General features: G+C 47.4%; 1 protein-coding gene across 1 annotated transcript; it reads left to right on the plus strand.

Annotated features, from left to right (window-relative positions):
- Nucleotides 1-29,593: 29,593 nt before the first annotated feature.
- LOC123138516 (subtilisin-like protease SBT1.4) lies at nt 29,594-32,352 on the plus strand. Its single transcript, XM_044558492.1, has one exon. The coding sequence runs from the start codon at nt 29,883-29,885 to the stop codon at nt 32,223-32,225; it is 2,343 nt and encodes a 780-aa protein (XP_044414427.1). The 5' UTR covers nt 29,594-29,882; the 3' UTR covers nt 32,226-32,352.
- Nucleotides 32,353-72,089: the final 39,737 nt, after the last annotated feature.

The following is a 72,089-nucleotide window of genomic DNA, read 5'->3' on the forward strand; positions in this document are numbered from 1 at the left end:
CACACGTTACAGGGAACTCGTCTCATCTTCCATGGCGGCCACTAGTCAAAGTATTAGGGGAGCTACCCTAGATCCCAAAATTTACCCGGGGCGGCCGCCCCTACACGACCTCACGCTGGCGCCGCCCCTGCAGGTGTGCACGCAGGTCTAGTGTGTGTTGTGCCGCCGGCCTTTGCTCCACGTGCCGCTCAACGTGTCCACAGCGTGTGCATCGCCAAGTTTCGCCAGTACAGATCGATCAAGGCTCGCGGCGGTGTGTAACAAGTTGCTATGTACGTGAGGTCGTGAGTTAGATGCTGAAAAATCCATCCACCTGCTTGCCAACTTCTATGTGAAAGTACGCTGCCTAACCCACCGCATTGTTTGAGTCAGCTAGCATCATAGCTAGTGTCCGCCGGAGAGTACTCGGCGACGATTCGGCATCTTGTTGTTGTGCGTGTTCACCCACGGTGTCATGCGCCAGCATGGTCACCGTCTCGGACGGCGGAACCAGCTCCGAGCATCTGTTGCTCACAATCAACGCGCGGTTTGATCACGCGCCTGTACCTCGCCGCACCACATAGTTGCGGACGATGTGATAGACTGATAGCCGAGGGACTGGAGCACAAAGCCGAGCAGGCCAGCGTAACCGTACAGCGCAGCGTCGCGCACCTCCTGCTGGCCATCGCCATGACGGAAGTCGCCGGCACGCGGGTCCGCCTCGTCGGCCCAGCGGCTCGCGCCGCCCCGCTCTCCCTCATCCCCGACGTGCAGACATTTTCCCACCGCGTCGGCGCGCACCGGCCACGTCATCCGCGCCATCGTAGGCCGCCCCCTCGCAGGTCCGGTTCTTCCTCTCACGTGTCACGTCTCGCCACAAGAGCTGCCGCCGGCCACGTCGTGCTCTGCATGGAGCGAACCTCCATCGATGCCCCCGCGCGAGCCATGAAGATTAAGAAAAACGCAGAACCTACATGCGGACCTCCATAGATTCCAGCGGTACAACCGCAGGCTCTTTCAGGAGAGAGAGGGGGAAGGGGATTGGGATAGAAGATGGATATGACATGTGGGGAAGGGATGTCAGTGAAAGTAGGCTGTGATCCTGGGCGGGATGGATTTTTTCCAGGTGCACCAAACTGGTCCAGGATTGATATTGACCGGGAATATAAAGGTCCGGGTATAAATTTTAGGGATTTGGACGTTAGGGTTCGATTTCGACGAGCTCTACGAATTTGAGGTTTAAAACAGACTTTACTCGCGAGCGTGACATGTTTTCTTTTCTTGTCCGAGCTCGACGCTGGCCGGCGTCTCGTCCAAGCCACGCCTGACTATCAATGGCACTATTGTATATGCATGGCAACGACAGCGATTGGGTTGCTTAGAGCATCTGTACAACCTACTTGCCTAATTCAGACGCCTACGGACGCGGCCACGATCAGTGGCCCGGCACATTCTTTTTGTCTCTTGCCGCAACCACGACCCCATATCTCCACACCCGAATCCATAGAAATGTATTTACGTTTATTCTCCAAAAAAAGTATTTACGTTTATTCTCCAAAAAAAGTATTTACGTTACCTAGATGATCCAAGAAACTTATAAAACACTACGATCGGAAATAGATAGGGCAATCTAACATACAAAAATTCATCCAAAAGGATCGTCGGAGTTCAAACTTAACTAAGATACAAGATTAAAAAGTATAATAAACAAAGGGAGGCGGCCCGAGTTCACCACTTCCCCTGCTAGCCGCTTCCTCGTGGGGTCTTCGGAGCGACGGTTGTACTCGACGTAGCCGTTGGTGGCAGGCGGAGCGTCGTCGTCCATCCTGTCGCTGTCTGAGAAGAAGGAGTTGATGATGATCCGTGTCATGCACCGGGCCGTGCGGTTCTGCTCCGTCGCAACTCGTGTGGTTCTCTCCGCCGCAACTACCCACTGCCACGGCTTGACTATCAATGGCAGGCGACAGTGATCATTTGCTTAGCAGCCCAGCACTACGTATATGTATGGCAACGACAGCGATCATGTTGCTTAGAGCATCTACTATCTAGTTGCCTAATTTGAAACCTGGTTGCCTAAATTTGGGGCTCTATACGCCGGCAGACGTGGTCGGACGCGTTCACCGTCAGTGAACGGGCACATCCTTTTTATCCGTGTCCAGCCTCATATGTCCACACACAAATTCATACAAATGTATCCATGCTACGTCGATGATCCATACAACTTATAAAACACTGCAATCAAACGCAGATAGGGCTATATGACATAGATAAGTTCATTCAAAAGGGATGCCTGAGTTCAAATTTAACTAAAATGCAAGATTAAAAAGTAATTAAACATAGGGAGGCGGCCGGAGGTCACCACTTCCTCGCCGGCCGCTTCTCCTTGGGGTCTCCGAGTGGCGGTTGTACTCGACATAGGTGTATGCGTGCGGCAGGGGGGCGTTGCTGTTTGAGAAGGAGGAGTTGATGATGATCCGTGTCATGTGTCGGGTTGTGCGGTTCTGCCCCACCGCGAGTCGTGTGGATCTCTCCGCCACAACCATCCTCTGTTACACCAACATCTCGGACTCCTCAAGCCCGATGCGGAGCGCCGCCACATTTTTGCAACGCCCACGGCGGGCGGGCATCTCTCCGCCACAACCACCCTCTGTCACGCCAACATCTCGGACTCCTCAAGCCCGATGTGGAGCGCCGCTGCATTTTTGCGACGCCCACGGCGGGCGTGTGTCTCTCCGCCACAACCACTTTCTGCCACGCCAACATCTCGGACTCCTCGAGTCCGATGCGGAGCGCCGCCGCATTTTTGCGACGCCCATGGTGGGCGTCCATCTCCGCCAGGGTGAATGAGTGGTGGATCGGGTCGTGGAGCCCCTTCGTTGTCACCGGAGGCGGGTATCTGCAGGACCCACAGCGGGAGCGGCTCGACGCACCCCACGCCTCCCTTTTCATTGCGCACCGATATGCGTGCCCTCGGTCTACGGCTGGCGCCACAGGCTCGACGATGCGGGCACTAGTACCCAGTGACGTCCGGGAGCAGGTGCTGGCAGTGTCGGGCGCCACTAGTGCGGCCGCTGGGAGCTGCTGTTGCCCACCCTGGCCGCCAGGAATGCTGTGGACGAGGAGCTCCCATCCCAGTCCATTCGCAAGAGACGTAGGACAATGCAAAGCACTAGCTCCTCCTCGTCCTATGCAGACAAGCTTGGCCGACTCAATCTCCTCAGAGGCACTGTCGGATCTGCTTCCGATCATGGTGGAAGGGAGGGAAGGGGACGTGGAGAGGAAGGGGAGAGAACGGGAGTGGTGCAGAGTGGTTGAGAGAGTGCGGATGACTAAGGTTCGATCTTTCGACTGGGGTTTATGGGGACACAGGTGGGAACAACGTGGGCCTAGTCGGATGTGGCAGGGGTGTCCAGACGCGTCCAGGCCTCCCATATCAGCCCCCCCTATCAGCTGAGTATGGGAATTGCGGGTCAGCCCGAATGTTTCGGTTGAAGAGACTTGAGTGGCACTTTTCCGTTTGACCAGTGACCGGCTGGCCGCCGGCCGTTTAAGGTGAATATGGATCGCCCGGTCATAGATGCTCTTAGCACCATTAGTACCAAAATGGATCGTCTGATAATAATCGTAATTGGATGTCTGAGATTTAACCAAGTCTCAGTCAAGTGACATAATATGCAAAAAAAGCTGAAAAATATTCTTTGCACGGACTTCAATGTAAAATTCTTTCCGTTCTTGCTTAGCCAATCGGGAAAATGGCGTCCTGGCCACTTGATTAGACGTACGTCCGAGCGGTACATATGGGCGTGTTTGGTTGCCGTTTGCTACAGTGCCTGCATCACATACACTTCCCCATCCAACCTGGCTATGCAAATGCAGCCTCAAATGCACCATATGCATGTTGTTTGGTTGCCTGCATGCCCTCTTACCTGCATGGGCTGAACCACACTGTCTGGTGTTTGGTTGCCTGCATGTTAGTCCATAAACCCATGGCATGGTGTTTGGTTGTATGCAAGGCTTGATGTGTGGTAACCTCTTAGGCTAGTTGGTGAGGTTACCACCACACTTCGGCAGCACACATCATAAGCACAACAGAGTACAAATAGAGCATCAACTAGATAATTTAGATATAAGTAGTACGACAGTTCATAACAGTTCTACGCATAAACCATAGCAGACTCGATAGTACTTAGGGAGGCCCCGGCCCTACTCCTTGGCGGCGAAGGCTTCGTCGTGCTTCCCGCACTTGTTGACGACCTCAATGCCATCGTCGTCGAAGATGATGACCTTGAGGGTGTCGGGAGTGAGGAGCTTGAACGTCACCATGTAGCTGATCTTGATCTGATGAACGGCTGCGTAGGTGGCCCAACCCTGATCCAGGGTCACCCTGCCGTTCATCAGCTTGACCGTCACCTTCCAGGAGCAGCCGATGTTGTTCCTGAGCTTGAACTTTGTCGGCACCACGACGAAGTGCTTGGTGAAGTCCAAGGGCATGGGGATGCACTCAAGCTTCGGTGCAAGGATGACCTTGCAGAAGTGAGTTGGGCCATCCTCCTGATGGTGGTGGCCGTAGTTGCCGCGCTTGTTGCTGGGGGGGCTCCTTCATGCCCTCGTCGTCGCCACCCTCAGGCGTCTTCGGGTCTTCCTCGGTGGTGGGCGGCAGCTCAACCTCGTCAGGCATTGGGTGAAGGGGCTACTTGCCCTTGCTGTCAACGGCCGGGAGCACCTCCGTGCCCATCGCATTGCTATCCTCGATCTGCACACAAGTCATGGAGTCAGGCATTGCACAGAGTTCATGGCTAATTCAAGAGCTTGCAGTTAAAACGGCATGACTGTCACTCTTCTCCTCCTCTCCACCCCCCTATATTTACTCACCCTGCCCACCACTATTTACCCACCCCCTCTCTTCTCTCACTGTCAACCTTCCTCCTCCCCATCGCCATGAGCTCTATTTCCAGCTCCAACGGCAACCCCTTCCCTTGGGGTATTGGTTGGAGGGCCTTCTTCCTCGGGTGGACGGCTAGTGACCGGACCAAGTTCGAGAACACCATGGAGGTGTGCTCGAACTTTGGCTCCATGCCGGCAATGCAGAAGGAATCCAATGCCGTGCTCACGAAGGCCACTCAAGATGAGTTGAGACGCTGATTCCTGACCCAGCGAAGGGCGCGATGGCAGTTGACATCCTTCGCTGGGCCATGAATCAGGCCGTCTCCGACGACCCTAAACCGAGGAAGAAGTGGCGCAAGTACAAGACCTACTTTGCTCCTAATGACCGTCGTGCCGCAGTATACTGGGAGACGGGTATCGCGCCGCCGCTGGTCATCGGCGGGGAGCCTAAGGAGGAGGAAGAAGAGGCGGTGCACATGCCAGGTAGGGCGCCGGAGCCAGTCCGTCCTACCTGGCAGATCGACCTCGACTCCACCGAGGACGACGAGGACGATCCGCCGGCCCGCACGGCGATGAAGAAGAAGAAGAAGGCCAGCGGCTCGACCAGCCACTCCGCACGCCGGTGACAACCGCCGCGGTCAGTCGGTGTCCGTTCTGTACCCCCTTTTCCCTATTCCCCTATCCCCCAATCCCTAAATCTACCGATCTTGCATGTATGAACTACTATGTATGAACTGCTATGATCTAGTATGATTTACCCCTATGCTTAGCTACCTCTATTCCCCATTCCCGTCCGCCGTGGATCGAATCTATCGCCGTGGATCGAATCTAGCGTTCATGTGGAAGAGATAGAAGTGCTTACCGCCATTGGGGAGTCCGGTGGTCTTCTTCCTCTGCTCCGATCCGCCGCCGCCGGTGATGGAGTCCGGTGGTCTTCTTCCTCTGCTCCGATCCGCCGCAGCCGATGAGAGTTGGGAGAGTGGGGAAGAGTGGGGAGAGAGAGCGGTGAGGGGCAGTGAGGCTAATAACTGTTGGTGCTTCAGGAAGCAACGCGGCTTCTCGAGCATGGCCGCACGCGTGCAGCCGCGCTCGCCCACGTGCACCGCTCGGGCCTGCCCTGGAGAAACTGTCGATTCGTGTGTTCCCAATGAGCCAGGCCCTGAGGTGCTTTAAGAAGCGTGCGATGCAGGCCCAATAATGTATGCGGGCTACCAAACAGGCCGAATCCTTCCCGCGCGGGTCTGATTGGACCTCACACAGGCAACCAAACACGCCCTATGTGGCTCGCACTCGCATGGCCTGCCTGACTAGAATCGGAGTCGGTGGCGTGCCCGCAACCCTCCCAGGCGTTCCCATTCTGCAGCGGCCGCTTGACTACGACTGTGATGAGCTCCTCGTCCCTTGGCCGATCGAGGCGTTTCGTCCAAGCCACGCCCGCCTTGACTATCTATCCATGGCGTCCGGACGAGACCATAGTGATCAACTGCTTAGCATATACGGTAACCAGTAGCAGCTATAGTACTAGAGGCTTGTTCCGGTGCTCCCCCTAACCTAATTTCGGAGGGGTATTTTTGTCCCCGCGAGTTTGTTTTTTCCTGGCCCGCCGTAGCCCAGATCCAAGCCCTGTCTAGCCCTGCCAAGCCCTGTATAGCCCAGACCGTATACGTACAGTACCTGGTCTGGAAAAAACATCACACGACCCCACGAATACGTAGGACCTGCCGGATCCAATCATTCACGCAGCTCCATCAATCTCGCGAGCATTCACACAGCTCCATAATTCACGCGGTAGATCTCCAGTGTCGCGCGGCTATCTCGTCGCCGGCGATCTTGTCAGACAGCGGGCGCGGCAACATCGTGAATCTCCAGCGCTCACAGGTACCGCATCCTGCATCCCCCCGCACCCCTCTAGTCTCACTCGCGGCAACATCGAACGAACTGCCGCCGTCAGATATAGTGGTTAGCCTAGCGGGGAGGGTAACCTACCTACCCGGCGGCGCATGCAATCGTGGATCTTGTTCCGGTAGTGCTGCTCCTCGTGATCTGGGTTTCTTCAGTGTAGGATTCACATAGCATCGGTTGCCGTCGGCTATGTCCACCAGGACTATCATTATTTGATGTGGCGGCTAACCTAGGTATCCGGCGGCAGAGGTAATCACAGATCTAGCTAGGTTTTGTAGTGCTGCTCCTCGCGATTGAAAGTGATCACGACGGGTGCCGTGGCCATCTTCCTGGCTTGGTTTGGCAGATCTGAATGGCCTCAGTTGGGGTTGTTTACAGAACATCCGTGATCGTTAGCTATGTGTTGATATTTCATCATTGATAATGTTTTCATCATTTGTTGTAGGAAATGGCGGACGAGGAGTTAACTGATATGATGGTAGACATGGAGTTTGGAGAACTGATGAAAGACTGGATAGAAGATTGGTCAGATGATGACAATTCAGATCTTGGAAATCAGATAGAGAATGGGAACGAACGGGAAGATTTTAATGTGAGTGGCATTACCATGTTGTAATTTTTTGGTGCCATCGTACAACATTATATTTTTGTGTTGAAAATTTGTAGATGGATGAGCATGATGATGGTCAGGAAAACAATTCGGAGCTCTCAAATGAAGATTACATTAGTCAGGTACGTAAGTGAAAACATTTATTGGCATGCAAATTGAATTCATTCTGGAATATTATATGATAAGTAATTATGTATTTGTGTTGTATTTTTCAGTTCATTTCCGAATGTCATAATGCATACGACTATTACAGTGAATCCGACGCGGAGACATGCCTTAACGACGAATCATCAGATGCACCTGATTCTGGGGATTCGCAGTCGTTGGTCACCATGAGTGAGGTATTTGTGTAATCAATGTTCTATGAAAGTAATGTTAAACCATACAAAACAGTTTTCATGGCTATGTTTTGATTGTGTAGGTGACAGATGATGGTGGGGTAATGAATGTCGAAGATACTGCCAGTGCAGATGATAAGAGGGATATGTTCATGCAGATAATGGACATGACTTTTATGACTCAGGATGCTGCGTATGATTTCTACAACAGCTATGCTAAAGCTAATGGTTTCAACATTAGGAAGAATAAGGTCAGGTATACCAAAACCGAGGCACATCTTATGCGTTATAGGAGGTTTGTTTGTTCCAGACAAGGGAAACATGACAGCAAGTTGCTAACCGGGGAAGGGCACAGCCGTCGGCTTAGAGCCGAGACACACTGCTTTTGCGAAGCACACCTGGCTGTCAAGCTTGACCAAAAGCGTGGGGTTTGGTATGTTGCAAGTTTTGAGGACAAGCATAGCCATATGTTGGCAGGACCGGACGAGGTACCTTTTCTTTGGTCCCACAGAAAAATCAAAGAGTTTCAGAAGCATGAGATAATGTCCATGGGAGCTGCAGGGATTAGAATTCACGACATGATGGATTCCCTCATCAGCAAACATGTATGGTATGGCGGTGTTGGTTTTACCAGGCGTGAAATATACAACCTTTGTGCCAGGAAGAAGAGGAAGCTGCTTTCAAAAGGTGATGCTGCCACAGCCATAGGCATCATGGCCAGTAGGAAACAAAGGGATCCTAGCTTCTTTTTCGAGTACATGCTAGATAAGGAAGGACACTTGAATAGGATGTTCTGGTGTGACTCCCAGTCTCGTCATGACTATGAGGACTTTGGCGACGTGCTTGTATTTGACAGCACGTACAAGATGAACCGCTATGGTATGCCATTCATACCTTTTGTTGGTCTTAACAATCACCGGAAGACCACTGTTTTTGGTTGTGCCATAGTTTCGGACGAGACCGAACAGACATACGTGTGGCTGCTGCAGACTTTTTTGAGGTCCATGTGTCAAAAGATGCCGAAGAGTGTAATCACAGACGCCGACACTGCGATGATCAAGGCAATTCGCGAAGTCTTGCCAGACGTGTGGCACCGTATATGTATGTGGCATATAGAAAAAAAATATGAAGATTCACCTCAGTCCCAAGTCCGTGAAGGAGTTCCGAACTCTTCTGTACTACAGCACGTCCACGGCCACGTTTGAGGAGAGATGGCACGCGTTTACCAAAAGATGGCAGTCGGAAAAAACAGTAACATGGTTGAGACGGATGTATAAGAAGAGGACACTGTGGGCCGGGGCTTATCTGACAGAGGGGTTTTGGCTTGGCATGAAAAGCAACCAGCAGAGTGAAAGCCTAAACTCATGCCTTCACCTCCACCTAGACGGTGAAATGACCCTGGTGGATATGATTTTGCATTATGAGAACACCGTTGTACGTACCCATGAAAACGAGGCGCGAGATGACTGCACGGCCTCACAGAGTTTACCGGTGCCAGTTACTACATCGAGGGAACTTGAGATAGCTGCTTCTCATGTCTTCACTCCAGCAAACTTCTATATGTTGCAAGAAGATCTTAGAAAAATTGATGGCATGGAGATTGTAGAAATTAAGCTGGGAGATGGATCACAGCAGTACATCGTGGCCTGGAAGAATAACCGGAATAGTCATTTTTGGGTGGAGTATACAGCAGTAAATTCCGCAGAACCTATACGGTGCAGCTGCAGAGGAATGATTCAAAAGGGTCTACCTTGCAAACACATATTCCACGTACTGAAGTACTTGAACATATCTGAAATACCAAAGTGTTTAGTTCTTCTTCGATTCACGAAACAAGCAAGGTTGGGACTGCCCGCGAGGCGCACAAGCGATCTGTTGGGATATGGTTGGACTGGGGCAGAGGAAAGAATGAAATATAGCCAGGTCAGTGTGTTAGCGTCAGAAGCTATGCATGCGACATGCAAACACCCAGCTTTGTGGGATCAGTTACAGGATAGTTTGAAGGCTGTGATAGCTAAGAGTCATGAGTATGATCTGCTACAGGGAAATTTGAGCAAGAATATAAATGATTTTAGTAAGTGTGCAGTTGAATATGTAGACGATGGTGAAGGAAACATGGTCGCAGTTAAAGATCCTATGAAAGTGTCGAGCAAAGGTGCAACGAAGGTAGATGAGAACCGCCCTGTCTCGAAAAATGGTAGACCACTCTCTTTTGATGAGTTGAAAACCCGGTGCGGCGCTTGCAAATTTCTAGGACACACTAAACGTAGCAAGAAATGCAAACTAAATCAGAAGTAAGTGTTTGTATGCATTCTGGATTATTGAAAAAATTATCGTTCATAAACTTATATTGTCTTCTATGATGTGCAGAACAGTGGAGAAGGAAGAAGTGTAGAACACTTGCTTCAATTTTTTACTGATGGATCGAGTGAACAGGGCAGTATATCCTTTTCACATTATGTCATCAATTTTAGTTCGACGTTTAACATCGTGTTTGGATCCTATATATATCTTCTATACCTAAATACCTAGCCCCCAGTACTAGATTTATGTACACATGTGTGCTTCCGATCAAAATTGTGTGGCATCAAGTAATCACCTAACTTACCACTCCCCATCACACATTCACCCACCTAAATAAACAACAAAATCAGACCTAAATAAATTAGTTATAAATTAGAAAGAATATTGTACATTTCCCCTCCCCACCTCCTAACTGCCATTAAATCACCTAACTTACCACTCCCCATCACACATTCACCCACCTACCTCGCACGCCGGTTCGAACTCCCCTTATCCCCACCTACCTACAGTAGATCGAGAAAACCACCGCCGGCGACCGCTGTAGCCGCCTCCATGGAGAAAAGCCTCGGCTGGCAGAGAGCGATGATGAAGCTCGCCGGCGATGACGAGGGGTGGCGCGTCCAGTTGGCGGAGGTGTGCGGCTGGTTCCCCAGCACGGAAATGTTGGTCAACCACGCGCGTGGCCTCGTCAAAGACCTCACCGACGCCGAGAAGAAGCGCGCCTTCCCCTACGGCTGCGGCGTCCCGCCAGCTCTCCTCCTCGTCTGGGCAATGCAAGAGGCCACGCTGAGCGACTCCCCTGTTCAGCGCGTAAGGTGGTGGATGTACCGCTCCACCATCATGACGCTGCAGCCAGATCCAGCACGCGTCGCGTCGAGGGCGGAGCACGTCAACGTTGAGCTCGCTCTCCCTGCGCCCGTCAGCCCGGACTACCAGGTCCGCCACGTGCCGAAGCCAGTCCTGCCGTTGGGCTCTGACGTCGTGGAGGACGACGTGGACGAGGTACTGCTCATCCCTGATGACCCTGAGGAGGGCGAGGAGGATGTCGTGCAGATGGTAGCGCCGGTCGCCGTCGAGGGTGGCAAAACAATGCCCATCAACGTCGAGCTCCTTCCCCTGCACCCTGACATAGTGAAGGTGGAAGAAGAGGAGGTGGCTTAGGATCAGGTGGCTCAGGATCTGGTGGCGCAGCTGTCGAACAGGACGGCGGTCAAGAAGAAGGCTTCTCCGTGTGTGGTGCGCCGCTCACGCCGCCTCAAATTTCTGAAGAAGTGAAGATGGGCACAGTTGCTGAAGGAGGATGAAGCTGCTGGTTATCTTAGGTATGCTGTTATATGTTTCAGCATATAAGTTTGCTGTTCACCTAGTTGCTACTGGGCTCCTTCAGCTCCATGCTTGCTTTTGATGTAATAATGATCGATGTAGGGTGGATTGTGTCGTAGCTTGTGAACTTGTTTGGGTCATTGTGCGGTTTGGCTAGCCTGTGTTGGCCTTCTCTTTTTAGACTGAACGTCGTTCTGAACTTTCGTGGTTTTCAGTAATGAAAATCGGAAGGGGCAAGCCCTTCTTTGATTAAAAATTTGGGCTTGATGTTGGTTAGGTGTGCTTTTCTCCAGGTAATTATATAAGTTATGGAATCGGTACGGTTTGGTCGGGTTCTTTGTGGCTAAAGAACTGAATATCTATTGTCTAGCCTAAGTGTGAAGTTCAGTTAAATTTTTGGAATATTGAATATGTATTATTGTTTTGCTTCAGTGTTGATTCAAAGGTGTAGGTGCTGCTAGATGTTGCTCCTATGTTGCAACAAGACAATGAAGTGGGTTGCTGCACAAATCAGTAGTGTTGCTATGTGATGTGCCCATGTGCATCACTTACCAAATATAGAACATGACAAATGTGCAGTGTCTGCCAAATGTAGAACATGCCAAAAGTGCATTGTCTACCAATCATGATGGCACCATGTTATTTCTGCTGCAATGTCTATTACACTTTGCCCATAAACTGAATAGCAAATAATTCATCAGGATTTCATCATGTCAACTACAATGATGTCAATAACTTTATGAACAATCTACTTGGTAACTATGACAACAATTATAGTGGCAAGCAGGCCAAGATACAGAAGACCTCCAAATCCTAAAATCCTATCCCTATAGAGCAATATTTCCTTGTGCATATTAACCATTGCCCTCTTTTCTTTCTCATTCCTTTTAATTTCAGCTTCACATTCTGTAATCTTAGTCTCCAGTTTCTTGTTCTTCATGGCTAGATACTTAATGACTGAATTTGCTTTGCTATCCCACTCCCCATCAACCCATTCAACATACTCAGAAGTCACATCATCCTAAATAAATCATGAGCAATTCAAGTCAATTAATAATTGAACTTGTCACTGAAAGCGTTAAACACTGAACTTTTTTGCAGCTTGACCGCAGTAGCAGTACTAGTTTGAAGATCATGCTCAGTACACTAACCTCAAACACACAACCCACTAATGCGCTCTCAAAATTGTGTGCATTTATGCACACACGGCCACCCGGAGTTTCCTGATGACCAAATAGATGGAGCTTGTAAGGGCCACATGTCATGATTTGTGGGCGACAATGCTGGGATGTAAAGAACAACGGTGAAGAACTTACCTTTTTGCCACCAAAGTGTAGCACTGAAGAAACCCTAGCCGTCGGTTCTCCCGGCCCTCCGCCGCCCACGAAACCCCCCTCCCCTGTTCCACTCGATCCGCCTCCCATGCCTCCTGTTCCACTGAATCCGCCCCACCTGCTTCCAGGAACCAGGGTTCGACCTAACTTGCGGTCGCCACCGCTCCTCTCGCCGCAGCCGCCGCCGCCGCCCGATGCCCAGCTCACTGTCATGCTTTCGCCGTGGAGATTTGGAGGCGCAAATGGAGAGAGAGGGCAAGGGATTTGGAAGTGAAACGAGATAAGGGGAACCACTCGTTGCCCAAATCAACCACAGTCGTTGTTTCCATGTATTCAAATGATGGCCCCACTAGTCCTTTGATAATGCAACTAACCCAGCCATGCATGCACGTGTAATTTACAACCGCACCTGAAATTCCGGCTGGGCTCACTCATCGTTCCATCCCTCAATTAATCACGTCCCAAAAGTTAATTATACGTACAATAAAAAAACGACGGGCTTGTGAAAATAGAAAAACATGATGCCGGATAACACGCGATAGAGCGAACGAGCGGACATGACTAATTTTCATCTGTGTAATACGTTCTGCCTCGATATATTTACATAGCTAACATGATTACTTTTCATAATCATGTGATGAGGGGGAATTACCAGGAGATTATTGACATGCAGATAGCTAAGGCAGAAGGCAAAAGTTTGATAGAGTTTTTAAAAAAGTAAAGAATGTGAAAATTTTAATATGAAACTTCGGAGAGCAGTTGAAGAGAAAAATAGAATGCGAATACTATGAATGTGATAAATACAATTATAAAAAATTGAAGAACGAGAACAATATTAAGCAAGAACAATTGATAGTTGAAGCCAAAACTTTATTGGTACGACGAAATTGTCTTCTCCGAGCGAATTGTATGACCGAATTGTCTGGTACGAGCCTATTGTTTAACGGACACATACACATGTATGTGTCACAATATTTGAGATGCCCTGATTATTACATAAAAATGATAGAAACAGTAAGATAATCATGCCGTCGAAACCATCGACCGGACTAAATCCAAAGCACTAAAACTTGACCCTTGCATGCCGCAAGAATTCTTCATGTGCGCCTTTTCCTTGTGATTTCGCGAATTTTGTTCTTCACACACTCCATTGTGTTCAAAGGTGACATAATCAACTCGGCGACGAAACGTCTTCTCCTTGCGTCAACGCTGGCCTGCAAAAAATGACATACAAGTTACATGAACCGAATTTTGTACATGACCATAGTAGCTACTCTATAAATGTAAATAACAGCATACCTGTGAAAAAACACGGGTCATTCGGTCCCCGTCCCAATGCTGTAGACATTCTATGCAAAAAAGGCCACAAGAGTTCCTGGTATATATGCAAACATTAGCGGCGGGCAATACGAACATGTGTATTGTTGTTTGAATGTGCATGATGTCGTACTAACTCACCCATCCTCTTGGTGCGGCATGTCATACTCGTTGATAGGCCATTTACTTACGTCCGGATATTTCCCTGGTGTAATAAGATTTGCTTGGCGCATATCGTTTGCTATAGCCATTCGCTATAAATAGGATAGTGTTAAAGAAGAATCATAAACAACATGGAAGACCAATGGTACAAATGTTGGTTATATTACCAGTGCTTTGATAGTCTTTTCTGTCAGCTCCAGAGGATAGAGTGAATCGAGAACTTGGAATTCTTTCTTGATCATGTGCATGACCACGGTCATCCAGTGGGCATTTTCGATATTCAACGCGATATACGTCTACAGTGCAAAAAACCATTATGGATCAAATGAAATACTAGATGAAATGTCCTGAAGTGAAGAATTACAAACATAATGTACCTTATCACGCACAGTATACTCTTGCGTGACTCTATTAACTGCTCCAGCTTTGGACAGAGCACTGTCCATATTGCAGCTCGATGGCAACGAATCGTCTCGCGCGATAGCACGATCTACAAGGAATTTGGACCTCCACGCTGGACAGAGGTAACGATCATGACCAACGCTCAGCTCCAAATGTCCCATATAAGCATCAATAATCTTCATAGAATATCAGGGCATTACATGTTGAAATTTGAGACATAGATTATTGACAATTTAAATAACAGAACATGCAAGTAGTACTTACATCGTCCGACAGCCATCTATGACTTAGTGCCGGTCGAATCCTTTCGTATGTCAGAGATATGCCACGAGCTTCACTGTAGTAAATTTTCTTCCCCTTATTCTTGTCGGTGCTAGAAGCTAACTCAACAAATGAAACAGCTGCATCAATTATTTCCGGCGCCAACTCATCTGCCACACCCTCCGGCTCATCAATCTCAGAAAAAAGAGCTGCATGAAATAATATGAACGTCAACAATGGTGATATGCATTCATAGTATACAACAAACCGAGAAAGTTAGTTACGATACCCCTACTAGCAGAACGGGTACCGGTGGGTTTCTGACCACGGTTGGTACGCCTGCTGGGCTTTTCAAGTGCGTAGGGGGATTCAAATTTCTTGGGAACGGTCCGCTTCCGCTTACCGGACATAACTTCCTCATCCTTATCAACTGTTGCACCCTTTTTTCCGTTCGCCTTAGCCATTAACTTGCTGACAGAAGATGGACAAATGTCTATGTCCGATGAAGGTGCTTGTGTAGAATTACCAACGACCCAAGGGTTTTCGGGTGTAGCGCCACATTCATCATTATGCTTAATAGGTGCAGCTTCCTTGTGTCCATTCATCTTTGCTGGGGTTTTCTGTTTGGCAAACAATATGGTGTGAACATTTCAGCCCGTAAAAAAATGGAAGGAGAAAATTATAGACAGAAATATATATACATAGTACCTCAGGTATGGATTTATGGTTGGGAACCACTTCATCAGGCTGCGTCATGTCAATGATAGGCTCTCCGTGTGAGTCTATGTCATCCTTGTAAACGAATTCCTTCTTTTCATATGGACCGTTCTCGAACGAATCCACTTCTTGATCCACATCATTGTCCACGGATGGCACGGCAACAGCCGGCTTGTACATGACACCTGATTTGTTCATCTTCTCCAACAACCTCTGCAATAGATATATAAAGTTAAGAATGCTTGCATGGTTTAAAACAGGGAACAAACTGTAAACTATTATGTTATGGTGTGACACCTCAGCAACTTGATCAGGGATTTGCCTCATCTGGGTGTGTATGAAGTCCATGCACCGCTTCATTAGAAGCTCCATCAAATCTTCCGACATTGGGGCTGTCATCGACTTCTTTGCGTTTCCATTTGCAGGTTTGGTTTTTGGATTCATGGTAGGCACATTATATGGTATTTTGGGCTCCTGCGCCCTATACTCTTGGGTGATATTATTTTCGATCTGCATGCGATATAGAAGTACATGTGATGAATTAAAAATAAATATTATTTAGTTACAAAACATTTAAGAAAGACAGAACAAAATGACTTACCTTGACGTTACCACGGCCGCGCCCATTGTCATAGTCGGACCGATCTCTCCTAGTGGATGCACCTTCGGTCCAGTTCCTCATAAGAGGTTGTATGGACAAGTTGGGATTATAGGCGCAATCGCCTTCGACAGGTTGCACCTTCTCCCAGTACAAGTACTATAAAAAAATATAAGGGTTTAGAGTTAGTTCAATACGGCACATAAAATTGCAATGATATTATAATTGACATTATTCAGCAGGCCTCATTTGTGTACCTGCAACAGAGCCAAATTGCCTTTTGGCCATTGGCGTAGGTGTTTGTCTTTCTTCACTATGCGAAGGCAATCGAGTAGAACACGCAGGGTGAAGGCATTCCAGTTAATCTTTGAAATACGTTTTACATCATGGACCAAAGCGTAGTACTGCTTTGGCACAATCTTGCTCGACATGGGAGCAATAATTGTTCCTAATAGGACAAGGACTAATTTCCGAAGAAAATCCTCGTCGGTGGCTTTACTTTTAATTATGTCCTCAATGAGATTATCTATCACTGTGTTTTCTGATGTCTTACAGAGTCACCTCCCCAACCTGCTCTTGTATAATGAATCTGGACTTGCTGGCATCAAAATTCTCATTCATATACCTAATCAGAAGGGTACGCATCTTAATAGATGGTATCTGGAGCATGCTGCGCAATATTGTATCAGCCACTCTAGCGTGTTGACCGCTCGATAGAGTGGCAACAAGCTTGCACCATTTTTCAACGACGCACACTATTTCTCCATTCAGCTCGTCCATCCTATAGAAAGAAAATATAAAACTTCGTTACATTTGCCAACACAAATGCAAAAATAACAATAGACATGTAAAAATATAAAACTTTCTGGCAGCAGCAAACAAAAATGCAAAAATAACACTAATGCAAACATAAAACTAGCACCATGTATACAGCAACATGCACCCAAGTGTGTGCTGATATGAGGCAATAAAAAATAACATTCTGTTTGCGTAATTGTTTTTTTCGACAAGATCTTTAAAACAAGACTAATATTGAATATATTTTTGAAAGTTAGTTTTTAGACAACTAAATAACCATGCTTCAATCTTGTTTTGTATAATTGTTTTAGTTCCATGCAATTTTTTTAATAATGTTGCATTCTATTTCGTAAAGAAAAAAAATCTAACTAACACTATGGCTCGCCGTGTTACATTGTGTATCATAATGTTACATTGGCTGCCGATTCTTCTTAATTTTACAGTGTTTCATCATGATTCAGAACATGAATCTTCAAACTTGTTAAAATATATTCATAAGTGGTCTTGTATTAAAGTTCTCGTTGTCATAAACACATATATGCATCGGATCTTCAAGAAAAATCAACGGCTCTTCCTCCCGAGCATGGGAGATTTGCTTTTCTCTATTCTACCCTGATATGAAAGATTTATTTCATGTACGCCTTCTGGTCAGAATGCATCTAGTTGAGTTGATACTAGCTACTTGAAACTATGTGGTAAACCTAAGTCCATGAGAGCAACAAGACGATAGAACTAGCTTGCTATGAAGGTGCAAGGTAAGGAGGATAACTTACTTGATCGGTCGACGAAGATGAAAGAAGTCGGCGATGCGTTGTCGACGTAGTTCGTCGACGGCGGCCAACACGTGGGGACGACCTTGATCTTCTCAGGGTTTTTGTGGCGTGTGGGATGCGGCGGACGGAGCTGTCGAGGACTCGCCGGCAGGAGGCGATCTAGACGACGACATGTGCGAGGTGGTTGAGAGATTATACGAGGTCGTCTCCTAGGTCGTCGTAACTTCCCTGTGGCCAATCTCGCGATCTATATTTTCCTCCGTTGAATCGAGGCTGAACATGCTCCTCAATCGTAGGGATTAGGAACATAAGGATTAGCATGATCCCGAAATTGTGTAACCGAACGGCAACTACTCCCGTGATCGACGTGCATGTGATCGACGTGCATGGAAAGCGCAGCGTGGTGGGCCCCCACAATATGGATCGGACAGTTATTTGCGGTCTGGGCCGGCCCACCTACCTCTACATTGTTTTTTCCTCAAAATTAATATCATTGTTTCTTCCCTCAATAAAAAATATTTGTGACACCTATTAGTTATTGTATACTTGTATATGTTCAACAATATTTATAGTATCTCTATCAGTTCTGCGATATTATATATTCAAATGTACTGTTCATCTTTCCCTTTTAATTAGGTTTTCCTATTATTTTATGTTTTCTCCTTCTTATTCCTAATTGTTTTTCCATGTTTCATAATTCCATATCACTTCTTCTCATATTTTCAAATTCATATCAAATATGTATGATTAAATATTGTCCTATTTATGACCTGTTAATTGGTGGGACCGGGAAGGTAAATCACTTTCAGACCTGCCCTCCGGCAGACCCGAATGGTCCTGCTTGTACATGGTGCATGTGGAGGCATGCATGAGATGACCCCAACTATTGGTACCATGTGGGCATGGCCAATGTGGTCTCCTCGGCAAGGTGTGCACAAATTCGGACACGAAACGCACGTTGCGTCACGTGGGGGCAGTGTTGTAGGGTTTTGTCGCCGGATAAACCCTAGAAAATGGTTCGAGTGTCAGAAATTAACGATACTTGTCATACATGCATGCCATGATCATCCTTGGGTATGCATAAAGTTTGGGATCATTCGGTGGGACCAGGAAGGTAAACCACTTTCAGACCTGCCCTCCGGCAGACCCGAATGGTCCTGCTTGTATATGGTGCATGTGGAGGCATGCATAAGATGACCCCAACTATTGGGACCATGTGGGCATGGCCAATGTGGTCCCCCCGGCAAGGTGTGCACAAATTCGGAAACAAAACGCACGTTGCGTCACGTGGGGGCAGTGTTGTAGGGTTTTGTCGCCTGATAAACCCTAGAAAATGGTTCGAGTATCGGAAATGAACGATACTTGTCATGCATGCATGCCATGATCATCCTTGGGTATGCATAAAGTTTGGGATCATTCGGTGGGACCGGGAAGGTAAACCACTTTCAGACCTGCCCTCCGGCAGACCCGAATGGTCCTGCTTGTACATGGTGCATGTGGAGGCATGCATGAGATGACCCCAACTATTGGGACCATGTGGGCATGGCCAATGTGGTCCCCCCGGCAAGGTGTGCACAAATTCGGACACAAAACGCACGTTGCGTCACGTGGGGGCAGTGTTGTAGGGTTTTGTCGCCTGATAAACCCTAGAAAATGGTTCGAGTGTCGGAAATGAACGATACTTGTCATGCATGCATGTCATGATCATCCTTGGGTATGCATAAAGTTTGGGATCATTCGGTGGGACCGGGAAGGTAAACCACTTTCAGACCTGCCCTCCGGCAGACCCGAATGGTCATGCTTGTACATGGTGCATGTGGAGGCATGCATGAGATGACCCCAACTATTGGGACCATGTGGGCATGGCCAATGTGGTCCCCCCGGCAAGGTGTGCACAAATTCGGACACAACGCACGTTGCGTCACGCGGGGGCAGTGTTGTAGGGTTTTGTCACCGGATAAACCCTAGAAAATGGTTCGAGTGTCGGAAATGAACGATACTTGTCATGCATACATGCCATGATCATCCTTGGGTATGCATAAAGTTTGGGATCATTCGGTGGGACCGGAAAGGTAAACCTGCTTCTAGTACATGGTGCATGTGGAGGCATGCATGCAATTGTCCCAACTACATTTAATTTAATAATATTTCAAGTATGAAACAGAAAAGAAAAATTATAATTGAAAAAGACAACCATGAATAGTGAAATAAAAGACAACATTATATCATACATTATTTAAATTAATAACCGTCACAACAAAGAAAAGAGGAGAATATAAAAAACAGAAGAAAAATTTAAATGAATAAGTGCGATAAAAGCCAACATATTATCTTACATTTAAAAAATATTTCAAATATAAAAAAGATAAGATCTATTAGAATGTAGAAGTGAAATAAAAGACAATATATTATCTTACATTTAAAAAATAGTTCAAATAAAAAGAAAAAAAAAATTAGAATGAAGAAGTGAAATAAAACAGAACATGTTATCTTACAAACTAAAAATATTTTAAATTTAATAAAGATAAGAAATATTAGAATTGGGCCCAAGGCTGCCCTGGGCCAGATCAGTGCGCCGCGAGTAAGGCTGCCCTGGGCCAGCCCGCCCGAATTGGGCCCAAGGCAAAGCCGCATAGGGCGCAGCGCAGCGCACAGCCGTGTGGTGGTGGGAGTTTAGTCCCACCTCGCCAAGCGAGAGAGCGCCGCACCGGTTTATATACAGGCTGCGACTCCCTTCCAAGCTCTATATATGCAGGCAGTACATTGCCTAACTCTCGTCACGTCTGCCCCGTGGGGCCTACTAGCAGCAGATTTATTCGGCACCACGGGCCTGCATCCTGGCCCATGAACCGTTGGGTTCCTAGTCGTATGCAGGCCGTGGTGTATGAATTAATGATCCTGCTCTGGTAGGTGGGCACTTTTTTCGCATATAGCCAGGTTTTTTATCTTCAAATTCGCAAAGTAAATTTACACATGCTCACTTGCATTGAATACACAAACTAAAATCACAAACTAAATTAATGTTTGCACCTTCAAATCACATAAAAATTTTACACATGCACACTTACATGTAATACGAATGGCTATTATGAGATTTCAACAAAATGAGGCCGTCGTGTATGATTTCTCCTCCCAGATGCATGCCATGATCATGGTAGGTGGGCACTTTTTTCGCATATTGCCAGGTGTTTTTATCTTCAAATCACAAAGTAAATTATACACATGCTCACTTGCATTGAATACACAAACTAAATCACAAACTAAATTAATGTTTTCACCTTCAAATCACATAATAAATTTTACACATGCACACTTACATGTAATACGAATGGCTATTAATGAGATTTCAACAAAATGAGGCCGTCGTGTATGATTTCTCCTCCCAGATGCATGCCATGGTCATGGTAGGGTGTGCATATAGTTTGTGAACATTTGGTGGGACCGGCAAGGAAAACCTCTTTCAAAGTTGCCCTCCGGCAAATCCGAATGGTCCGGCATGCATGAGATGACCTCAACCTTTTGGGAGCATGTGGGCATGGCCAATGTGGTTTTATCGATGCAAAACACCTACAAAATACATCGAGTGTCCGAAATGAACGATAGATGCCATGCATGCTTGCTATGCTCATGGTAGAGTGTGCATAAAGTTTGGTATTCGTTGGTGAGACCGAGAAGAAATACCTGCTTCTAGTATATGCTGCAAGTGGAGGCACACATGCGATTGTCCCAACTAGATTTGATTTAATAATATTTCAAGTATAAAACAGAAAAGAAAATTTATAACTAGGAAAGACAACCATGAAAAGTGAAGTAATGGACAACATTATATCACACATTATTTAAATGAATAAGTGCAATAAAAGACAACATATTATCTTAAAATGAAGAAGTGAAATAAAACAGAACATTTTATCTTATAAACTACAAATATTTCAAATATAATAAAGTAAGAAATATTAGAATGAAGAATTGAAATAAAACACACCATTTCTGTTTATATTTCATAAATACTATCAATATAAAAAAGAGAACGAATAAATGAAATAAAACGCAACAAAATTTGGCATACTTTTTTTATTTTAGTAAACACTATTAGAAATAATAAAGAAAAAAAGAGATTTGATTTTAAATATTAGAAATATAAACAAGAAAATAAATTTTGAAGTTAAGAAGTGAAAAACAAAGTAATTTATAAAACACAGATCAGCGCGCTACGGGTAAGGTGCCCTGGGCCAGCCCGTCCAAATTGGGCCCAAGGCAGAGCCGCGCAGGGCACAGAGCAGCGCACAGCCGTGGGGTGGTGGGAGTTTAGTCCCACCTTGCCAAGCGAGAGAGCGCCGCACCGGTTTATATACCCGGCTGCGACTCACCTCCCAAGCTTCCATCATATGCAGGCAGTACATTGCCTAACTCTCGTCACCTCTGCCCCGTGGGGCCTTCTAGCAGTAGAGTTCTTCTGCACCACGGGCCTGCATCCTGGCCCATGAACAGCCTGGGTTCCTAGTCGTATGCAGGCCGTGGTGTATGAATGAACCTGCTCTGGTAGGTGGGCACTTTTTTTCGCATATTGCCAGGTGTTTTTGGCATATTCTCTTGTTCAAATCACACAATAAATTATACACATGCTCACTTGCATTCAATGCACATTTTTTTGCCGTATGCATGCCGTGGTGTATGATTGAACCTGCTCTGGTAGGTGGGCACTTTTTTTTCGCATATTGCCGGGTGTTTTTGGCATATTCTCCTGTTCAAATCACACACTAAATTATACACATGCTCACTTGCATTCAATGCACATTTTTTTGCATATATGCCAAATTAATGTTTCTACCTTCAAAACACCTAGTATTTTTATTATACACATTCTCACTTGCATTCAATGCATATTTTTTTGCACACATGACCTCTTGCACAAACAAAGCCATGTTTTTCCAAATATTCTTTTTCCAAAAACTGGCTTAAGTTAGACCAAATGGCCCCTCCGAAATGCGGTGATTTTTTCGACCACCTCCAAATCACCTCTATTTTGGCACACATGACCTATTGCACAAAGTAGGCTAGGTTTTCAAGGTTTTTTTTGATTCTTTTTGAATTGATACTGCCCTTTAGACTGGCTGCTCAAAACATCGGTCTATACATCAAGGGGGCCTTGTAAAATATTATTTTTCCAAATTTTATTTGATAGCCATGTTTGGCACATGTGGGCCACCATGTACAAGAAAATTTGGGTGATTTGGAGTTGGTGGAAAAAATCACCTATGTTCAAAAACTGGCTTAAGTTTAAGACCAAATGGCCCCTCCGGAATGCGGTGATTTTTTCCACCACCTCCAAATCACCTTTATTTTGGCACACATGACCTATTGCACAAACTAAGCTAGGTTTTCAAGGTTTTATATTTTTTTGATTTTTTTAATTGATACTGCCCTCTAGACTGGCTGCTCAAAACATCGGTCTATACCTCAAGGGGGCCTTGTAAAATATTCTTTTTCCAAATTTTATTTGATAGCCATGTTTGGCACATGTGGGCCACCATGTACAAGAAAATTTGGGTGATTTGGAGGTGGTGGAAAAAATCACCTATGTTCAAAAACTGGCTTAAGTTAGACCAAACAAAGGTCCCTCCGGAATGGCCCCTCCGGAATGCGGTGATTTTTTCGACCACCTCCAAATGACCTCAACTTTGGCACACGTGATCTATTGCACAAACAAAGGTGGGTTTCCAAGGTTTTATATTTTTTTTGAATTTTTTATTAATTTATAAGGCCCTCTAGACTGACTGGTCAAAACATCGGTCTATACCTCAGGGGGGCATTGTAAAATATTCTTTTTCCAAAAAAATTTCATAGCCATGATTGGCATATGTGGGTCACCATGTTCAAGAAAGTTTGTGTGATTTGGAGGTGGTGGGAAAAATCACATTTGTTTTCAAAAACTGGCTTAAGTTAGACCAAATGGCCCCTCCGGAATGCGGTCATTCTTTCGACCACCTCCAAATGACCTCAACTTTGGCACACATGATCTATTGCACAAACAAAGGTGGATTTCCAAGGTTTTCTATTTTTTTGAATTTTTAATTAATTTATAATGCCCTCTAGACTGACTGGTCAAAACATCGGTCTATACCTCAGGGGGGGCATTGTAAAATATTCTTTTTCCAAATTTTTCTTTCATAGCCATCTTTTTGAATATTTATATTTTCTTTCATACCCAACTTTGGCACACACATCATTTTGAATATTTATATTTTCTTTTCATATAAATAAGTGACATTTTCAAAATTCTAATAAGTAGGGTAATATAACTTTATTACAAAATAAAGTAGATCTTATTTCAAATTCCTTTTTTTGCACACATTATTTTTAACTAGTATTACATTACTCTTCTAAATTTACATTTAATTCCTTCACACTTTGATGATGGAATATTTGCTCTCTAATTGCAATATAGGTTCAAATGATGGAACATTTGATCTTTTTGCTTATTCAAATTATGCGTTGATGGAATGTGTGAGGATGAACAATTATCAGTAACTTTACTAAACCCCATGTACTTTAATTCATGACAGCCATTTTGGAACATTGCCACATTCAATATTTGGTATAATTGGCACATGGGCACAACATGTTGCACTTGCCCACAATATAGACAAGTGTTGCAGCATGTCTCAAGCAACACTAAAGCGCATTTGTGATCATTGCACCATCGAAACAACAACTAAACATGAAGGAAGCATTCACCACCAATAAAGATAAGGCCACACATATATAGATAGCATTCTAATAGATAGCAGGCAGTTCACAACACATCCAGTTTAAACACACAATACATTACATTACATTACATTAAAATAGCAAGTTTTCTAGCAGTTCAGACCCAGATCCAGCTTCCGATGATCAGCATGATGTACGACTAATGATCAGGGTTTCTCAGGACCTTCAGGAGGGCAGAATGCTGACCAATGATCTTGTAGTCATGACTGGACATCGATGTAGCCCGGCAATGTTCCATTAGATGCTCCAATAACCCAGACCTGGGCTTGGGCTTGCTGCAGTAGGGGCATCGGTACTTTCTATTCATCAAGTTGTAGTACTTAGCAGGTCCTTGGGCTCTGATCTTCAACTCCTCCTTCTCTTTAAAGGACTCGATGTTCCCCTCGACCACATCATCTCCAGATTCATACTGCACACATTAGTGACTGACGTTAATACATTATGCATTCAAATACTATAAACATCTAACACTAACTCAATGCACAAATAACATTTCAACTAGGCCTTACCTCGTACGGCTCATCCTCATCACTGTCATAAGGGTAGTACCCAGATGAGTCCCACTTCCTCTTGTTGCCAACAAGATCCTCCTTCTGCCATATTGTCAACCAAGCAAGTCATTTACAAAGGAATTGAATTGCAGTTCAAATAATGTCATTACAAACAAATTGATTTTGCATAATGATGGAAAACTCCTAACTATATTGAAAAGGTGCACAGGTTACACATGGTATGTACATTTCAACAACTAATTCATAGACTATATATAAAGCTATATAGATACTAAACAATAAGATTATGAACATACAAGTTCATTCATATGGACATACAAATTCAGATTTTGTTTTTCAACATGCATATGAAGGTATAAATGAATATCATTCCTCTCTTATTAACCAATGAGATAGCAGTTTTTGACAGACAATGCAAATAGGACCTTTATATATTAACTTCACAAACATGTCAGGTTTTCATTTTATTTGTAAATATTAATAATAATTAGTTCATAGCAGTTCTTAATGAGCACTCATATGTCAGAATAAGTGAAATGGTGAAGCCTAACTCCAACATCTAATTAAAATACCCTAACTCCAGCATCTAATTAAAAAACACTAACTCCTAGATCCACTGGAACATTGAATCACAAAATTTACTTACATATATCATTGGATATAAATGAATCCACAACAAATAACACTAACTCATACATCTAATTAAAATATCATAACTCTTACTTCTACTGCATCATTCAGTCACACCATTTAATTACATTTATCTCTGCCTATAAATGAATCCAATACAAAAGAAACCTAACTAAACATCTAATTAAGAAACACTAACTAGTACATCTACTACATCATTCAATCACATAATCTATATAACTGTCTATAAATGAATAATACAAATAAACCTTAACTAATCAACTAATTAAAAAACCATAACTACTACATCTACTGGATGATTCAATCATAGATCATACATATAACTGGCTATAAATGAATCCAATACAAGAAAACCCTAACTAAACATCTAATTAAAAAACCCTAACTACTACATCTACTGGATGATTCATATGACATTCATGCATGGAGTTATGCAACAACAATTTAATATGAGTTGGTCATCTGGCATAGTTGCATGTCTAGCAAACCTACTTATGGTTCACTTTATAAGTACAGGAATCCTACAGATCAAAAATAAACCTACCTACAATTTGAGTTTATGGATAATGAAGTGAAGCTCCTAACTATTTTGAAATTGTGCACTAGTTAAACGTACTGTGTTCATTTCAACAATTAATTGATACACTTCTATCACAGAAAGTAGGATTTAAACCTCATTTCTACAATATCAACTTTAATAGATACACTGGGTAGCTGCTCAGCCCCTGTCGTGGCCCACTGAGTGAATATGCACAACAAATCTAACAAAATATACAGCACAGAACAGAATCTGGGCACATGCGGCAATCCAGATTCTAATATAAATAACCAACTCTCATTATGATGTCTCTAGCATTCAATCACGAATCAACTGAAAAAACCCTAACTCTGAAATGGGGTTCCCCATTCAATCAAAAAACCCTAACAAGCAGAAGGGGTGCCGCAATCAATCACAAATGTACTATAAAAAACCCCATCTACTAAATCTTCTGCTTATCTTCTACAAGTATGAAAAGAGGGGAACGAGAAGCATTACCACATCCACCACCTGCTTGTCGCTCGCCTCCGCACCTGCATCCAGTGCGCTGCGAGACACCGTCACCACCAGGTCCGGCACGACGGAATCCGAGCCCGCCACCCCCTGCTCCACCAGATCCGCCGCCGCAGCGACCGATCCAGCGGCTGCGGGTGCAACATCTCCCGCACCGCCGACGGCGGCCACTTCTTGGACGGCATCTGCCGCGGTGTTCGCGGCCTCGACCGCAACTCCGTGCACAGCGGCGCCAGCGCCACCACCTTGCGCCATTGAAGCCTAAGAGAACCCACCGGAGAGAGGGAGGCGATGCGGTTGAGTGAGTAGGTGCGGTGGCGGGGCGATGGAGACGAGGGGGAGACGATGCGGCAGGGAGTGAGCTGATTTGGGGGTAAATGGTGGGGGCGATGCGGCCGGTGGTGGTTCCCCTCCCTCTTTATAGGATGTGACGTTTTTGGAAATTTTCGTGCGCCGCGTGGCCGCGTGGCTAGCCCACGACCACCGCCGCCCACGCCCACGACCGCCGCACGTGACAAGGGAAAACGATACGCCCACGTACAATACATGTATACCCTCAATGTACAAAAGTAATCGGGCCGGTGCGGGCTTGTACAGGGCTGTACGCGCGTTCTCCGCGGGCATAAAAAGACGATCGTGCCCCTCTTCACGAATCGTTTTTGACAGATCTCACCCGTCCTTGTGTTTCTCCCCCTCGCGTTCAGCCCAGGGGAGCACCGGAGCAGAAACGATAGTACTAAGTACATTGATGCGCCTTCCTCGAACGGAAACCCACGGTCCTCCTCCGTCCTAATTAATTAAGCACGGCCTCTCGCCATCACTAGCTAGGAGAACCTGCAGCTTCTGTCCATCTCTCCGTGTCGCTTACCAAAACGAACCACTGGACACTGCTCCTACTCCTAGATAGTGTAGTGCCTTGGTTACGTCGCGCTGTGCTCAATGCACGCACGCAACGCAACTGCTAGCACCACACGAACGAACTAGCCGGGCCACTCACCGTCAGATCGAGGCACATTCTATCCATCTGTTCCACACACGAGTATGTGGTTCTTTTGCTTCACTCGCACCACCAATCGCAGCGCAGCAGAGACGGCCACCGGATCGGAACGCGTCCAGCTACCCACGTCCACTTGTTTTTTGTATTCACCTGCACTAGCTATAATAATAGAGCCGATCAGACCAATGATATTTGTGGATCGATGGTGCTCCTGCGAACGACACCCCACTTACTAAATGAGACGGCCTGGAAGTGGAGCCTGTAGCGTGCGCGCAACGAGGCGCTCCGGCCCTGTAAAGCGAGACTGCGACGGTGACTGACCGCGAGTGTGACATGTTTGGTTGTCCGAGCTCGACGCCGGCCGGCGTCTCGTCCAAGCCACGCCTTGACTATCAATGGCAGGCGACAGTGATCCGATTGCTTATCAGCCTAGCACTATGTATATGTATGGCAACGACAGCGATCTCGTTCCTTCTTTTTTTTTAGAAAAAGAGAATGACTCCCGGACTCTGCATTTGGACGATGCATACGGTCACTTTAAGCGATCCCGTTGCTTAGAGCATCTACAACCTGGTTGCCTAATTTAGGGCCCTAGACGCCTACTGACGCGGCCACGGTCAGTAGCCCGGCACATTCTTTTTGTCTATGCCCACAACCACGACCCCATATGTTCACAACCAAATCCATACAAATGTATGAATGTTACATAGATGATCCATATACAACTTATAAAACATTGCAATCGGACATAGATAGGGCAATCTAACGTACGTAAATTCATCCAAAAGGGTCGTCGGAGTTCAAACTTAACTAAGATACAAGATTAAAAAGTACTTAAACATAGGGAGGTGGCCGGAGTTTACCACTTCCTTGTGTAGCGTAGCGCCTCCCCTTGGGGTCACGGGAGCAACGGTTGTACATGATGTAGGCATTGGCAGCAGGCAGAGCGTCGTCGCCCGTCGTGTCGCTGTCCGAGAAGGAGGAGTTGATGATGATCCGTGTCATGCACCGGGCCGTGCGGTTCTGCTCCGTCCGGTGCAGACGAGCTTGACGAGTCCGTGGTGAGCTTGGCTGAGTCAATCTCCTTGGAGCCGATGTCGGATCGGCTTCCGACCATGGTGGAAGGGAGGGAAGGCGACGTGGTGAGGAAGGAGATAAGACGGGAGTGGTGTAGAGTGGTTGAGAGAGTGCGGATGACTAAGGTTCGATCGTCCGGCTGTGGTTTTATGAGAACATGGGTAGGGATGGTGTAGGCCTGGTCGGACGTGGCAACGGTGTCCAGACGCGTCTGGGCCTCCCATATCAGCTCATATATGAGCTGAGTATGGGAATTGCGGGTCAGCTCGGACGTTTGGGAGTTGCCTCCAATTGGGTCACATTTTTAGGTTTGACAAGTGACCAGACTCACCGCCGGCCGAGGGTGGATATGGATCGCTCGGTCGTAGATGCTCTTAGCACCACTAGCACCAAAGTGGATCGTTGCATAATAATTGTAATTGGGTGCAGCTATGTCTCAGTCAAGTGACATATAACATGCAAGAAATAAAAGAAAAGCTGAAAATAATTTGTTTTCATGAATCTCAATGTAAAATCTCACGGATATACTCCCTCCGCCCCATAATATAAGAGTGTTTTTTACACTAACATTAACCGAGACTTTTAACGAAGTCTTAGTTGATCGAGAGTTAGCAAGACTGTTTTTCTTACGGGAGAGATAGCAAGACTGTTAGTAATAAAGTAAGTTGGCCTATCGCCATCACCCGGGGAATCTGCGGTTTTGTCTAACACAAATCACCACTCTCCTGACCTCGGTGCGTCCACCTGTGCTCAACAAAACACGCACGCAACTGCTGCCTCTACAGAGTCCAGCACCAGTAGCGAGCGACCCTTGCATTATAAAAGGCCCCGTATCGCCGGCATGCTGGAGCACGCACGGCCGAGCAAACAGAGTCCACGATAGGCACCAGAATCTCCACGGAAAACCAAACCATACTCTGCCACGCCACCACAAGATCTCCAACCCCAATCCGGAGCTGAGCCGCGAATCCAAGATCCACACGACCGCACACCCCCACCCTCCACACCTCTGGCCCGCCTCCCTCCCTTTAATCGCCGCCGGTTGGATCCCACCACCACCAGCCCCGTCACCATCGTCATCCCCTCGCATTGACCAACCCATCTCCTCCGGCGCCACGGCCATGGCGAGCCGCAAGCAGCTACTCCTCCCGTGCCTCGTCCTGCTCTTCGTCGCCGCTGCCGCTGTGGCAGACGCGGCGCCGCAGTCCACGTACATCCTGCACCTCGCGCCCGACCACCCGGCGCTGTCCCTGTCCCCCGCGCGCGGCGGCCGCAACGCGCTGCTCGGCCCCCTCCTCGGCCTCCCGCGCCGCCTGAGCGCCCCGCGGCCGCGGCTGCTCTACACCTACGCGCGCGCCGCCACGGGCGTGGCCGCGCGGCTGACGGAGGCGCAGGCGGCGCACGTCGCGGCCCAGCCGGGCGTGCTTGCCGTGCACCGCGACGAGGCGCGCCAGCTCCACACCACCCACACCCCGGAGTTCCTCCACCTCAACGGCGCGGCCGGGCTGCTCCCCGCCGCGTCCGGCGCCGTGTCGGACGTCGTCGTGGGCGTGCTCGACACCGGGATCTACCCGCTCAACCGCAGCTCTTTCAAGCCCGTCGGCGACGGGCTCGGCCCCCCGCCCTCCTCCTTCTCCGGCGGCTGCGTCTCGGCTGCCAAGTTCAACGCCTCTGCCTTCTGCAACAGCAAGCTCATCGGCGCCAAGTTCTTTTACAAGGGCTATGAGGAGGCCCTCGGGCACCCCATCAACGAGACGCTCGAGTCCAAGTCGCCGCTGGACACGGAGGGCCACGGCACCCACACCGCTTCCACGGCCGCCGGCTCGCCGGTGGATGGCGCCGGGTTCTACGACTACGCGCGCGGGAGGGCCGTCGGCATGGCCCCCACCGCGCGCATCGCCGCGTACAAGATCTGCTGGAAGGGCGGCTGCTTGGACTCCGACATACTCGCGGCGTTCGACGAGGCCGTCGGCGACGGCGTCAACGTCATCTCGCTCTCCGTCGGCTCCTCCTACGCCGCCGACTTCTACCAGGACTCCATCGCCATCGGCGCCTTCGGGGCAGTGAAGAAGGGCATCGTCGTCTCCGCCTCCGCGGGGAACTCCGGCCCGGGAGAGTACACCGCGAGCAACATCGCGCCGTGGATACTGACCGTCGGCGCGTCCACCGTCGACCGTGAGTTCCCCGCCGACGCGGTGCTCGGCGACGGCAGCGTGTACGGCGGCGTGTCACTGTACGCCGGGGATCCCTTAAACTCCACGAAGCTGCCCCTCGTGTACGCCGCGGACTGTGGCTCCCGGCTTTGCCTCATCGGCGAGCTTGACAAGGACAAGGTCGCCGGAAAGATCGTCCTTTGTGAGCGCGGAGTCAACGCGCGTGTCGAGAAGGGCGCGGCCGTCGGGAAGGCCGGCGGAATCGGCATGATTCTCGCCAACACGGAGGAGAGCGGCGAGGAGCTCATCGCCGACCCGCACCTCATCCCGTCGACAATGGTGGGGCAGAAGTTCGGCGACAAGATCAGGCACTACGTCAAGACCGACCCGTCCCCGACGGCGACCATCGTGTTCCACGGCACGGTCATCGGGAAGTCGCCGTCCGCGCCGCGCGTCGCGTCGTTCTCGAGCCGCGGCCCCAACTCCCGCGCGGCGGAGATCCTCAAGCCCGACGTCACAGCCCCCGGCGTCAACATACTCGCGGCATGGACCGGCGAGGCCTCCCCGACCGACCTCGACATCGACCCGAGGCGCGTCCCGTTCAACATCATCTCCGGGACGTCCATGTCGTGCCCGCACGTGAGCGGCCTCGCGGCGCTGCTCCGGCAGGCGCACCCGGAGTGGAGCCCCGCGGCGGTCAAGTCGGCGCTCATGACGACAGCGTACAACCTGGACAACTCCGGCGAGATCATCAAGGACCTGGCCACGGGCACAGAGTCGACGCCGTTCGTGCGCGGCGCCGGCCACGTGGACCCCAACAGCGCGCTCGACCCCGGCCTGGTGTACGACGCGGACACCGCCGACTACATCGGCTTCCTCTGCGCGCTGGGCTACACGCCGTCCCAGATCGCCGTCTTCACCAGGGACGGCTCCGTGGCCGACTGCTCGAAGAAGCCCGCCCGCTCCGGCGACCTCAACTACCCGGCCTTCGCGGCCGTCTTCTCGTCGTACAAGGACTCGGTGACCTACCACCGGGTGGTACGCAACGTCGGCGGCGACGCGAACGCGGTCTACGAGGCCAAGGTGGAGAGCCCCGCCGGCGTGGACGCCAAGGTGACGCCGGCCAAGCTGGTGTTCGACGAGGAGCACCGGAGCCTGGCGTACGAGATCACCCTGGGCGTGTCCGGCAACCCGGTGATCGTGGACACCAAGTACTCGTTCGGGTCGGTCACGTGGAGCGACGGCAAGCACAATGTCACGAGCCCCATCGCCGTGACGTGGCCGGAGAGCGCCGGAGCGGCGTCCATGTAGAGATGTTGTAGGGATGCTGGTGTCACACGAGGTTTACTTTGAGCGCGCCTGTGAATGTTTACTGCGTTATTAACTCTGGAATAATTTATCTTGGATCATAATACTATCTCGGGCTGGATGTTGTTTATTCTCGGTGCACAGGACGATATACAGTACATGCCACAAGAGAAAAGAAAAGAGAACTAGGCTGTAGCCTAGTGGCAAGGGAGCGCAGTGGCGTCTCCAGCAACCAGGGTTCGAGCCACGTCGGGGACGAATTTCCCTTTCTCACAAGGGAAGCTTCTCCTATATCAATAGACCATGGGTGCTAGTGCCCATGAGTTTCATCACAAGAGAAAAGAAAAAGGATACCGGTGTGGCCCTTGCATCCACTTTCTTTAATACTTGGACCATATTCCATGGTGGGTAGTTATGAACTTGTTTCCGATGCTTCACCCCCCTTTCGGCCGTCTTAATAAAGATTTTTTTTCAAACGTTTTATTTAAGTTTCCAAAATACTACACACTAATTCAACCGCGGTGGGCACCTGCATCCCTCTATTACCCATCATAATTTCCACATCAGCTTGCATGTAAAAATTTGAAGGGAAACGTTTCCACCCGACGCCCCGGCCGAAACTTGCATCGAACGCACGCAGGCCTTGCGATCAATTCGGATCGTGAGTCGCTCAGGCCTCCCTCTTTCATCCACGAACCGTTTTCCACCTCCTCTTTCTTCTACCTCACGACACGCACTAGTTGCAGCCGCTCGGTTCGTCCATCTCCGCGGCTCACACGCAGCACACCGGCATGAACGAGGCCTTGCTCATAGGGCGAGCCACGGCGGGGCGGGAGAAGACGTCGACAACCAGCGCATCCTCCCTCCCCTTTCTTCCCTCTTAGTCCCATGTGTACCCTCATATTTCTGCAGACGAGCTGCAACCGGCAATCGTCAGAGCTGCAACCAGCTTTACAAAATGCTACGCACGATTTCTTTATTGCTGGAACCACCAAATCGACGGTGGTGGAGCTGCGGCCAACACTCGACGGAGCTACAACCAGTGATACAAAATGCTACGACCGACCTTTTTTTGCTAGAATTAGAGAGAGAGTTGAGGCTGCAAATGGCGCAGGAGGAGCTGCAAACAGTACCGAAAAATGCTACAATCGTCGTTGAGGAAGCTACCACCGACTTCTAATAAAGCTTCAAACAGAGAGGACAAGTTGTGGGCGGTGGCGATGCCATAGACCTAGGGTAGGGTCATAGACCTGACCTATACACCCCATCCAAGGTCACTACCCTAGAAGTAAGGACATTCAAAGCACAACAAGGAGTATCAACTGAAGCCACCGAGTGCAATCCACTCGACCAATCACCTCACTCGGATACCCCCATGTCACTCGACCAATACGAAGTCATTCGACCATACAAGAAATCACTCGGAGTACAGAAGACCAGGAGTCACTCAGGACTTAAAGGTCATTAAATACACTTTATAGCTGGCGTTATCAGTAACGCCCTATCTTAATTGACATTGAACCCATGTAACGGAGGTGGGCTGGGGTCCTGGCGCACTCTATATAAGCCACCCCCTCCTCTGGGACAAGGGTTCGCACCCCCTGTAACACACACACACTCATATTCCAGTCGCCCGCCTCAGGGCACCGAGACGTAGGGCTTTTACCTCCTTCGAGAGGGGTCCGAACTCGTAAACTCATGTGTACAACCTCGCCGTAGGTAGGGCCTCGTCTCCTCATACGTACCCCCTATTCTTACTGTCAGACTTAGTACCACGACAGTTGGCGCCCACCGTGGGGCAAAGCGTCTTAGCGACTTCCGACGAGGTTGCATTTTCTCCGATCTCCATCAACATGGTTTCCGGCGGCGGTTTGATCATGGGCCACGAGTTCCGACTCGGCGCGCTCACTTTCGTCGCCGATGACTCCGCATGGCTCTAGGAGGGCCCCCTTGACGTCGAGGCTCTCCCGATCCGTGGTTCGTCGCACTTCCGCACGAGTGCCTGCCGCGTCCTCCTTCGGCAGCCGTCGACCCCGTATCAGTCGGTCCTCGCGTCGTCTTCTCACTCCGTTGGACGTCGCCGCAAGCGATCTGGTCGATCGCGGCTCCAGCGGTGGGTGAGGCACGCGGTGGCTCGTCAGGCGTTCACCCCCTCCCCCCAGGTCGCGGCAATCGAGCCCGATGTATTTCACTGCGGTCCAGTCGACCTGTCGACTGACTTAGCAGACACACTTTCCGAGAGCGGGAGCTGTGACCCCACGGCGGAAGTCCTTATGGTCGACTCCCATCACAGCCCACCTGGTTTCCGTCGCAGCGGAGGCAACGGTGGCGGCAATGCCCCATCATACGACCACGAGGAATATCAGCCTCAACCTCTCAACTCGCAGCAGAGGGAAGAGTTGCACCGCCACAACATGGAGGCACTCCAGACCCCCATCATAGGGGAGACTGCCGAGGCTCGGGCCTTGGAGGCAGTGCGCCTGGCCACGCTGGCTGACTGCATTCGTTTGGAGAATCTCCAACATTCTCTCAACGAGCGTGCTCATCGACTGATCCCCGAGTCCAGTCGACGCCCACGACAGTTGTTTCCACCGGAAACTCAGGTATTCGGCACCCCGATCCAGAATCTTGCAGCTGCTGCGCGTATCGCAGAGTCTATCCAGTGGTCCCGTTCAGAAGCTGGAAGAGGTTTGGAACAGATCAGGGCGCTGCTCGGAGCGGCAGGAGACCAAAACTCCATCGTTTCTCAGTCGTGGAACAGGATCCACAGCAGATCGGTAAGTGGAGATACTATTCAGTCGGCACACAGTCCTGGGTCACCTTTGCAACGTGAAGATCGTTATCACCGACGAGATCGGCATCTGGGAAGAGCTCATGGAGAGTATGATCGTGAGTACGCCCGCGACATCCACCGTCGAGCGCCTTCGCCCCTTCTGAGGGACGGGTCATACGCGCCCCGGTGGTATGATGACAGGTGTCCGTATGGTAATGACTACAAAGTTCCAGTCGACCCAAGAGAGCCTAGTTTCGATGCAAGGTCAGTCCTTGTTTAGGGTCTGGTCGACCGGAACAGAGCCAAAGAGGGGCTGGATAGAGACAGGCCCAGCGGAAGCAGGCTCCATATTTCTGGCCCTGAGTGTTTCAGAAGAGCCATCAGAGCCGCTGAGATCCCTCACAACTTCAGATTGGTGACTGGCGTTAGTAAGTTCATAGGAGAATCGAAGCCCGATACTTGGCTTGAAGATTACCGAGTGGATGCGCACATTGGTGGCGGCAGCGATGAGGTGGCCATGAAGCACCTCCCTCTAATGCTTGAAGGTTCTGCTAGGGCCTGGCTGAATCAGCTGGCCCCTAGGAGCATTTTGAGTTGGGATGAGTTGGCCCGAGTGTTCATCAGAACATTTGAGGTCACCTGCTAGAGACCTGCTGGTCTGCCAGAATTGCAGCATTGCGTGCAGAAACCGAATGAAACCTTGAGAGATTATATCCAGAGATGGATCACTCTGCACCAAACAGTGGAGAATGTGTCAGGTCACCAAGCAGTCTGTGCCTTTAAGGAAGGCGTTCGCTACAGAGAGCTCAATCTGAAGTTCGGTCGGACCGGAGATATGTATTTGGCTCGGATGATGGAGATTGCCACCAAGTACGCTAACGTCAAAGAGGAAGACCGACTCTGGAGTGGTAAGAACAGACCAGTCGCCCAGGACACCGGAGGAGGAAATTTCAGTCGGAAGCAGAAGTGGAAGGATGAGGTAGCAGACCCTGCCGAGGCAGCAGTGTTGAATCAAGGAAAGTTCAATGGAAAGCCCAAAGGGCCTTGGATCCCTAAGAAAGTGAAGGATCAAGCAGGAAATTATGTGATGGATTTGCCGTGTCATATTCACACCAAAAAGGATGAGGAGGGGAACCTGATTCTCCCCAAACATACGACTCGACAATGTCGACTCCTTATCCAGAGCTTCCGAGAAAGCCAACCCAGTGAAAAGGACAAAGCGTCCGATAAGGAGGAAGACAAAGACGATGATGGTGGTTACCCCAATATTAATGCCACCTTGGTGATTTTTGTTGATCTCGAGAGCAAATGTATTTGAAGTGGTCAAAAACCCCTATTACATTCGACCAGTCCGACCACCCGCCACGAGTTGCTACCCCTGGGCGGCAAGCGCTGGTGGTCGACCCAGTCGTTGGGGGCACCCGACTGACCAAGGTTTTTATGGATGGTGGTAGTGGTCTGAATATCCTATACGCTGAGGCCCTCAAAGGAATGGGCATTCCGATGTCCAAGCTCAACGAGAGCAACATGCGGTTCCATGGAGTCATCCCAGGAAAGAAAGCCGATTCACTCGGCCAAATCACTCTTGACGTGGTTTCGGCAATGAGAATAATTACCGCAAGGAAAAGTTGATGTTTGAGGTAGTGGATTTCGAGAGTGCCTATCATGCCATTTTGGGCAAACCTGCCTACGCTAGCTTCATGGCTCGACCATATTATGTGTACCTCAAGATGAAGATGTCTGGCCCCAAAGGCGTGATAACGGTCTCCGGCAACCGACAAAGAGCAGAAGACTGTCTTTAGGATGGTGCGAAGATAGCGGATGAGCAGATGGCAGCAGTGGAGTTTCAAGAATATCAGAAGACTACAAATCCGAGTGATTTGCTGCGTGCCAAGAGGCCTGCCTCGGAGTCCGTGTTTCAGTCGGCCGGCGAGACCAAGCCAGTCCACATTCACCCGACCGACCCCAATGCTGCTCTGATCCATATCTCAACGCCACTCGACAGTAAATAGGAAGAAGCACTCATCCAGTTCCTTCGTGAGAATTGAGATATCTTTGTATGGAAGCCATCTGGCATGCCAGGTGTACCTAGGGGACTGGCTGAGCACCATTTGTGAGTTGACCCAAAGGCAAAACCTGTTAAGGAGCATCTCCGTCGGTCCGCCGCAGAGAAGAGAAAGGCGATTGGCGAGGAGGTGGCTCGGCTTCTGGCCGCTGAGTTCATCCATGAGATATACCACTCCAAGTGGCTCGCCAATGTCGTTATGGTCCCCAAGAAAGATAAATCACTTCGAATGTGTATTGACTTCAAGCACATCAGTCGGGCCTGCCCGAAAGATCATTTTCCTCTGCCCCGCATTGACCAGATAGTCGACTAAACTGCGGGATGTGAACGACTGTCCTTTCTGGACGCTTATTCCGGGTACCATCAGATCCGACTGTATGGACGACCCGATGAGACAAAGACAACTTTCATCACCCCGTTCGGGTGTTTTTCCTATGTTACTATGCCCTTTGGCCTCAAGAATGCTGGTGCCACATTCATGTGCATGATTCAGAAGTGCCTGCTCACTCAAATTAGTCGGAATGTGGAAGCATACATGGATGACATAGTGGTTAAGTCACGCAAAGGTTCCGACCTGCTGACTGACCTCGCTGAAACCTTTGCCAATTTAAGAAGGTATGATATCAAGCTCAATCCATCAAAATGCACATTCGGAGTCCCCGGGGGAAAGTTACTCGGTTTTCTTGTTTCCAAACAAGGGATCGACGCGAATCCAGAAAAGATTGGCACAATCCTCCGAATGAAGCGCCTAGTGCGTGTGCATGATGTTTAGAAGCTTACTGGTTGTTTGGCTGCATTGAGCCGATTCATCTCACGCCTCGGTGAAAAGGCACTGCCTCTTTACTGACTGATGAAGAAGTCTGACAAGTTCGAGTGGAATGACGAAGCCGAAGCAGCGTTTGAAGAGCTCAAGGCCTTGCTTTCCACCCAGCTGGTGCTTATTGCTCCAATCAACAAGGAGCCTTTACTGCTTTACATCGCAGCCACAGGACATGTTGTTAGCACAGTGCTCACGGTCGAGCGGGAAGAAGAAGGCAAAGCCTTCAAAGTTCAACACCCTGTGTATTACATTTCAGAAGTCTTGACCCCGTCCAAGCAGAGGTACCCTCATTATCAGAAGCTTGTTTATGGGATTTACCTGACCACGAAGAAGGTTGCACACTATTTCTCTGACCACTCAGTTTTAGTCGTCAGCGATGCTCCATTGTCAGAAATTCTGAATAACAGAGATGCAACTGGTCGAGTGGCAAAATGGGCCATTGAACTTTTTCCTTTAGATATCAAGTTTAAGGCAAAGAAGGCCATCAAATCTCAAGCAATTGTAGATTTCCTCACAGAGTGGACAGAACAACAGCAGCCGACTTAGATTCAGTCGGAACATTGGACCATGTTCTTTGATGGATCCAAGGTGTTGAATGGCTCTGGTGCAGGAGTGGTTTTAGTGTCCCCACGAGGAGACAAGCTCACTTATGTCCTCCAAATTCACTTTGATTCTTCAAACAATGAAGCTGAGTATGAGGCACTATTGTATGTGTTGCGTATGGCCATTTCACTCAGCGTCCGACGCTTGATGGTCTATGGCGACTCAGACTTGGTGGTTAATCAAGTAATGAAGGAATGGGACATCAGGAGTCCCGCAATGACCGGTTATTGCAATGCAGTGAGAAAGCTAGAGAAGAAGTTTGAGGGGTTAGAGCTCCACCACATACCACGAATCAAGAATCAAGCTGCTGATGATCTGGCAAAGATAGGTTCCACTCGGAAGCCTATCCCCAGCAACGTGTTCTTGGAGCATCTCCATACCTGTCAGTACAAGAAGATCCCTTCAAGGAAGAGCCCCCGCAACCAATAATTAAGTTTAGCCGCCCCGACTGAGATTGAGGTTCCAGATGTGGTCGACTTGGTCATGGAAGTCTTGGTGATCATACCCAACTGGAAGGTACTGTACATCACGTACATTCTCTAGCAGGAGCTCCCAGAGGATGAGGATGAGGTTCGCCAGATAGTCGGTCGATCGAAAGCTTTCACTGTGATAAAATGACAGCTTTACAGAGAAAGTGTCACAGGAGTGGCTCAACGCTGCATCACCCCGGAAGAAGGTCGAATGATCCTAAACAATATCCACTCGGGGACCTGTGGTCACCATGCGTCCTCTCGGACCATTGTGGCTAAAGCATACCGAGCGGGATTCTATTGGCCTCGAGAAAATGAGATGCCAAATGATATAGTCGACAAGTGCATAGGTTGCCAGTTCTACTCCAACATGTCCCAGAAGCCTGCGTCTGCCTTGAAGACTATTCCACTCATCTGGCCGTTTGCAGTCTGGGGGTTAGATATGGTTGGACCATTCAAGACCGGCAGAAGTGGTTTCACTCATTTACTTGTGGCAGTCGACAAGTTCACTAAGTGGATCGAAGTCAAGCCCATAAAAACCCTTGACTCAAGCACCGCCGTCAGTTTCATCAAGGAGTTGATATTCAGATATGGAGTTCCTCACAGCATTACCATAGATAATGGCTCCAATTTTTATTCTGATGAGTTCAAGGTGTTCTGTGCGTCCCAAGGCACTAGGGTTGACTACGCGTCCGTTGCGCACCCGCAGTCGAATGGGCAAGCAGAAAGAGAGAATGGTTTGATTCTTCAAGGGTTAAAACCCTGACTGATGCGCGACCTCAATCACGCTGCTGGACCTTGGGTGACTGAGTTGCCATCCGTCCTATGGGGGCTGAGAACGATGCCGAATCGGTCAACTGACCGAACCCCTTTTTTCCTGGTGTACGGCGACGAGGCTGTGCTTCCAAGTGACTTGCTGCACAATGCCTGTAACGCCCCGGATTCGATGCGCCAGGTGTCCGCCAGTTATTCACCGTAGTGGCCATGTCATTTGCTAGCGTGTTGCATTTTGCCATGTCATCATCTGCATTTCATCTGCATGCTTTTCAAAACTTGCATCTGGTCCTTTTCCCCGTTGTCCGTTTCGCGATTCGACACTCCCGCACGCGCCTGTCGCCCCTCTCAGACCTCGTTTCATGAGTGGCCGAAAAATGCTCTCGGAATGGGTTGAAACTTGGCGTGCGGTCTTATTATAGTGTAGACAGAGTGCTTGTCAAGTTTCGTCGCATTCGGAGCTCGTTTGATAGCCCAACCGTTAAACTTATAGCCGCATCGTTGCCGGTTTATTCGTCGGACGTTTCGGTCTCTGAAACTGCCGCCGGGCCGCACCTCCTCTCTCTCTTCTCAGCCCAAGGCCCTCTAAACACATCCCACTAACCTCGCCTAGGCCCAGCCTACCTCCCCTCGCGTCCGAAACCGTCCGATCGAGATCTAACGGCTCGAAACAGCCTCAAACCCCCCAAACCCTAGCCCCCACCCTATTTAAGCACACCCACATGCCATTTTTGGCCTTCTCCTTCCTCCTCCTCGAAATCCGCGCACCCAATCTTCAACCAGCCGCCTCCCACCTCCTCTCCTCGAAATCCGGCGCCGGCCAACCCCTCCAGCGCCACTTGGCGCGTTCCCATTCGCCAGCCGCCATCCACGCCGCCGCTCCTGCCCACTCAAAGGCCGCCACGTCGCCTTGTGTCTTCCTCTGTCCAGCCCCCCCGCCGCAGCCCGCCAGGACCCAGATCGGGCCCTAGGAAGCCCATCTGGGCCCGGACAAGCCCGCCTCGCTCCCCGTCGCCCCGAGCCATCGTCCTCGTCGCCGCGCTCAGCCGCCGCCATCATCGCCTTCACCTTCCGCCGCCGTCCATCGCCGGACCAGTCACCGGAGGACCCCATCGCCGCCTCGAACCCGTGAACCCCGCCGCCGACTCGCCGACCCGCACCGCCCTGCGGCCTCCTCGCCGTCCCCGGCCTCCTCCACCCCGCGGCGAGCGCTGCCAGCCCCTACCTCGCCCCTAGCAGCTTCCAGGCTGGGCCTTCGCCCCCACGGCCGGACCCGGCGAGGCCCGCGCCGTCCCCGTCCTCCCTCGCTCGCCGGAGCACCACCGAGGGCCGGATCCGGCGAGATCCGGCGCCCTCAGCCAGTTAGCGCCGCCGCCAGGTGGGACCCGCCCGTCAGCCTCACCACGCGGACATGTCCGCCCGACCCTGGACAATGTCCGTCCAGTCAGCCCCGAGGTCGTTTTTCCCCAAGTCCCAGTAATTCTGCATATTTTATGCCTCTGTTCATCATGCCATAACTCCTCATCCGTAGCTCCGTTTCATGCATATCATATATCAAAATGTTCGCTGTGAGATGCTCTACATTTTGTTCCATTGTGCCATGCTTGTTTGAGGTCATCTTGATGCCCTAATCATCGTTGCAAGAGTGCTATATGATGTTAACTGCTGTCTGTTAACAGAACTTGATGATTTGTCTTTTTCGTTGCATTTTGTGTGTGCATCCTATGAGGTTGATGTCTACATGTGTTTTGAACTATGCCATGCCATCTTTACAGGGGTGCCATCCATGTATTTTTGTGAGTTGTGTAGTGAGTGCATCAAACTTGTTAAGTAGGGTACTTGCTGTTGCTGTTTTGCTAGGCTGAATCTGTTATTTTGTGATGCTATATAAACCTGCTACTACAAGTCATTCTATGCATAATATGGAGATGTTCACTAAGGATGTTTTGGTATACATGTCATGCTTTATCCATCCATGCCCCTGGTTGCATTTATAGCTTCCTGTAGATTGTTGTAATCTTGCCCCAAAGTTGCTAAATAATGTTGATGTCAGTGTGTTAACATTAAGTTCAGTATTGCCATGTGTTTTTCTAGTGATCCATGCATCCTATGAACTTGTTCTTGCCATGCTTAGCTTCATAAACATGTATTCTTACTGTTGATTGCCTTGTCATGCCATGTATTGCTCTGTGGTGAGTGGTACAAGCTCACCAACATGCCTACTTATTGTTGTTCCTACCATGTATGAATCTGTCATATAACTTGCCATGTTTACATGGGTGCCATCATATTGTGTGTGCCCTTTTGGCTCATGGTGAGTAAGGGAATTTTGTTCTATGAAATTAGTAGATTCAAACCATGCCTGTGTTTGCCATGATAAGCTCCTGTAGCATGTTGTTTGATAGCTCTAAACATTGCAACCTGATGTTATTTCTGCAAATGTCTGAAACTGTTATTATATGCAATCTTGCCATGTGTTTGTGAGCATGTTCTAGTGATTTCTGGAGATAGCTCAGTGTTCATGTTTTGTTATGCTTTACATGTACATCATGACCATGCCTTTTGTTATCATGTTGAGCTGCTGTAGCATATTGTTTTGATGCTTGCTAGTTGCCTAATTGTTGTTTTGGACAGCTTGTCCTTTAAACTTGTATAGTGTATGTGTTGAACCGTTGCTCCATTTTGAGTGTGCACTATATGAAACTTGCTTGATTTTGCATGTAGCTTCATATTATCATGTTGCATCCTTGTTTTGAGGTGTTTGCTTGATGTTTGTATGCATTTTGCATCAATGCCATGTTTAACTTGTTTTGCTTATATCTTCTAGGCCGTAGCTCCAAATCTAATGAACTTTATATGTAACTTGGCTAGAACTTCATGTAGATCATCTTGGTGCATGTTACCTTGCTGTTTAAAAACTTGAACATAAGGTTTAGTCAGATCTGGACCAATTTCGAAATTTGCATATGTGGACTTACCGGATTTATTATATGTTATTCCCGACCTCATTTAAACTTGTTTTGATGTGTTGTTCTTGTATGCATCATCTCTTGCCATGAGTAGCTTCATGTAGCCTTGTCATGCATCATGCTTGGTTGAGCATCATGCCTTGTTCATGTGTGGTGTGTTTACCATGTTGTGTGCTTCTTCTCGATAGTTCCCGTTTCGTTGCGATCATGAGGATTCGTTCATCTACGCTTGGTTCGTCTTCGTGGCTTCATCTTCTTCATGGACTCGTTCTTCTTCCTAGCGGGATTTCAGGCAAGATGACCGCTACCCTGGATCTCACTACTATCATTGCTATGCTAGTTGCTTCATTCTATCGCTTTGCTGCGCTACCTATCTTTTGCTCTTCAAGCCTCCCAAATTGCCATGTCAGCCTCTAACCTTTTTCACCCTTCCTAGCAAACCATTGCTTGGCTATGTTACTGCTTTGCTCAGCCCTTTTATAGCGTTGCTAGTTGCAGGTGAAGTTGAAGATTGCTCCATGGTGCACAGGATTATGTTGGGATATCACAATATCTCTTATTTAATTAATGCATCTATATACTTGGTAAAGGGTGGAAGGCTCGGCCTTATGCCTGGTGTTTTGTTCCACTCTTGCTGCCCTAGTTTCCGTCATATCTGTATTATGTTCCCGGATTTTGCGTCCCTAATGCGGTTGGGTGATTTATGGGACCCCCTTGACAGTTTGCTTTGAATAAAAATCCTCCAGCAAGGCCCAACCTTGGTTTTACCATTTGCCTCACCACCACCTACATTTCCCTTGGGAGTAATTAACTCGAGGGCCATCTTTATTTTAGCCCCCCCGGGCCAGTGCTTCTCTAAGTGCTGGTCCGAACCAGAGCCACTTGCAGCGCCACCTCGGGGAAACTCGAGGTCTGGTTTTAGTTGTACGCAGTGTTCATCCGGTGTTGCCCTGAGGATGAGATATGTGCAGCTCCTATCGGGATTGTCGGTGCATCGGGCGGTCTTGCTGGACTTGTTTTACCATTGTCGAAATGTCTTGTAAACCGAGATTCCGAGTCTGATCGGGTCTTCCTGGGAGAAGGTATATCCTTCATTGATCGCGAGAGCTTATCATGGGCTAAGTTGGGACACCCCTGCAGGGTATAAACTTTCGAAAGCCGTTCCCGCGGTTATGAGGCAGATGGGAATTTGTTAATATCCGGTTGTAGATAACTTGACACCAGATCCGAATTAAAACGCATCAACCGCGTGTGTAGCCATGATGGTCTCTTCTCGGCGGAGTCCGGGAAGTGAACATGGTTTTGGGTTATGTTTGACGTAAGTAGGAGTTCAGGATCACTTCTTGATCATTGCCAGCTTCATGACCATTCCTTTTGCTTCTCTTCTCGCTCTTATTTGCGTATGTTAGCCACCATATCATGCTTAGTCGCTGCTGCAACCTTACCACTTTACCCCTTCCTTTCCCATTAAGCTTTGCTAGTATTGATACCCATGGTAATGGGATTGCTGAGTCCCCGTGGCTCACAGATTACTACAACAACAGTTGCAGGTACAGGTTATGCGATGATCATGATGCGTGAGCAATGTTTGCTTGTTTTGGAGTTCTTCTTCTCCTTCTTCAATCAGGGGATAGGTTCCAGGTCAGCAGCCTGGGCTAGTAGGATGGATGTCGTTTGAGTTTCTGTTTGTGTTTCATCCGTAGTCGGATGTTGATCTTATGGATGATGTATTGTTGTATTCGTGTGGCATTTTATGCCTCTTGTATGTATCCCCATCTATTATGTAATGTTGATGTAATGATATCCACCTTGCAAAAGCGTTTCAATATGCAGTTCTATCCTTGGTGGGACCTTTGAGTCTCTTTAGGATAGTATCGCATATTGGGTGTGACAAGTTGGTATCAGAGCCTCGACCAATCCTAGGAGCCCCCCTTGATAGATCGTGTAGTATGGCCGTTGTTGAGTCTAGAAGAAAACTGTTTTCGGAGTCTAGTTATATCGGAGAGTAGGAATTCTTTTTACTCCTCATCCCCTTCGTCGCTCTGGTAAGGAATCTTGACGTAGGTGTTTTGAATTACTTCTCTTCCACTTCAAATTTTCTTTAGGATCACGCAGTTGGTTTTTCGATTGTTGTCTCTCATCTCTTTTCATCCGGTGCATTTCTCGTCAAGTTGACTCGAGCCTCTTCATCTTTGCCAAGTTCAATCCTCAGTTCGCTCTCAATGAAGTTGTTTCTCCACCCTCAGTTGTTTTCTTTTCCCACTCACCCACCCCCTTTTCATCTCGGAGTCCGAGTCCGTAATCGAGTATCCATCCTACTCGTGCGAAGTCTTTTCTTTCTTTCCTCAATTATTTCAACCGGTGTTTTTTCTTCAAGATATTCGTTGGTTCCCCCTTCCAAGTCACCTTTGTTTTCCCGCCGTCCCACCCTTTTTGTTCCCGGAGTCTGACTCTCTCTCGACCATCAATTTCATTCATGCGGAGCCTCTTCAGTCTTCCATCAATTGTTTCAACCTGTGAATTCTCGTTTTGTTCGACATTCTTCATCTCTTTTGCTTTTTCGGTGGATTCAATTCAAGTTTTTTGGTAGTGATTATATTCTTTCCCTCAGCTCAAGTGTTTTCCCTGCTCGTTCGCCTCTCGCCAGTTTATCCTTCCGGAGTGTTCAAGACATCTCAGGAGATTCGTCTGTGTTCGAATTAATTCGAGGCTGTCACCTCATTCAAATATTTCAATTATTCCGGTGCATCATCTACCTGTTCAACAATCCTTTTCAATGGTGTTTTTCTCTTTAGTGGCCCCTAACCCACAGGTTTTTTCCCCCAGGATCTTACCTGACTCTTCTAATTCTCCCGAAGTTATTCTCAAATTCCTTTTTAAGTGTGACGTAAGAATGGATGCCATCAGTCACATGCCTTCTCTAAGATCTTGTTCATATTCTTTTCATTTTGGCTCAACCTCTTTGCTTTTTCGTTACCCCGAAGTGCCTTAACAATTTTTGTGGTATTTCTCGGCGTCATTTGAAGATCGAAGAAGAGTTTTTCCTCTAAATCTTGTCTGTTCTCTCGAAGATTCGTGGTTCTAGCTTCTTGTTATTCTCGCGAATTATTCCATTTGTCAGATATTCCTTTTCTTACCCATCCGGAGTATGTCAAAAGTTGTTTTCCCATTTCTTTTCACCAGAGGCCATCATTTCAGAAGAATTCTTCGTCCTCACATTTCAGTTATCGTTATCCAATTATTCCGGTGCTTCATTCAAGTGTTCTTTAACTAGCTCATGATCTCTTTGTCCTTTTGCATCTAAATTTCCTCTAGCATATTTGTTCTTCTAATTCTTCCCGGTGATGCATTCTCTTTTGCCAGTCATTTCAAATTCTTACGGTGGTTCCTTCAAGATTCTTTTTCCTTGATTATCATTCAATCCATTCGTTCTTTCCAATCTACCGGTGGTTCATGAGGACTTTCTCAAGTTTTGCGCTATTTCCCCCCTTAATCCTTTTCAACGCGGATAAGTTGTATGCAATCCATTGCTGGTCATCAATTTAATTTGATGAAGGATAAGCATAACGTAATTCTTATTCTTATTTCATCATCGTCAAGTAATCCCTTCCTCCGGAGTTTGTTCTTGATGAATATATTCTAGTTCCAAGTCTTTTCATCTTTTTCTTTTCCGGAGTTCAAATTTCCTCGGCCATTTCTTCGAAACCCCCATCTAAGTCATCGCAAGCTTTAATCTTACTCTTTTTTTCCTTCATTCTATCTCATCATCCTTTTGTCACCGGAGTTCTTCATGGTGGATCTTCATGATTTAATTCATTCTTCAAGAGTTCATCAAGTATCTTTCCATCCTCTCAAGTTCATGTTCTATTCCTTCCATTTTCAGCCGGAGTGCTGCCTAAATCCTTTTCTGTGTTATTTGTTTCTTATCTCGTTCTAACCGGAGTGGTTTCATAGTCTATCTCATTCCGTGAGATTTCGATTCTTGTCATTCTCAGCGTTCCTCTCTTTTTCTCGAGTTCTCTCGATTCCTTGCTTCTTCTCTTGAGTTCTTGTTTCACCTCATCCCTTTTCCCGTCCGTCTCGGTCCTAAGATCTCGGGACGAGATCTCTTGTTAGTGAAGGAGAGTTGTAACACCCCGGATTCGATGCGCCAGGTGTCCGCCAGTTATTCGCCGTAGTGGCCATGTCATTTGCTGGCGTGTTGCATTTTGCCATTCCATCATCTGCATTTCATCTGCATGCTTTTCAAAACTTGCATCCGGTCCTTTTCCCCGTTGTCCGTTTCGCAATTCGACACTCCCGCACGCGCCCGTCGCCCCTCTCAGACCTCGTTTCGTGAGTGGCCGAAAAATGCTCTCGGAATGGGTTGAAACTTGGCGTGTGGTCTTATTATAGTGTAGACAGAGTGCTTGTCAAGTTTCGTCGCATTCGGAGCTCGTTTGATAGCCCAACCGTTAAACTTATAGCCGCATCATTGCCGGTTTATTCGTTAGATGTTTCGGTCTCTGAAACTGCCGCCGGGCCGCACCTCTTCTCTCTCTTCTCAGCCCAAGGCCCTCTAAACACATCCCACTAACCCCGCCTAGGCCCAGCCTACCTCCCCTCGCGTCCGAAACCGTCAGATCGAGATCTAACGGCTCGAAACGGCCTCAAACCCCCCAAACCCTAGCCCCTACCCTATTTAAGCACACCCACATGCCATTTTTGGCCTTCTCCTTCCTCCTCCTCGAAATCTGCGTACCCAATCTTCAACCAGCCGCCTCCCACCTCCTCTCCTCGAAATCCGGCGCCGGCCAACTCCTCCAGCGCCACTTGGCGCGTTCCCATTCGCCAGCCGCCATCCGCGCCACCGCTCCTGCCCACTCAAAGGCCGCCATGTCGCCCTGTGTCTTCCCCTGTCCAGCCCCGCCGCCGCAGCCCGCCAGGACCCAGATCGGGCCCTGGGAAGCCCATCTGGGCCCGGACGAGCCCGCCTCGCTCCCCGTCGCCCCGAGCCATCGTCCTCGTCGCCGTGCTCAGCCGCCACCATCGTCGCCTTCGCCTTCCGACGCCGCCCGTCGCCAGACCAGTCACCGGAGGACCCCGCCGCCGCCTCGGACTCGTGAACCCTATCGCCGACCCGCGCCGCCCTGCGGCCTCCTTGCCGTCCCTGGCCTCCTCCACCCTGCGGCAAGCGCCGCCAGCCCCTTCCTCGCTGCCGATAGCTTCCAGGCCGGCCCTTCGCCCCCACGGCCGGACCCAGCGAGGCCCGCGCCGTCCCCGTCCTCCCTCGCTCGCCGGAGCGCCACCGAGGGCTGGATCCGGTGAGATCCGATGCCCTCAACCAATCAGCGCCGCCGCCAGGTGGGACCCGCCCGTCAGCCTCACCACGTAGACATGTCCGCCCGACCCTGGACAGTGTCCGTCCAGTCAGCCCCGAGGTCGTTTTTCCCTAAGTCCCCGTAATTTTGCATATTTTATGCCTCTGTTCATCATGCCATAACTCCTCATCCGTAGCCCCGTTTCATGCATATGATATATGAAAATGTTCGTTGTGAGATGTTATACATTTTTTTCCATTGTGCCATGCTTGTTTGAGATCATCTTGATGCCCTAATCATCGTTGCAAGAGTGCTATATGATGTTAACTGCTGTTTGTTAACAGAACTTGATGATTTGTCTTTTTCGTTGCATTTTGTGTGTGCATCCTATGAGGTTGATGTCTACACGTGTTTTGAACTATGCCATGCCATCTTTACAGGGGTGCCATCCATGTATTTTTGTGAGTTGTGTAGTGAGTGTATCAAGCTTGTTAAGTAGGGTACTTGCTGTTGCTGTTTTGCTAGGCTGAATCTGTTATTTTGTGATGCTATGTAAACCTGCTACTACAAGTCATTCTATGCATAATCTGGAGATGTTCACTAAGGATGTTTTGGTATACATGTCATTCTCTATCCATCCATGCCCCTGGTTGTATTTATAGCTTCATGTAGATTGTTGTAGTCTTGCCCCAAAGTTGCTAAATAATGTTGCTGTTAGCCTGTTAATATTAAGTTCAGTTTTGCCATGTGTTTTGCTAGTGATCCATGCATCCTATAAACTTGTTCTTGCCATGCTTAGCTTCATAAATATGTATTCGTACTGTTGGTTGCCTTGTCATACCATTTATTGCTCTGTGGTGAGTGGTACAAGCTCACCAACATGCCTACTTATTGTTGTTCCTGCCATGTATGAATCTGTCATATAACTTGCCATGTTTACATGGGTGCCATCATATTGTGTGTGCCCTTTTGGCTCATGGTCAGTAAGGGAATTTTGTTCTATGAAATTAGTAGATTCGATACATGCCTGTGTTTGCCATGATAAGCTCCTGTAGCATGTTGTTTGATAGCTCTAAACATTGCAACCCGATGTTATTTCTGCAAATGTCTGAAACTGTTATTATATGCAATCTTGCCATGTGTTTGTGAGCATGTTCTAGTGATTTCTGGAGATATCTCAGTGTTCATGTTTTGTTATGCTTTACATGTACATCATGCCCATGCCTTTTGTTATCATGTTGGGCTGCTGTAGCATATTGTTTTGATGCTTGCTAGTTGCCTAGTTGCTGTTTTGGACAGCTTGTCCTTTAAACTTGTATAGTGTATGTGTTGAACCATTGCTCCGTTTTGAGTGTGCTCTATATGAAACTTGCTTGATTTTGCATGTAGCTTCATATTATCATGTTGCATCCTTGTTTTGAGGTGTTTGCTTGATGTTTGTATGCATTTTGCATCAATGCCATGTTTAACTTGTTTTGCTCATATCTTCTAGGTCGTAGCTCCAAATCTAATGAACTTTATATGTAACTTGGCTAGAATTTCGTGTAGATCATCTTGGTGCATCTTAACTTGCTGTTTAACAAATTGAACATAAGGTTTATTCAGATCTGGACCAATTTCGAAATTTGCATATGAGGACTTACCGGATTTATTATATGTTGTTCCCGGCCTCATTTAAACTTGCTTTGATGTGTTGTTCTTGTATGCATCATCTCTTTCCATGAGTAGCTTAATGTAGCCTTGTCATGCATCATGCTTGGTTGAGCATCATGCCTTGTTCATGTGTGGTGTGTTTACCATGTTGTGTGCTTCTTTTCGATAGTTCCCGTTTCGTTGCGATCATGAGGATTCGTTCGTCTACGCTTGGTTCGTCTTTGTGGCTTCATATTCTTCATGGACTCGTTCTTCTTCCTAGCGGGATTTCAGGCAAGATGACCGCTACCCTGGATCTCACTACTATCATTGCTATGCTATTTGCTTCGTTCTATCGCTTGGCTGCGCTACCTATCTTTTGCTCTTCAAGCCTCCCAAATTGCCATGTCAGCCTCTAACATTTTTCACCCTTCCTAGCAAACTGTTGCTTGGCTATGTTACTGCTTTGCTCAGCACTCTTATAGCGTTGCTAGTTGCAGGTGAAGTTGAAGATTGCTCCATGGTGGACAGGATTATGTTGGGATATCACAATATGTCTTATTTAATTAATGCATCTATATACTTGGTAAAGGGTGGAAGGCTCGGCCTTATGCCTGGTGTTTTGTTCCACTCTTGCCTCCCTAGTTTCCATCATATCGGTATTATGTTCCCGGATTTTGCGTCCCTAATGCGGTTGGAAGATTTATGGGACCCCCTTGACAGTTTGCTTTGAATAAAACTCCTCCAGCAAGGCGCAACCTTGGTTTTACCATTTGCCTCACCACCACCTACATTTCCCTTGGGAGTAATTAACCCGAGGGCCATCTTTATTTTAGCCCCCTCGGGCTAGTGCTTCTCTAAGTGCTGGTCCGAACCAGAGCCACTTGCAGCGCCACCTCGGGGAAACTCGAGGTCTGGTTTTAGTTGTACGTAGTGTTCATCCGGTGTTGCCCTGAGAACAAGATATGTGCAGCTCCTATCGGGATTGTCGGTGCATCGGGCGGTCTTGCTGGACTTGTTTTACCATTGTCGAAATGTCTTGTAAATCGGGATTCCGAGTCTGATCGGGTCTTCCTGGGAGAAGGTATATCCTTCGTTGATCGCAAGAGCTTATCATGGGCTAAGTTGGGACACCCCTGCAGGGTATAAACTTTCGAAAGCCGTGCCCGCGGTTATGTGGCAGATGGGAATTTGTTAATGTCCGGTTGTAGATAACTTGACACCAGATCCGAATTAAAACGCATCAACCGCGTGTGTAGCCGTGATGGTCTCTTCTCGGCGGAGTCCGGGAAGTGAACACGGTTTTGGGTTATGTTTGACGTAAGTAGGAGTTCAGGATCACTTCTTGATCATTGCCAGCTTCACGACCGTTCCTTTTGCTTCTCTTCTCGCTCTTATTTGCGTATGTTAGCCACCATATCATGCTTAGTCACTGCTGCAACCTCACCACTTTACCCCTTCCTTTCCCATTAAGCTTTGCTAGTCTTGATACACATGGTAATGGGATTTCTGAGTCCTCGTGGCTCACAGATTACTACAACAACAGTTGCAGGTACAGGTTATGCGATGATCATGACGCGAGAGCGATGTTTGCTTGTTTTGGAGTTATTCTTCTGCTTCTTCGATCAGGGTATAGGTTCCAGGTCGGCAGCCTGGGCTAGCAGGGTGGATGTCGTTTGAGTTTCTGTTTGTGTTTCATCCGTAGTCTGATGTTGATCTTATGGATGATGTATTGTTGTATTCGTGTGGCATTATATGCCTCTTATGTGTATCCCCATCTATTATGTAATGTTGATGTAATGATATCCACCTTGCAAAAGTGTTTCAATATGCGGTTCTATCCTTGGTGGGACCTTCGAGTCTCTTTAGGATAGTATCGCATATTGGGCGTGACAATGCCCCCCGGGTGGAACTTTTCTCAGAAGCTAAAGCGGAGCAGGCACGCGAAGACGCAGTTGATTTCCTGGAAGAGGAACACGAGATAGATTTGATTCGGTCGACTATCTATCAGCAAGATATACGTTGATTCCATGCCCATAATGTCAGAGGTCGAGCATTCCAGGAAGGAGACCTTGTGCTCCGAGTGGATCAAAAACGGCCTCACAAGCTTGCTCCGGCCTGGGAAGGTCCCTTCATCATCACCAATGTGCTTCACAATGGAGCGTACCACATCTACAACGTAGCCAAGAATATAGGCGAGCCACGCGCATGGAACGCAGAGCTGCTCCGTCCTTTCTATACCTTAAATCACTCAACCCGATGAGTAGTAATAAGAGTACTTCAGTTTGTTTACCAAAGACAAGATTTTTACAGTATCTTAACGATTGATTTCCCGTAATCATTTGTGTCCGAATCCCCCAGTGGGTGGCTTAGCCGCGAACCTAATTCACCAAAGTGAAAAAAACACTCCGAGTGTAGAGCAATCCTCTCACTTGGGGGCTTAGCTGCGACCCCGTCATCGCCTAAGTTAAAAAAACACACCGAGTGGAGAGCAATCCTCCCACTCGGGGGCTTAGCTGCGACCCCGTTCTGTCCTAAGTTCAACAACACTTCCAGTGTAGAGCAATCCTCCCACTCAGAGGCTTAGCTGCGACCCCGTTCTCGCCTAAGTTCAGAAACACTCCGAGTGTAGAGCAATCCTCTCACTCGGAGGCTTAGTTGTGACCTTGTTCTCGCCTAAGTTCAAAAACACTCTGAGTGTAGAGAAATCCTCTCACTCGGGGGCTTAGCTGCGACCCCGTATTCGCCTAAGTTAAAAAAACACTCCGAGTGGAGAGCAATCCTCCCACTCGGGGGCTTAGCTGCGACTCCGTTCTCGCCTAAGTTCAAAAACACTCCGAGTATAGAGCAATCCTCTCACTCGAGGGCTTAGCTGCAACCTCGTACTCGCCTAAGTTAAAAAAAACTCCGAGTGGAGAGCAATCCTCCCACTCGGGGGCTTAGCTGCGACCCCGTTCTCGCCTAAGTTCAAAAACACTTTGAGTGGAGAGCAATCCTCCCACTCGGAGGCTTAGCTGCGACCCCGTTCTCGCCTAAGTTCAAAAACACTCTGAGTGGAGAGCAATCCTCCCACTCGGGGGCTTAGCTGCGGCCCTGTACTCGCCTAAGTTAAAAAACACTCCGAGTGGAGAGCAAGCCTCCCACTCGGGGGCTTAGCTGCGACCCCGTACTCGCCTAAGTCACAAAGATCCTTTGAGCTACGTCACAAGTACAACGTACGCTCCATCCCGATCCGCAAGGACGACGAAGTGTCTACTGAACACCGTGTCTGAGCTACGTCACAAGTACAACGTACGCTCCATCCTGATCCGCAAGGACGACGAGGTGCCGAGTGAACACCACGTTTAAGTTGCGTCACAAGTCCAATGTACGCTCCATCCTGATCCGCAAGGACAACGAGGTGTCGACTGAACCCATCGTCAAAACCACTCGACGAAAGGTGAAAATATCAAGTTCACTCGGAATCGAAAGACATTTAAAAGTGATAAAGGCAAAAGACATGGTATTCAAGGAAAACCATGTTTAGATAAATCCCGCAAAAGCTCAGAACCGCAACGGGCAGAAGTATTCAGACATCAAGCCTGAAAGAGTTTAACGGTTACATAATCACTCGGAATTCCTAGGCAAATAAAGGTGGGGCATAATGTTTGTTCACTTCACAGGAGGAGGACTTGCTGGCTCGACGAAGCTGTCAAGGTCAATACTGTCTGCATTTTGAGTGGCGGCATCAAGGAAAGTGTCCATGAAAGACTGGAAGCTGAGTTTCTTAGTGTTGGAAACCTTGAGAGCCGCCAGCTTGTCTTCTCTAACATCCTTGCAGTGGACTCGGACCAACGACAAAGCAACATCAGCGCCACAGCGAGTAGATGACTTCTTCCATTCCTGCACTTGACCGGGGATTTGATTCAGTCGAGTCATCAGAGACTCGAGATCATCTGGGAGTTCCGTATGAGGCCAGAGTTCAGTGTCGATCCGTGTCATTGCCACCTTCAGACGAGCGAGATAATCCACAACACTGTCCAGGCGAGACTCCAACTGCAGCACATTCATCGCAATGTCATCTTTGACAGGAGAGTTTATGGGGTCAAGACCTGTCTTGAGCCGCCCAGTTTCTGCTTCGAAGTCTTGACAAAGTTCTGCATAGACAGAAAAGCGGTGAGTCGACAGTTTAAAAAGATGTATCAGTCGACATCAACAAATCAGTCGAACAAAAGGAAATACCTTCAAGCTTCAAGACCAGTTTCTCAGCGAGCTTTCCCAGATAAGCCTCCAATTCACCTTCTTGGCCTTGAGACTTCCAACTTCGTCAGTCAAGCTTTCCTTGTCCTTCTTTAGCCACGCAACCTCCTGGTTGGCTTCAGTGATGGTAGTCTTCAACTTGGAGTTCTCCTCTTCCAACTTGTTGACTGAGGCCAACTTCTTGTCAGCAAGTGTTATTTTCTCTCGTGCTTCCTTTTGAGCTGCGACAAGGCACTGATCCTTCTTCTCTAGAGCCTGCTTCATTTTCTCTAAAGAAATAACATTCTTCAGATGAGCTTGGAGTTGATGGTTTTCACTACGTACATCTGTTCGAGTGGAGTCACTCGGTTCAAAGAGATTAAAAGAAAAAAAAGAGTCACAAGGTGGACAGTCGACAAATTGTTACCTCCCATGATAGCTGCTTCGTCCTAGGCTTTCTTGAGATTCTTCTTGGCCAGCTCCAGATCTAAGTTAAGGCTAATATGCTTCTTCTCCAGTTCAGCAAATTGAGCTCCAAGATCACAAGATTTCTGCGGTCAGCAAATAAGATATGTCAGTCGACGGGAACAAAAGTCAATCACAGTGAAAATTGCTCTAAGCCTACCGCCGAATCAAAGATTCAATAGTAGTCTCGGGGACTACACCCAGTGGGTGCACTTGGCGTGCCCCCACTGGTCCAGTTTTACGCTCAGCATGGTCTGCCCAGCATGAGTAAAAAAAGGAGATTCTCAGACCCCAGCCGACTACTAGCAGTCGACTGCGGTCTCGGGGGCTACACCCAGTGGGTGCACTCTATGTTCCCCCACTGGTTCAGAGAAACACTCGACTCAACCTGGTCGACTCAAGTAGAAGAACTATTCAACACAAAGTTAGAAACACCCAGTGGGTGATTGGATTCGAAATGCAGACCCATGATAGATGCACATAAAAGGTTCCAAAATGCTCATGCAAGGACACCTTGCGGATAATGAAGCAACCGTTGCAACTACCATTAGTTAAGAGACCAGTCGGAAACCAACTGACCTTGCTGTTGGCCTGCAGAGTGGTGCTAGCATTATAGGCAACCTGGCTGGCCTCATGCACTACCTTCATCTGCTCCATCACGAGGTTTGCCTGAAGAAGGGCCTCCCTGGCGGCACTCGGCGGATCTTCTGGAGTATGATATGCAGCGAAGAGCGACGACGGTAGTACAGTCGGAGTAGTCACAGGGTCTGAAGCATGGAGTTGTACGGGCGTAGCAGAGACCTGAGCAGTCGACGCTGAAGGACGGTCAATCGACAGTGGGTTGGCAAAGGTAACATTGGCCCGAGCCGGATCTGTGGATCGCTGGTCCACCGTCTCAGGCACCGATATCGACTGAGGCATGATACATCCATTTTGCATCATGCTTTTATATTGATATTTATCGCATTATGGGCTGTTATTTCACGTTATGTCACAATACTTATGGCTATTCTCTCTTATTTTACAAGGTTTACATGAAGAGGGAGAATGCCGGCAGGTGGAATTCTGGGCTGGAAAAGGAGCAAATATTGAAGGGCTATTCTGTACAACTCCAAAAGTCCTGAAACTCCACAGAATACCTTAAAATAAATAAAGAAAAATCGTCGCCAAAGATGAAGGCCAGGGGGCCCACACCCTGCTCACGACGGTGGGGGGCGCGCCCCTCCCCCTGGGCGCGCCCCCTACCTCGTGGGCCCTCTGGTGGCTCTCCGATGTCCATCTTATCTATATGAAGTCTTCCGAAGAGAAAAAAATAGGAAGCAAGCTTTCGGGACGAGACTCCGCCGCCACGAGGCGGAACCAATCTAGGGCTCTGGCAGAGCTATTCTGCTGGGGACACTTCCCTCCAGGAGGGGGAAATCATCGCCATCATCATCACCAACGCTCCTCTCATCGGGAGAGGGCAATCTCCATCAACATCTTCACCAGCACCATCTCATCTCCAAACCCTAGTTCATCTCTTGTATCCAATTCTTGTCTCCAAGTCCGGGATTGGTGCTAGTAGGTTGCTAATAGTGTTGATTACTCCTAGTAGTTGATGCTAGTTGGTTTACTTGGTGGAAGATCATATGTTCAAATCCTTTATGCATATTATTACCCCTCTGATTATGAACATGAATATGCTTTGTGAGTAGTTACGTTTGTTCCTGAGGACACGGGAGAAGTCTTGCTATTAGTAGTCATGTGAATTTGGTAGTTGTTCGATATTTTGATGAGATGTATGTTGTCTAACCTCTAGTGGTGTTATGTGAATGTCGACTACATAACACTTCACCATTATTTGGGCCTATAGGAAGGCATTGGGAAGTAATAAGTAGATGATGGGTTGCTAGAGTGACAGAAGCTTGAACCCTAGTTTATGCGTTGCTTCGTAAGGGGCTGATTTGGATCCATATGTTTCATGCTATGGTTAGGTTTACCTTAATACTTTTGTTGTAGTTGCAGATGCTTGCAATAGAGGTTAATCATAAGTGGGATGTTTGTTCAAGTAATAAAAGCACCCAAGCACCGGTCCACCCACATATCAAATTATCAAAGTACCGAACACGAATCATATGAGCGTGATGAAAACTGGCTTGACGATATTCACATGTGTCCTCGGGAGCGCTTTTCTTATTATAAGAGTTTGTTCCGGCTTTTCCTTTGCTACAAAAAGGATTGGGCTACCTTGCTGCACCTTATTTACTTTTGTTACTTGTTGCTCGTTACAATTTATCTTATCACAAAACTATCTGTTACCACTTATTTCAGTGCTTGCAGAGAATACCTTGCTGAAAATCGCTTATCATTTCCTTCTGCTCCTCGTTGGGTTCGACACTCTTACTTATCGAAAGGACTATGATAGATCACCTATACTTGTGGGTCATCAAGACTCTTTTCTGGCGCTGTTGCTGGGGAGTGTAGCGCCTTTGGTAGGTGGAATTTGGTAAGGAAAAATTTATATAGTGTGCTGAAATTTTCTGTCATTTGTTTCTATGGAAAGTAATTCTATGAGGGGCTTGTTCGGGGTATCTTCACCCCTTCCAGTAGAGCAAAGAGTTGCCCCTCAACCTACTGAACCTATTTAAAATGAAACTCCTTTTGAATTTCCTTCGGGTATCATGGAAAAACTGCTGGCTAATACTTTTACAGGAGATGGAACAAAGCATCCTTACGAGCATCTTCGCTATGTGGATGATATTTGTGGACTATTTAAGCTTGCAGGTATACCCGATGATGTTGTTAAGAAGAAGGCTTTTCCTTTATCTTTGAAGGAAGACGCATTGACATGTTAAAGTAGAACCCAATATTGCAATTGTTAAAGATCTCTTGTCTGATAATATTGATGGGCATGTTATTCAGTTCGAAGGTGAAACTGCTAGAATTGCTAAACCCGGTGCTAAAGATAAACATAGACCTGTGGTAAGCGTGCCTGTTATTTCTGTTAAAATAGGAGATCATTGTTACCATGGCTTATGTGATATGGGTGCGAGTGCTAGTGTTATACCACATACTTTATACGAAGAAATTAAGAATGAAATTGCACCTGCTGAATTAGAAGGTATTGATGTCACAATTAAACTTGCCAATAGAGATACTATTTCACCAATTGGGATTGTTAGAGATGTTGAAGTCTTGTGTGGGAAAACTAAATATCCTGCTGATTTTCTTGTTCTTACTTCTCCGCAAGATAGCTTTTGTTCCATTATATTTGGTAGACCCTTCTTGAATACTGTTAATGCTACGATAGACTGCAAAAAGAATGTTGTTACTGTTGGCTTGGATGATATGGTTCATGAGTTTAATTTCTCTAAATTTAGTAAACAACATCATGCGGAAGAATTGCCTAGTAAGGATGAAATTATTGGTCTTGCTTCTATTGCCGTACCTCCCAGTGATCCTTTGGAACATTATTTGCTAGACCATGAAAATGATATGTTTATGAATGAAAGAAGGGAAATAGATGAAGTATTCTTTAAACAGGAACCTATTCTGAAACACAATTTGTCTGTTGAAATCCTAGGGGATCCTCCTCCACCCAAGGGTGATCCCGTATTTGATCTTAAACCGTTGCCTGATAATCTTAAATATGCTTATCTTGATGAAAAGAAAATATATCCTGTTATTATTAGTGCTAACCTTTCAGAGCATGAAGAAGAAAGATTATTGAAAACTCTGAAGAAGCACCGTGCCGCTATTGGATACACTCTTGATGATCTTAAGGGCATTAGTCCCACTCTATGTCAGCATAAAATAAATTTGGAAGCGGATGCCAAACCAGTTTGTGATCCTCAACGGTGTTTGAATCCTAAAGTGAAAGAAGTGGTAAGAAAGGAAATACTCAAGCTTCTGGAGGCAGGTATAATTTATCCCGTTGCTGATAGTCAGTGGGTAAGTCCTGTCCATTGTGTCCCTAAGAAGAGAGGTATTACTGTTGTCCCTAATGATAAAGATGAATTAATTCCGCAAAGAATTATCACAGGTTATAGGATGGTAATTGATTTCCGCAAATTAAATAAAGCTACTAAGAAAGATCATTACCCCTTAACTTTTATTGACCAAATGCTAGAAAGATTATGCAAACATACACATTATTGCTTTCTAGATGGTTATTCTGGTTTCTCTCAAATACCTGTGTCGGCTAAAGATCAATCAAAGACTACTTTTACATGCCCTTTTGGTACTTTTGCTTATAGACGTATGCCTTTTGGTTTATGTAATGCACCTGCTACCTTTCAAAGATGCATGATGGCTATATTCTCTGACTTTTGTGAAAAGATTTGTGAGGTTTTCATGGACGATTTTTCCGTCTATGGTTCCTCTTTCGATGATTGCTTGAGCAATCTTGATCGAGTTTTGCAGAGATGTGAAGAAACTAATCTTGTCTTGAATTGGGAAAAGTGCCACTTTATGGTTAATGAAGGTATTGTTTTGGGACACAAAGTTTCTGAAAGAGGTATTGAAGTTGATAAAGCCAAGGTTGATGCTATTGAAAAGATGCCATGTCCCAAGGACATCAAAGGTATACGAAGTTTCCTTGGTCACGCCGGGTTTTATAGGAGGTTCATTAAGGACTTCTCAAAAATTTCTCGGCCTCTGACTAATTTGTTACAAAAAGATGTACCATTTGTCTTTGATGATGATTGTGTAGAAGCATTTGAAATACTTAAGAAAGCATTAGTCTCTGCACCTATTGTTCAGCCACCTGATTGGAATTTACCCTTTGAAATTATGTGTGATGCTAGTGATTATGCTGTAGGTGTTGTTCTAGGGCAAAGAGTTGATAAGAAATTAAATGTTATCCATTATGCTAGTAAGACTCTAGACAATGCTCAAAGAAATTATGCTACTACCGAAAAGGAACTTTTAGCAGTTGTATTTGCTTGTGATAAATTCAGACCCTATATTGTTGATTCTAAAGTAACTATTCACACCGATCATGCTGCTATTAAATATCTTATGGAAAAGAAAGATGCTAAACCTAGACTTATTAGATGGGTTCTCTTGCTGCAAGAATTTGATTAGCATATTGTTGATAGAAAAGGAGCTGAGAACCCCGTTGCAGACAACTTATCTAGGTTAGAGAATGTTCTTGATGACCCACTACCTATTGATGATAGCTTTCCTGATGAACAATTAAATGTCGTAAGCACTTCACGTAGCACTCCATGGTATGCTTATTATGCTAATTATATTGTTGCTAAATTTATACCACCTAGCTTCACATACCAACAAAAGAAAAAGTTCTTTTATGATTTGCGACATTACTTTTGGGATGACCCACATCTTTATAAAGAAGGAGTAGATGGTGTTATTAGACGTTGTGTGCCTGAGAATGAATAGGAACAGATCCTATGCAAGTGTCACTCCGAAGCTTATGGAGGACACCACGCTGGAGATAGAACTGCACATAAGGTATTGCAATCTTGTTTTTATTGGCCTACTCTCTTCAAGGATGCCCGTAAGTTTGTTTTATCTTGTGATGAATGTCAAAGAATTGGTAATATTAGTAGACGTCAAGAAATGCCTATGAATTATTCACTTGTTATTGAACCATTTGATGTTTGCGGATTTGATTATATGGGACCTTTTCCCGCCTCTAATGGACACACACATATTTTAGTTGTTGTTGATTACGTTACTAAGTGGGTAGAAGCTATTCCAACTAGCAGTGTTGATCATAACACTTCTATTAAAATGCTTAAGGAAGTTATTTTTCTGAGGTTTGGAGTCCCTAGATATTTAATGACTGATGGTGGTTCACATTTTATTCATGGTGCTTTCCGTAAAATGCTTGCTAAATATGACGTTAATCATAGAATTGCATCTCCTTATCACCCACAGTCTAGTGGTCAAGTAGAATTGAGAAATAGAGAGCTCAAATTAATTTTGCAAAAAACTGTTAATAGGTCTAGAAAGAATTTGTCAAAGAATCTTGATGATGCATTATGGGTCTATAGAACTGCATATAAGAATCCTATGGGTATGTCTCCTTATAAGATGGTTTATGGAAAAGCATGTCACTTACCTCTCGAACTAGAACATAAGGCATATTGGGCTATTAAAGAGCTCAACTATGATTTCAAACTTGCCGGTGAGAAGAGGTTATTTGATAATAGCTCACTTGATGAATGGAGAACCCAAGCCTATGAAAATGCCAAGTTGTTTAAAGAAAAAGTTAAAAGATGGCATGATAAAAGGATACAAAGGCGTCAGTTTAATGTAGGTGATTATGTATTGCTATACAACTCCCGTTTAAGATTTTTTGTAGGCAAACTTCTCTCTAAATGGGAAGGTCCCTATGTTATCGAGGAGGTCTATCGTTCCGGTGCCATAAAAATCAACAACTTCGCAGGCACAAATCCGAAGGTGGTAAACGGTCAAAGGATCAAACACTATATCTCAGGTAATCCTATAATTGTTGAAACTAATATTATTGAAACGTAACCCCGGAGGAATACATAAGGGACACTTTCCAGAATGTTCCAGACTCCGAAAAGGAATAGGTATGTGTTACGGTAAGTAAACCGACTCCAAAACAAATTCTAAGGCAATATTTCTCCGTTTTGGAATATTTAGAAATATAGAAAAATAAGTAGCAGTCCGGGGAGGACACGAGGCCTCCACGAGGGTGGAGGGCGCGCCCTCTCTCCCTGGGCACGCCCCCTACCTCGTGAGCACCTCGTGTGCCCTCCGGACTCCGTTTTCTTGCACGATACGTATTTTGGTGTGTAAAAATTCATTATATATTCTCCCGAAGGTTTTGACGACCGTATCATGCAAATATCCTCTGTTTTCGTTTCGAGCTGTTTCCATTGCAGATTTGAGGATTCCAGAGACTCGATCATCCTTCTATGAGGGTGAGCCTATGCCATGTAAGGTGGACGACAAGCTTGCATCATCAACAACACCTCCACCGCCAACAACAAAGAAGGAGACATAATCACATGGGTATGGGCACTCCCCTCGGCAACTGCCAAGCTTGGGGGAGGTGCCCCGGTATCGTATCACCATCACAACTCCTATCTTTACCGTCTTTCTTAGTTCGATCCTAGTAGTAGTATCTTGATATAGTAGAATAAAGTCATGGCATGATTTAGTTTTGAAGTTTTGCTTTATTATCCCTCTATGCAATCGAGTCCGTGAGCTATATATAATAAAGATTAGTGTTGAGTCAAGGGCTTGATTACTTTGCCATGATCTTGAGTGAATAAAAGAAGAGAATAGAAAGAAACAAAGAGCTCATATTGATCTTATTGAAAGTAATGACTTCACATAGAAAGAGTATGATGATTAAAAGTTGTTGGGAGTTGGCAAATATAGCTTTGGTCATCGTTGCAATTAATAGGAAGTAATAAGGAGAGAGAGGTTTCATATATAGATATATTATCATTGACATCTTTTATGATTGGGAACACTCATTAAAATATGACATGCTAAAGAGTTGATGTTGGACAAGGAAGACAACATAATGAGTTATGTTTTCTAATATCTGAGATAAAGTATGTTGCCATGGTTCCTCTAACATGTTGAGCTTGCCTTTCCCCCTCATGCTAGCCAAATTCTCAGCACCAAGTAGAGATACTACTTGTGCTTCCAAATATCCTTAAACCAGTTTAGCCATGAGAGTCCACCATATCTACCTACGGATTGAGTAAGATCCTTCAAGTAAGTTGTCATCGGTGCAAGCAATAAAAATTGCTCTCTAAATATGCATGACTTATTAGTGCAGAGAAATAAGCTTTGTACGAACTTGTTGTGGATGCAATAAAAGCGACGGACTGCATAATAAAGGTTCACATACAAGGGGCAATATAAAGTGACGTTCTTTTGCATTAAGATTTTGTGCATCCAACCATAAAAGCGCATGGCAACCTCTGCTTCCCTCTGCGAAGGGCCTATTTTTTATTATTATCCTCTACCTTATGCAAGAGTCACGGTGATCTTCACCTTTCCTTTTTCATTTTATCCTTTGGCAAGCCCAGCATGTTGGAAAGAACATGATATATATATATATCTAATTGGATGTAGGGGAGTATGAATTATTATTGTTGACATTACCCTTGAGGTAAAAGGTTGTGGGGCAAAACTATAAGCCCCTATCTTTCTCTGTGTCCGGTTAAAACTCCGTAACCACAAGTATTGCGTGAGTGTTAGCAATTATGAAGGACTAAGTGATAGTTGAGTATGTGGACTTGCTTTTAAACTCTGACATAGACTCTTTCCGATGTTATGATAAATTGCAATTGTTTCAATGACTGAGGGTATAATTTGTTGGTGCTCAATAAGGTTTCTGATTCATACTTTGGCTTTGTGAAAAGATCATCACTTTAACATAAGTAATCATATGACAAAATTTATATATGTTGCTGTTATGAGAATGATCATGATGCCTTCATGTTCGTATTTTATTTTTTACCGACGCCTCTACCTCTAAACACGAGGACATATTTATTGCTATCGGCTTTTCGCTTGAGGACAAGCGAGGTCTAAGCTTGGGGGAGTTGATACATCCATTTTGCATCATGCTTTTATATTGATATTTATCGCATTATGGGCTGTTATTTCACGTTATGTCACAATACTTATGGCTACTCTCTCTTATTTTACAAGGTTTACATGAAGAGGGAGAATGCTGGCAGGTGGAATTCTGGGCTGGAAAAGGAGCAAATATTGAAGGGATATTCTGCGCAACTCCAAAAGTCCTGAAACTCCACGGAATACCTTAAAATAAATAAAGAAAAATCATCGCCAAAGATGAAGGCCAGGGGGCCCACACCCTGCTCACGAGGGTGGGGGGCGCGCCCCTCCCCCCTGGGCACGCCCCCTACCTCGTGGGCCCCCTGGTGGCTCTCCGACGTCCATCTTCTCCTATATGAAGTCTTTCGATGAGAAAAAAATAGGAAGCAACCTTTCGGGACGAGACTCCGCCGCCACGAGGCAGAACCTTGGTGGAACCAATCTAGGGCTCTGGCAGAGCTGTTCTGCCGGGGACACTTCCCTACGGGAGGGGGAAATCATCGCCATCATCATCACCAACGCTCCTCTCATCGGGAGAGGGCAATCTCCATCAACATCTTCACCAGCACCATCTCATCTCCAAACCCTAGCTCATCTCTTGTATCCAATTCTTGTCTCCAAGTCCGGGATTGGTGCTAGTAGGTTGCTAGTAGTGTTGATTACTCCTTGTAGTTGATGCTAGTTGGTTTACTTGGTGGAAGATCATATGTTCAGATCCTTTATGAATATCATTACCCCTCTGATTATGAACATGAATATGCTTTGTGAGTAGTTACGTTTGTTCCTGAGGACACGGGAGAAGTCTTGCTATTAGTAGTCATGTGAATTTGGTATTCGTTCGATATATTGATGAGATGTATGTTGTCTAACCTCTAGTGGTGTTATGTGAACGTCGACTACATAACATTTCACCATTATTTGGGCCTAGAGGAAGGCATTGGGAAGTAATAAGTAGATGATGGATTGCTAGAGTGACAGAAGCTTGAACCCTAGTTTATGCGTTGCTTCGTAAGGGGCTGATTTGGATCCATATGTTTCATGCTATTGTTAGGTTTACCTTAATACTTTTTTTGTAGTTGCGGATGCTTGCAATAGAGGTTAATCATAAGTGGGATGTTTGTTCAAGTAAGAAAAGCACCCAAGCACCGGTCCACCCACATATCAAATTATCAAAGTACCGAACACGAATCATATGAGTGTGATGAAAACTGGCTTGACGATATTCCCATGTGTCCTCGGGAGCGCTTTTCTTATTATAAGAGTTTGTTCCGGCTTGTCCTTTGCTACAAAAAGGATTGGGCTACCTTGCTGCACCTTATTTACTTTTGTTACTTGTTGCTCGTTACAATTTATCTTATCACAAAACTATCTGTTACCACTTATTTCAGTACTTACAGAGAATACCTTGTTGAAAACCGCTTATCATTTCCTTCTGCTTCTCGTTGGGTTCGACACTCTTACTTATCGAAAGGACTACGATAGATCCCCTATACTTGTGGGTCATCAAGGCACATGTCCCTCGGTCCTCCTCGCGCTTGAGGCCCTTCCCCTCCTTCTCCTCTCTTTCAGAGGCACTTCTTCTTCATCATCCAGAAGCTCGATGACGTCCCGCGGAGCTGCAACAAAAAACAACCTTAAGAGTTCAATTGACTGACAACCCAGTCGGCAGAAGAAATTCATGATGGCCAGAGCATACTAGCTTTGGAAGTGGCCACGTCATCAACCTCCTCATCGCATGGGGCCTTGTCAACGTCCATGGAAGTCGCAGAAGTTGCAACACTGAAAAAGTTCATAATCCACTCGGTCAGAGCAAAAGTATGAGTCGGTAGAAGAAAACGCATAAAGAAAGAACACTCACGCAGAAGCAACAGGAACATCCATCTAGATCTTGGGCAAGGCCTTCTGAGGCTTCGAAGGGGCGACCTTGGGCTGCTTGGCAACCTTCTCTGTCGGCTCCGGAGTCGAAGTCCGAGTGCGCTTATATGCTTGCGTACTCGGGGCCACGGTTTTGCCACGCCCGCCCGCCGGATCTTGGAGCTGCTTGGATCGATGCTCCGTGCGAGGTGGTGAGTCGACTTCCTCTTTGTCATCCGACTCATCGCTTTCTTCATCATCATCTTCTGGGGATTGCTAGTCGCCGCTCTCTTCAGCACTGTCCTCTCCCTCCTGGTCTTGCTCCAAAGCTTGTTCACCATTGGGTATTGAGTACATCTCAGTATAAACCTACAAAGCAAGAAGCCAAACAAACATCAGTCGAACTCAAAAAACAGTTACAAGACAGATTGAAGTACACTCGGTAGCAAGACTCAAATCTTGTCCGGTTGGTTCTCAGCGTCGAATGGATCGACTCTCCTGGCTCCCCTGGGGTTATCCTTGTTCCCGGTAATGCCCTTCAGCCATAGGGCCACCGTCTCATCTATAACCTCTTCTGGGTGAACCCGAGCGGTGTCATTGGCACCCGAGTACATCCACATCGAGTGGTCACGAGCTTGGAGCGGCTGGATGCGTCGACTGAGGAACACCTCCGGCAAGTCCATGCCAATTACGCCCTGGCGGACCAACTAGACTACCCTCTCGACCAACATGTCCATCTCTACTTTCTCCGCTGCGGTCACGGTCAGTGAAGAAGGCTGCTGGACATGATCTAGGGAAAAAGGAGGAAGACCGGTCGACTGGTCGGGAGTTGCAATATCCTGGCGGTAGAACCAGGTCGACTGCCAGCCCCTGACCGACTCGGGAAGTGTCATAGTGGGGAAAGTGCTCCTCTTCCTTATTTGGATCCCTAGACCCCCGCACATCTGTATCACGTGTGTTCTCTCGTCACTCGGATTCGCCTTCTATATGGTCTGGGAGCGGATTGTGAAAATGTGTTTGAAAACACCCAAGTGCGGTCGACAACCAAAGAAGTTATCGCACATGGACATGAACGCAACAAGATATGTGATAGTGTTGGGAGAGAAGTGGTGGAGTTGAGCGCCGAAAAAGTTCAGAAATCCTCGGAAAAAGGATGCGGAGGAAGAGAAAAGCCACGGTCGACATGGGTAGCAAGAAGTACACACTCACCCGACCGCGACTGAGGCTCCGTCTCCCCCTCCTGCAACTTCGCGGCCCCGACAGTGATCAAACTAGAGGCGGCCAGCTCTTCCAGATCCTCTGTCCAGAGAGTAGATCAGATCCAATCTCCCTGGATCCACCTCGACGGCAGCGCAGACCTCGACGACGACCCCCGATTCATCTTCTTTCCTTTCGCCATCCCCGTCGCTTTTTTTGCGCGCTCCAGCGCCACCATCTTGTCCTTCACCATAGTGGAAGATTGCACACGAGCAGAGCGGCGGCAGCGAGGGCAGAGGAAGATGCGATGGAGAAGCAGAGAAGGGAGAAAGGGGATGGAGGCTCACAGTGCAGACGCCTCGGCCTCGACGCTCTTTAAGGGCTAACTTCCGAGTGGCTGACGCATAGGCCCGAGCAATCCTGTCAAATCCCGCAACAATCGCACGTCGAGTACATGGCAAAAAAGGTGGCACAGAAATCGAGGCGCCCCTGTCTATCCGTCCCGCTTACTACGGTGCACTCCGCCTCGCGCGCTTCCCCAAATTTTCGAATCCCGTGAGATCCGGGATCCGCAGTAACCAATTGCGCCAAAGATTCCGCACCGAAACAACACTCGATGAGTGTCAGCATAAATTCACTCGGAAACCTCTGAATCGATCAAGGCGACTGAAACGAAGCTGAAGTTCCAACATGGACCTCAAACCTAGCATGAATATTTGTGAAGCACAAGAGTCAAGGCAGGACCAACTTCAACCTTCTTTTCCACTCGGACCTCAATCCATTCGGGGGCTACTGACGATGCCATAGACCTAGGGTAGGGTCATAGGCCTGACCTATACACCCCACCAAAGGTCACTACCCTAGAAGCAAGGACATTCAAAGCACAACAGGGAGTATCAACAGAAGCCACCGAGTGCAATCCACTCGACCAATCACCTCACTCGGATACCCCCATGTCACTCGACCAATACGAAGTCATTCGACCATACGAGAAATCACTCGGAGTACAGAAGACCAGGAGTCACTCAGGACAACAACGGTCAGGCGTTCACTCCGAAGTCTTAAAGGTCATTAAATACACTTTATAGCCGGCGTTATGAGTAACGCCCTATCTTAATGTACATTGAACCCCTGTAACGGAGGTGGGCTGGGGTCCTGGGTCACTCTATATAAGCCACCCCCTCCTCTGGGACAAGGGTTCGCACCCCTCGTAAACTCGTGTGTACAACGTCGCCGTAGTTAGGGCCTCGCCTCCTCATACGTACCCCCTATTCCTACTGTTAGACTTAGTACCACGACAGGCGGCAACCGCGCAAACTGAAAAGCTACAACCGGTCGTGAGATAGCTGCTACATGTCTTTTCAAAAGCTTCAACCGAGGAACGGCGAACTAATGATGGCGAGCGGCGGCAAGAGGAGCTGAGTGGTGGTGCACGGGGTGGTGCGACTCGCGACAGTGGCAACGCTGATTTTGCTGCATCCGTTATCACTGTTTGCTATGACCAGTATGATATTTTAATACATCCATCCATGATGGAGCTGTGACTGGCGACGACGGCGATGATGTTTTTGCTGCAACCGTGGTCGCTTTTTGCTACGACTAGCGATATTTTTTGCTACGCCCCTTCGAGGGTGCGACTAGTGGTCGTTGTTCCTGGAAACTCATGTGGCGAGCGGTGACAGCGGGGATGGCGGGTGGGACACCGGAACGCTGTAACCATGGAGCATTGATGACAGGAATTTCATCCAGTCGACGGGGAAGTAGCAACCGAATCAATGACGGATCTGCAACCTAAATCGAGAGCGGGGAGAGGTTCTTCGACGAGCACTGTCACCGGAGATGATGCATGGCCTGGCCGTCGCGACCAAGCGCACCATAACGGCGGCTTCTGTTCCTGCGACAAGCTGCGGCAGGGAGGACACGCTTCTGAAGTCACTGCCGCTGACCAGTATGAAGACGAGGGAAGAAAGAAGATGACGTGAGAGACAAAATCAGATAGATGTGTGTAATTCAAACGGGTGGCTCGGGTACGACCGGCCGCGCGACCGCGGCTAGTACTTGCCAAAATTTAAGCAACTTGTTTCTGAGGCTATACATGGCACATACTATTTTTTCATTATTCTACAAAATCTTTTTTTATATTGTAGCTTTTGTTGTGTATTATCCTTTTTTAGAAGGTGTTGTGTATTATCATGTCCATGATTTTAACATACCAAAATAAAAGGACACCAATATTACAAGGACGTTCGGTGGGATGCCCTTCCCAAACCGAATGAGTTGTCCCCCGGAGCATGGGAAACGATCGAACGATTTCGTTCGGAGTGCCAGCGCGAACCCTTCTGACGCTCGTGCTAGCATGCCAAACATGCCCATTTTGGTATTAGAAACACTAAAACCAGAAAACCAACTAAAAACTGTGAAAAAAAACGACAGTAAAAATCACACACAAATCTAGAAAATTCATATAGAAAAGCTGATGTAAATATATAAAAATTGCCACGGATTAGATGATAAAATTGCACTGTTATACTTGTTAAAACAATCACACACACAAAAACATATAAAAAATAATTAAAAATGTCATCGTAGAGGACAACTAGCAAAATTTTCAGGGTACTTTTCTTTTATGCTTTTTTTGGGCGTGGTTGTGCTGTTGCCCCAGCCGTCGTATTTGCTATGTGTCGTAGTACTTGATTGTATGATGTTTGGTTTATTTAAAAAGTGGGGCGAAAGCCTATTTCGAGAGAAGATCTCAGTCGACTGTTTTCCCCATATCTCAATCGTTTTGGTCGTCAGTCCATTGCGGTGCGTCTCGATGACGCAATGTTTTTAGAAGGACCCACTGAGCTCTATTAATCAAATTAGTCCCTTATATTTACAAGAAATAGACAATTGAACATTTATCTTTGAATGAGATATACTCCATCTGTTCCGTAATGTAGTACGTATCTATTTACTACACTGGGACGGAGGGAGTACAAAATATGAAAAATTAACTCAGGGTGTACCCTATGATATGTATTTGATATTTTAAATGAAAATATTTTTCTCTCTAAACATATGGTCAAAGTTCGCAAAGTTTGACTTTTGAAAAAAAAACTATACGCGCCACATTATGAAACGGTTGGAGTATTTCGTTGAACCAGAATGTTATTACACACCACAGATCCTCGTTTATATGACATGCTTTAGCAAAACCGTAATAAGATAAACATATTTTGTTGCATAAACATGTTGTTACACCGCTGCTGTAAACAGTAAACATAAGTATTTATTTAATTCCATAGATATACTACTAGTACACAGTGCACTGGCGCAAACATATAGTGTTGCACTTCCGCCAAAAAAAAAAAAAATCAGATAGTGTTGCAGTCTGCTTTCTGGAAAGATATCTGGTGGTTGTCAAGATCGTACAGCACATGCATATCCTGCTGCATATAGCTGCCGATAATGGTGGTTCGGTTCATGGGCGGCTCCAGGGTCGCCGAGTTGATGACCATCATACACGACGTCGACTCCCGGTCCATGGGCGCCCACATATTCTCCGCTGGGATCGTCAAATCCTCGCCGCCATCTTGGAAATGAAGCACCATCGGCGGCGCAAGCCTGCGGACGTCCGCTGCCGCCACGCACAGCTCCAGCCAGTCCACTGGCGACGCCACCAGGCGACCTCCCAGCTGCCGCGACACCTCTTGAATGAGCTCCTTGTAGGCCACGTCGACGAGGGACATGAACGGGAAGTTGGAGTCGACGATCACGCCCAGCGCCGGAAATGGGATGTTCAGCCAAGCTCTGCCGACCGACATGCCGGACACGAGCAGGTAGTAGAACGAAGAGAAAGGAACGCCGAGATTTTGGTACGGGATGGACGTCACCGGCGTGTCGCCGCTCAGCCCGGCCGACGGGCCGATGAAGAGGGTGCTCGAGCTGACCTTGCCGCCGAAGAACCGGGTGAGGCAGTACGAAAACCGGGTGGCGCCAAGCTGGGTGACGAGCGACAGGTCGCCGTAACCCAGGCCGATGAGGCCCGACGCGCCGTCGAGCGCCATCTGCACGGAGTTGTTCGTCTCCGTGATGCAGCCGAAGGCGATGTTGGCCGTGGTCGTCCCGAAAGTGAACCTCTCTCTGCGCAGCACCCCAGCGATGCCCGCTTCGCCGTAGCTCGCCCGGACAGTACACGTGCCGCCGTGGCCGCCCGCGCACCGCTGCTTCTCGTACGCGTTGTCGTCGGCGCACAGGGAGCTGTTGCAGGGGACGGCTCTGCCGGTGCTCGACAGGGAGAAGTCGTAGTACTCGAGGTTCTGGGCGAAGCAGTTGGGCCTGCACGTCATGCATTGGGTCCACACCAGGACGCTGCTGGTGTCGATGACGCCCTGCACGGCTTGCGGCGGGTCGCCGATGGAAAACTCGGCGATGTAGTCCCCCACCCCCCGAGAGGTGAAGGGCACGGCGACCCCGCTAAGTAACTCAAGGCGCCGCTGGAGGCGCACGCCGGCGCGGCGCAGCCGCTCCGCGGTCGTGATGTTGGCGTCGGCATCGACATGCTTGAGCTGAATGCGAACGCCGGTGCCCGTGGCCAGAGTTGTCGAGGCGCATAAGAGGAGGAGGAAGGTAGATGATATCCTCATTTCGTGCCTATCTTACACATTATAATGTTCTTGTGTCTGATATAGGGCTTACTGTAATCAACCAGCAGCAATCTAATTTGACAGCAAGAGCAACTCCACCATTCAACAACAATCTGTTTCAACTATAAATCTGTTTGAACAACAAAATAATGCCATCTTTGTGTGAACTGGGAGTAGTTTGCGTTGGTGGGTTGTGAACTCTCCAAGACCTCAGCTCGTCATCACCATTTCCCCTCTGCATTGGCAGAGCACAAGATCAGCATTTCTCAAGAAAGAAGTCACTGCCTCTAACTGAACATAAACGGTAAGAGAGCAGTAGCAGAACATTGATGTCAGTGGTGTTGCACCGTTGCTACTGCATCTTCATGAACCGCCGGTAACAGAACATCAATGTCAGTGTTTTTTTTTTTTGAAACCGGGCTAATCCCCTTTCCATTATAGAAATAACGGAAATACAGCCATGTCCGAGAGTACACAAACAGGGAAAGGGAAAGAGCGAGTTCAAGCACTCCAGGGAAACCCACTGTAGACATTCGCAATCGAGACGTCCACTGTGAGACGAAAACCTGGAGCACAATCATCTCAACACTAAAGTAAATGAAGTCTAAAAACGACATCACAGCCTACGCAGAGGCAGAGCAGCAGGTGAATAAGACGAACGACAAACACTCACAGGACCCGCAAGCAAGCTCGACCAGTTCCAAAAGAAAGAGCTCACAAGAGGCACAACGCCTTGATCATCCCAGGGTGGTTCCCGTGTATGCAGTTGCGCAAAGGCTCATCAACTCCTTAGCGTTCCTCTTCAGAAGCGCCGCGCCATGCTCCAGCTCCGCTCGTTCTTCGCCTTTCAGCAGACCTGCCCAGTAAGATAAATGTGTGCAAGCCGTGAAGACAATCTCAAAAGGAGATGACAATTTCTTGAATTCAAAAGTGGCCTGATTTCTGCGGTTCAAATGGCCCAGCAGACAGCCGCTAGCCCCACAGTAAATGTCTCTCTCCATGAGGAAGAAAGGCGTAACACCAAGAGTAAAACTGACATAAATTGTTGGGGCATAGGTCAATTCCAAGCATCGCACCCACTGTGCGCCAAACTATCCTAGCAACAGGCAAAGGAAAAACAAGTGCAAATAGGTTCCCGTGCAGTTGCAGAAGGAACAGCGCGGGTTACCAGCCCAGTTTCGACGTTTCATCACATCCTTGGTGAGAATAGCATCTTGAAAGAGTTGCCACAAAAAGATCTAGATTTTAACAGGCAATTTGGCTTTCCAGATCCATCTATAGTCGCACCTAGCAAGGTCTTTTTCCAAGTAAGCGTACACTGATTTGGTAGTGTATCTGCCTTTAGGACCAAAGCCCCATTCGAAACCATCACATTCGTCAAAAGGTTTGACAGTGTCAACAACCCCTTGTAACCCCTCAAACTGGCGAGTCAGGTCAGCATTCAACCTTCGCCTGAACAAGCCCCTACCAACCTAGTCTTATACTGGGCAATCGTATCGTTCGGATAATTAGCAATGCTAAAAAGGTCTGGATATAAGTC

This window comes from Triticum aestivum, chromosome 6B (genome assembly GCF_018294505.1).
Source record: "Triticum aestivum cultivar Chinese Spring chromosome 6B, IWGSC CS RefSeq v2.1, whole genome shotgun sequence".
In the NCBI taxonomy this organism is placed as follows: Eukaryota; Viridiplantae; Streptophyta; class Magnoliopsida; order Poales; family Poaceae; genus Triticum; species Triticum aestivum.

Coding starts and splice junctions, on each gene's coding strand:
- LOC123138516 (XM_044558492.1), top strand. CDS start 29,883: ATGGCGAGCCGCAAGCAGCTACTCCTCCCGTGCCTCGTCCTGCTCTTC.